The 60,948-nt window shown below is 32.1% G+C and overlaps 3 protein-coding genes and 3 long non-coding RNA genes across 16 annotated transcripts; 3 read left to right on the top strand and 3 right to left on the bottom strand.

The window, feature by feature from the left end:
* Positions 1 to 310: 310 nt before the first annotated feature.
* Positions 311 to 3,768, bottom strand: LOC146913661 (C2 calcium/lipid-binding plant phosphoribosyltransferase family protein). Its single transcript, XM_085716891.1, has one exon. The coding sequence runs from the start codon at positions 3,620 to 3,622 to the stop codon at positions 533 to 535; it is 3,090 nt and encodes a 1,029-aa protein (XP_085573017.1). The 5' UTR covers positions 3,623 to 3,768; the 3' UTR covers positions 311 to 532.
* Positions 3,769 to 10,749: 6,981 nt separating this feature from the next.
* LOC146913660 (uncharacterized) lies at positions 10,750 to 12,590 on the top strand. Its single transcript, XM_085716890.1, has 4 exons — positions 10,750 to 11,278; positions 11,478 to 11,696; positions 11,820 to 11,909; positions 12,188 to 12,590. Exons 1-4 carry the CDS (start codon positions 10,835 to 10,837, stop codon positions 12,416 to 12,418), a joined length of 984 nt encoding a protein of 327 aa, XP_085573016.1. The 5' UTR covers positions 10,750 to 10,834; the 3' UTR covers positions 12,419 to 12,590.
* A 1,880-nt stretch (positions 12,591 to 14,470) lies between these two features.
* LOC146913659 (uncharacterized) lies at positions 14,471 to 26,079 on the bottom strand. Of its 2 annotated transcripts, none has more exons than XM_085716887.1 (6): positions 25,706 to 26,079; positions 19,431 to 19,577; positions 18,038 to 18,273; positions 17,704 to 17,932; positions 15,281 to 15,688; positions 14,471 to 14,976 (listed from the first exon to the last, which is right to left on the bottom strand). In XM_085716887.1, the coding sequence occupies exons 1-6, from the start codon at positions 26,016 to 26,018 to the stop codon at positions 14,720 to 14,722; spliced, it is 1,590 nt and encodes a 529-aa protein (XP_085573013.1). In that variant the 5' UTR covers positions 26,019 to 26,079; the 3' UTR covers positions 14,471 to 14,719. The 2 variants fall into 2 exon arrangements, with proteins under 2 accessions (XP_085573013.1, XP_085573014.1); XM_085716888.1 differs by lacking the exon at positions 25,706 to 26,079 and adding an exon at positions 20,424 to 22,099.
* A 13,719-nt stretch (positions 26,080 to 39,798) lies between these two features.
* LOC146913658 (uncharacterized) lies at positions 39,799 to 45,145 on the top strand. 8 transcript variants are annotated; one of them, XR_015013755.1, is made up of 8 exons: positions 39,799 to 40,566; positions 41,614 to 41,661; positions 41,766 to 41,918; positions 42,037 to 42,209; positions 42,945 to 43,209; positions 43,759 to 43,916; positions 44,150 to 44,362; positions 44,592 to 45,145. It is a non-coding gene; the product is annotated as an uncharacterized LOC146913658 (long non-coding RNA). The 8 variants fall into 8 exon arrangements; XR_015013754.1 differs by having other exon boundaries at positions 43,759 to 43,920; XR_015013750.1 differs by lacking the exon at positions 43,759 to 43,916 and having other exon boundaries at positions 39,804 to 40,045; positions 40,434 to 40,566; positions 43,179 to 43,209.
* Positions 45,146 to 52,029: 6,884 nt separating this feature from the next.
* LOC146913657 (uncharacterized) lies at positions 52,030 to 54,606 on the top strand. 3 transcript variants are annotated; one of them, XR_015013745.1, is made up of 6 exons: positions 52,030 to 52,245; positions 52,594 to 52,649; positions 52,759 to 52,789; positions 53,514 to 53,646; positions 53,783 to 53,833; positions 54,313 to 54,606. It is a non-coding gene; the product is annotated as an uncharacterized LOC146913657 (long non-coding RNA). The 3 variants fall into 3 exon arrangements; XR_015013746.1 differs by having other exon boundaries at positions 52,144 to 52,282; XR_015013744.1 differs by lacking the exon at positions 52,030 to 52,245 and having other exon boundaries at positions 52,511 to 52,649.
* Positions 52,411 to 56,320, bottom strand: LOC146913656 (uncharacterized). The gene is made up of 3 exons (XR_015013747.1): positions 55,210 to 56,320; positions 54,225 to 54,354; positions 52,411 to 52,619 (listed from the first exon to the last, which is right to left on the bottom strand). It is a non-coding gene; the product is annotated as an uncharacterized LOC146913656 (long non-coding RNA).
* Between the last annotated feature and the right edge of the window lie 4,628 nt (positions 56,321 to 60,948).

Here is a 60,948-nt window from a genome sequence, read left to right as displayed (position 1 = left end):
AGGTACTTCTGCAAGTGTATAAACATATCATATTATAGACCACCAATCAATATCAAGTGCCACTGAAAAGTTGTATCAACCATCAAAACTTGAAAAAAGGCAAAACATTTCCATACAAATCAATGCTTTGTCTCAGTTTTCTCTCTGCACTTTCTACTTAGTTTATAATTAATATCAAGTGCCACAGAAAAGTTGTATCAACCATCAAAACTTAGTACACGAGTAGCATCAGCAACAAAATAATATGCAATATGCTTCACTGACATAATCACCTGATATCTCACAAGCACCAAGTAGGCAAATATACCCATTTAAACAAAAACTTCTCTTATAAATTTTCAAAATCATGAAAACATATATTAAAAACATTATCATTACATATTCCATTTTAGAATATTTATAAAAGTGGCTGACACATATTCAACCAAATTCATTTCATCTATATACTACAATATGACACATCTATTTTACATGACTCTCAAATTATCTCACAGTAAATTAGTTTCTTACTATGCCAAAATGAAAACCAAATCTACATAATTCGATCTGACAATGAAGGGAGTCTTCTAAAGAAATTCAACCCTGGTGACGGCAACCGGTCACGGAAGATAGGATGGCGGAGATAATAGAATCCACAAGCCATGGCCACCATCTTCGAAGGCACCAAATATAATATCATCGCCACAACCAAACACAAGAAAACAAAAATTCCGGTTGCACAAGGATCACGCCATGTAACCAACGCCTGCACGCGCTCCCCTTGCGTCGCCAAATCCCCTAATACTGTCTGCACACGTGCTCCCAGTGTGCGCAACTTATCATACCTTGCACGTACTGCTTCATAGGATCGTGTACTCGGCACTGCATCAAACTCCTCATCCAACTCCTCCCTATCCACCACATCAGCAAGTGAAATCTTCGGATCAAAATGTGGAAGAGGATCACGTGCACGAAATCTATAGTTCCACGCGCCAACAGCAAACACATAAAAAGCCAAAGTGGGAATAATCAAATCAGGGAACCAAACCAACATAACAAGTAAAGCGTGAACAAGAATCGTAGCTGTTGGATTCTTCCATCCGCGTGTATCCTCTATCCACCTCACGATCTCAATCAGACCTGCTACCACATTAATGATCCTATACCAATTTGCACGAACCTTCCTTATACTAAAATTGTGCGAATCAGCATCGAGCATATAGAACACAACCTCTTTCCTCAATGGCGGTTCAGACCTCGAAAGATGCCCCGCCACCATCTTCACCGCTGTATTTCTTAACACCTCCTGATGAATTACACCCAAAGGTTTTATATGATGCATCAACGGTAACATCGGTTGAGAGTACACGTGGAGGAAATCTAACCGTTGAACCGTTCGAACAAATCTAATTGCTATCTCAAGCTCACCCATCTTTTTCAAACCACCATGTGTTAGGACCAAAAGTGGATAAGTATTTTTATACACACGGCCTGTTTGAAGCGTAGAAACCCGTATTCGTACTTTACCAATACGGAAATCAGGCCTTGTTGATTCGTTAGTCATTTCAGTTTTTGAATTATCCAATTCGAAAAGTGAAAAACTGTCGAATACTCCAATAGTTAAAACAGTTGAAGGATCAAAAACTTTCCATGTGTATTGTTCATTCCACTTTGGTTCCAAACTATCTGAAATTGTTCTTGTTCGCACCCATTTGTTACCGTACTTCGCAACACAATAACCATCGGTGGAACTTTTACCGTTTACTGTTTTCATCGGTATTAAATTCTTGCAACCAATGATACCAAGTTCGATCGTTCCAACAGGTGGTTTCCAAAGTTGTCTTGCCGTTGGTCGATAATCACTAGTCACGTGAGCGGCTTCATCCATCACGTGATACCCTCCGTCAAAGCATAATCGTAAATGTAATCTTCCTTTGTAACCACTTCTTTTTTCGTCGTTTGGATCATCAAATGTGAACCAACGTGACCCCACATTCCGGTCATCAACTCTTCTCTCAACTGCCGCTAAAGGTATTTTCACAACACCCATTGTCACCGGCGCTTTAGGTTGTCGGCTTTCCAAACTAAAGACGATAAAATCACTTACCGTCAATGGCTCGGCTGCAACAAAGAGAAGATCCTCGTTCCACGAAACAATGCCGTTTTTAGTAACGGTTGTTTTAGTTTTTAACACTTGAAATCCAACTTGAGCTCGAATTTGATACTGAAACCACGTTTCTTTTAACGTCGGTGTCAACGGCGTTATATCTTGAGCTTCAAGAATAGTTACTCGAAGATACCAAAGCTTAGGTGATTGATACACTTTAGCTTTTGAATTCACATTATTAGTAGTATCACTTTTCCACGCGTCAGCAAATGATTCGTCGGCTTGCGTACCAATCCACGTGGCGATCATTAAGTCACCATGTTGGGCCCCACCACCTTCCATTCTATACCATTGTGGTGCAAGTGAGCTATCTGGTGGGTCCCTCACCGGAATCTCATTGACATCAAAACAAACACCACCAAGCAAACTACGATTTTCTTCTATTGTTTGTGGGTCCCACACAGTGATTTCAAGAATAGGAGAAGAATCATGTGCGTCACGTGCAAAAGCGAATGTTTGGTTCCATTCAAACGTCGTCGTTTTTCGTGCGGGTTTTGAATTAACATCATGACCCGAAACCGAAATCTTCACTATTGGGTTACCGTTTGTTGGTAAGTAACGCGCTTTCACGACGCGTATGAAAAGATAATGCATCTTTTCAACAAGATCAAACGTGGACCGTTCGATCAACATGCTGTCCATAGAAGCTTCCGATGTAAAACTAGCCGTTGATGCCGATCTTCTTATTGGCTGTGGATGTGGAGCGTTGATTCCGCTGAATCTAACTTCTGAATTTGACCTTGAAATTGATGCTGCTGCCATTTCAAATGCTTCCGGTGGATTTGCATCCACAGGATCTACAACTTCTTCTTGAACCGGAATCTGTTCAGGAACAGGTTCCGGTTCAACCTTAGGTTCTTGTTCACCTTCAGCCTTAGGTTGGGGCCCAGCTTCGGATGGCGGAGGTGGTGCTTCGGACGGTGGATCAGACGGTGGTGCCGGTGGTGGTTCAACTTTTTCCGGCTCAGATGGCGGTGGTGGTGGTTCTTCTACTTTTCCGGATGGCGGCTCAGATGATGGTGCCGGTGGATTTTCCGGCACAGGTACCGGAGGTGGAGGAGGAGGAATTTCTTCATCAACATAGTAAATTTTCAAGCCAACTTTTCCTTGAACCATATTGAACAAACTTTTCTTCTTCAACTCATAATAAATCAAAGCTTCTTCGCCTTTTTTCACAAACTGAGTCGAGCTGAGTCGAACTCGACCCAGAGAGTTCTCTCTCCGGGTTGGACCATGTTTCATATCATGGTAAACATCTAGTTCTAAAACATCTCCGAAAATTTCGTTACGTTCACCAACATTAAACGACAATGTTTCGTTCCAAACCGGGTTCAAGTCGCGAACCACGGTTCGAGTTTTTCTTCTTTGACCGTAGAAATCAATTACTATGTATGGACTTGAAGTTCCATGACCGTCCTTAGGAGCTAAGTTTTGTGCGTCTATTACTTCTACTATAAGTTTTCTAACAGTGGCCATTTTGGTTATTTTGTGGAAATGGTGTGTTTAAGGTTTGTGTTTATGTGTGTGTTATTTCATGCATGGTATAAGAAAGGTTGATGGTGGAGTTTGGTATTTTGTTGGTATGGTTGTGATGGGTATGAGGGATTTGAAAATGGTGGAGAAAGAAGGATGCATTATGTTAAGGGGAGTTATATAGAATTTTAGAATATGAAAAGAAATGTGGTTATTGGCTATTGATTTGGAAAGTGTCCATGCACTGATGTTATTTTTGGATTTTATAGGTGTTGTCATATATACCAAATAATATTTATTTTTTTTAAAAATTACCTTTTCTTAAATTAGAATTACGAACCTTTGAAACCTACAATGTCAAAAGAAAAAACACTAGACAAAAATTAATTGTCTCCAAACTTGTGTTGCATTGAGAAAATTATGATAAGCAAATCCTTAGTTGATTCAATTTATGAAAAAAAAATTGCTCAAAAAAGTTACACATTCATTATAATTCTAGAAACATTAATAGTTTGGCTCTGAGAATATTTTATAGGAAATTCCGAATTCGTATCCGAGTCACCATGTTTTTCCGCCAGTAACATTTCTGACGCCAATATTACTGAGGGACCATTTTTGTCACGAAATCCCCCAGTAATGTGTATTATTGAGGGATTTTAATCATTACTGTGGGATTTATTTGGCCAATAATCATCAAAATTCTTGTAGTGTCAATTAAATCCCCTCAAATTAGCTAAATTTATCTCAGCTAAATTTATCTTTTTTTTTTTTTGAAAGAAAAGATAAATTTATCTCTTGTGTTGATCATTATGTCATTATGTCAATAGCAAAATAAAAAGTATTTATTCATAATATCAATTATATAATTTTAGAATAAAAATAAAATTAGATAGTGGATATCTTAGCTGTACAATGCTAATATTGCTAAGAATATTTTCACCAAATTTTTTAAGCTAAGAATATAAAATTGTGAAGGGGAAGACATGACATGAGTAAGAAAAAGACATTAAAGGGTGTTTTTCTTATCTTGAGCTGCAAGCAGCACCTTTAGACAGTCCAATACCATAATTATTTTCTTTAACTTTATCATGTTAGGAAATACTAAACTATAGTCTTATTTTCCTTTTTTTGCTTTTGACATGTATTTTTCTTAGTAGGGAAGATTCTTTGTCAAACATAGCCTCTGCTTTATGGCCGTCCCTTGAAATAAAGGATTCCAAATTCTAAAGAAAATTACATTGGAATGCTAACTAAGAATGGAGATGGGGCAGGAAAAGGAAGCACTTTTATGTTAGGGGAATGACTTTTGTGTCACCGTCCTTGTGGCTTCTTATTTTGGATACAGCTTTTGAATAGTTATATGGTTTATTTTGACGAAGATATGACACAAGCAAGACCTTTTCACACGTTTTTAGGGACCATGGATGCTTAATTTGTGTGATCTTATCGACCAGGATATGTTGTCGTAATAAGTATATGAGTAGTTTTATTTATCTCGATCAATGATTTGAGATCAAATAATTTAAAATTATCTTGAATCTTGATTAGAGATTTGAGGATCAATTGCAATATTCTTCTTTTGTAACAGTAGGAAATCTAATTTTATGATCTCACATGTTGCAGTTAGGGTGGAAATAGGGTATGTCGGGTCGGGTTTTATAAGACACAAGCTTTTCCTAGCATAAAAAGTTTAAGCTCGAACCTGACCTTTAGAATGTAATAGGTCATGAGTTTGACCTTTTTGAAGGTCTCTCAAGCTTGGAAGTCTATTTAAAGACCTACTTTATATTAAGGCCTAAACTCACATCTTCTAAGTAGGCCATTTTTATAAAGTTCTAAAGACAATCTTTGTAAAAAAAAAAAACGACAAGTATGTTGTAAACGTGAAATTTTTGCAGAAAATAATGGTTCAAATGAATATGGTCACAGTTAAAAGGGTAGATAGAGTAAAAGGAACCAAGAGGATAAAATGGATTGTATTCTACTCAATGCAATTATCTTCTAAATTTTACTAATATTAAAAAAATTGCTAATATAAAGTATTTTCTTTAAATTTAATAAATATTAAGGTTTTATTATGGCAACGTAAAATTTCATCTTTATTGAAAATATTAATATTAATTTCAAATTTTATATAAGTGTGATATGTGATATATATATATATATATATATATATATATATATAGAGAGAGAGAGAGAGGTGCATGTTAGGCTGTTAGGCTTTTTTATATGCCGAAGTTTGGCCTATTAAAGTAAATAGGTTTTTTAAAAAGCCTAAGTCTGGTCTTTTACTAAAAAGGCTAGGCCGGGTAGGATAAGATTTGCCTTCAAAGCTTTGATATTCACTAAGCTTTTTTCACACATAATAATTGTATCATCGGCAAATTGTAAATAGGTAATGCTTATTGATACACCGTGACCAATATCATATCTGAAAAACAACTCGGCCTCAACAATAGCATTCATCATGACATTCAATCACTTAACTGCCAATAGAAAAAGAAAGGGAGAAAGAGGAACACATTGTCGAAGATATCTTTCTAATTGAAATTCATCAGTCAGTCTGTCATTTATCAAAACATATGCTGAAGCCGAACCACACATTCCATAATCTTCTTCCTCCACGAAGTTGGAAAATTCATTTCTTCATAACTAATTTCAAATAATTACAATCAACCGAATCATAGGCTTTCTCAAAATCAAATTTAAACAACATTAATTACTTCTTTAACTTGCGAGCGTCATCAACTGCTTCATTTGCAATAAGAATGTCGTCCAAAATCTGTTGGCCTTTGACAAAAGCTGATTGCGACTCATAAATGGGAGTGCCAATCACATTGCCAACCTTTTGGCATACACTTTCATCAACACTTTATACATACCTCTGATTAGAAAAATTGGATGAAAAATAGATAGAACTTGAGGATTCTCGACCTTAGGGATTAATATAATGAAAGTGGAATTAATGCCCTTCACCAATTTCCCATTCCTATGAAACTCACAAATAAAAAGCATGAAATCATATTTTTACCTCCCCAAGAACTCCTTGATGAAGCCAAAATTGATTTTGTCAGGTCCGGAATTTTTAAAAACTATCACAGTCCCATAATGTCTGCTTAACCTCTTCTTCACATCTAATGATATCACCGCCATCAGCTACGGTTAAAGACTTGAACTAAAGCGCATCAATAAAAGATTTGGTAAACATATATGCTTTGAAATAGTTTGCAAAATGATCACAACACAAATATAACAATTTTTTAAATGAAAACTTATTAAATGAGTTTGAATATGTGATGGGTGTTGTTTTTGTTTCTGATATAGCCTCACAATGGAATAGGAATTAATAACCGTTCAACAGCGAGCGGCAATTAACTATTACTCAGCAACGAACAGTAATTAATTGTCGTTGGAGAATTTTAGTAACTTCAAGGTATTTGCAATCAAAGCATAGGTGTCTAAAGAGCAAATTTTCTATTACAAATGGATTTTATTTAGAAAGTGGGCCTTTTAATGTTTGATTGGGATAGCTAAAGGTCCATTAATAAGTGGGCTTAGTCCATACACTTAACATGAAATTAATTAGACCCCTTCTTTTCCCACCCTATTGATTTCTCGCTCTCTATGCAGTTCGAATTATAGAATCCGAACGTCATAATTACCTCATAAAAACCTCCAAAATACGTTGAAAGATTTTGGATTTTAGAATTTAAATAGCACGTGCGAGATACTCGTAGGATGAAAAAAGTAATAGTCAATTATTGATCTTATATCTGTACAAATAAAAACTTTTTATTTGGAGAAGCTGTAGCTAACGTCTTAAATAGAGTTTTTCCCTAAAAAAAATATTTTAAACAGATTATAGTTGCCTCTGAGATATTATTTTTTGCAATTGTAAGCAAATGATACTTTGCTTAAACAAAAAAAAAAAAAAGAGTTGTATTATTACTATATAGACAACTATCTTAGTGAATAAAATATCATGGTCAATTATCCTCTCCAAGTTTAAATTAGTGAGAAAACTATAACAATCAATGTATTTCTAGAGATAATTCTCAATGACCACATTAGAAGAAAGCAACTTGCCTTTTTGTAGAAGAGAAATTGCAAGATGAATCCCTCTTCATCCACAAGAGGATGCAAGTGTAATCCTGCACCATGTGATTATCATAGATCAGTTAACTTGAATCACCCACATATGTTAAGTGAAGCCTTTTCACCAATACTTGTTCATGTTTGACACTCAATTCGTGGTCAAATTATAAAGTACATGAAAAAATAATTAATATTATATTTTACGATACTATATTGTAGTCTAAAGTATACTGCTTAATTGTATTTTTTTATTTATTTAGATACTTTAAATTTAACTATTATGCTAATTATTTTCCTTTTTTTGTACCTTTTTATTGCATATTGGTCCACTAGAAATTTCAAATGAAAATATTACAGAGCAGTGATTGATCAAGTTACATTAGTGTGTCATATTTGAGTCCTATTACACCGATTGATAATTTCTTTTGGGGATAAATATTTTTACAGAACACATTGTTAAATCATCTCCATGGACTTTTAAATTACCTGAAATCATTTGATATGGATCGAGATAACATCATTTAATAAAAGTGTTGAACCAAAGTATGTTTTTTTTTTAAGAAGAACCAAAGTATGTTTTAGAATTATATCTCTAAAATTTTGATGATAACAATGTATGGAAGAACAACTGAATACTCTAATGTATGTTTAAGTGTGTAGGACCATATAATTAAATTTTGACTTCAAAGTCGTTATGATATATCAAGCTCTGAGCACAAGAAAAAGCATTTTGGTACTCAAGAAAAAGCATTAGAAACTTCTGAAGACTTTAAAAATGATTTGAAGAAAGATCAACAAAAAGTCAAAGCTCTGATCAGAAGATGTTTTGAAGACTATGATGAGAACAAGATTTGATAGACTAAGCCTCAGAAGGAAACAAGTTATGACGACGTCAGCAGTCTACGTGACTCTGATTCGTTTGTTTTCTTCTGAAGAAAGGTCGCTTTCAAGCTCTAATAGTACAATTTCTCTTCTTCTGACCACGTGCAGAAACAAACAAAGAAATTCAAAGATAAAGAGAATGTAACATATCAAACATCTCAAGGACGAATTTGATGAGTTGGCAATCTTTAAATAATGACTCTATTAATTCTCTTATTTAAGGACCTGAGCACTTTGAAAAAAATACAACACTTCGAATTTAAGAGTTCTTAAACTAGTTTTGTAGACTTAGCTTGAATACTTTGACCAAGATTTTGTTCTTCTCATTTCTCTTTGGCTTGGCCTGACAATTCCTTATATTTTTTTTTTTAAAATCGAGTATCCTCCGCGCACGCAACTGTGGAGACTAATCCTTCAAGTCTTGAGTTTGACAAGACCTTGATTAAGTTAGAATAGACTCGTATCATCTCATGTAAGCGCTCGTGGGTAGTTCTTTATAACTCTTATTATTCTTATACCATTTTTTAAGCATAGAGCTTGATATTTGATGATGAACTTCTTTTTTTCATTTTGTTACTTGTTGGATTACCTTTAATTTAGTTTCAATTGAACATTCATGTTATGTGAATTTGTTGCATCCCTTACTTACATAATCATATTTATTGAGGGAGTGACCGAGATGTGAACCTTTGAAAAAACATGGACTGACGGTAGTGAACATAATGAATTGAATGGACTTCATAGTGTGTTTAATTAGCATACAAGTGCTTAGTTCTATGATAATATATTAATATTTATTTATTTACGAAGAATTTACTATTTTTTTCTAAACTCGGTATCCAATCTAAGAACCGATTAATTCGAGGGAACGAATACCACCGCCTACTTGCGGGATCCCATTTAAAGTCAGTCAAAACAAAGCTAATTATGGACTTGCACACCGAATAATGAATTGAATGGACTTTATAATGTGTGTTAATTAGCATACAAGTACCAAGTTCTATGATAATATTTATGTATTTATAAAGAATTTACTTTTTTTTTTAAACTTGATATCTGATTCAAGAACCGACTAATTCGAGGGGACTGTTTTCACCGTCCACTTACGGTGGCTCAAACCTGAGTTCTTGAGAGGAGTAAACTCTAAAATCTCAAATTAACCGCTAGACTACATCAAATGGGTACGAAAAATTTACTCTTACTTACAATAAATAAATGACAAGTTCTATGATGTATTGTTTTGATAAGTGGTCTATGTTGTAAATCGGTATTTAAAAATCGTCTAAAACATTAAGTATGATTGATGTCACCTTTTGAAAATAAAATATACCCTTCTTCATTATGACAACTGAGACATTAACATAATCGACAAAAATAATAAAAAAAAAACTTAGTATATAATTCAAAACTCATTAAATATGAACTCAAAAAGTGGTTGATGTTAGGACACGAGTGGTGAAAAAGTTGCTGTAAAGGTATGATGGTGGACTCATAGTCTACTTGGACACCATTGACAATTTCAGCTAAGAAACAAACTTCACATGGCAAGCATATTATAAGTACAACCTGCGTTACACATCACCATCAACTCATTGCACAGAAACTTCACTTACCCCTTTAACTCAATACCTAGAAATTTCACTTACCGCTCATCTTTTTCAACTTTTAATCCCCCACTTTACTAAATTTAGATTAAATTTTAGGAGAGGCATAACGTTATAAAATACTTAGAATTGATTATTCGATGTAAATCTGACATGATTTTAAGAAGTTGAGAATTAGAGCTTCTACGTTAAAGTGGTTCTTTGTCGTGATTTCAAGGAAAACGTGATTTGCAGCTGTCCATCCAAACAGATACTAAATATTTCTAATAGAATTGATTTTGATTCCGGATCGACGATTTAGAAATTTACTTCTATGATTAACTTTTAAGTTTAAATTTTTTATTCAAGTCATTTTTATGTAAATATATTCAAATATTAACCACTTTGCTTTCAACCCTTTTGGCCAAAATTAATTTTACAAAATTCAATTAATTTAAAACCATCTTTTTAATCAATGAAATATACAAAAAAGTTACTTATTGGCCATTGAGTCCACCATAGCCCAATTTCCTTTCCAAAAAGTAGTATTCTTGCCTTGCCCATCAAGTAATAGCTACTTAAATACATGTAAAATAGTCATCTCAACTATCTACTTTCAACAAATAAGACCATTCCATAGTTTTCTTTTCCACATATGGCTACTAACATTCTAACCATGACAAACCATAATTTTGAGCTTGATTGCAAGAAAATTCATGATTCTTTAGGTGGTTTGAGTCAACTTGTTCCATCTCTTGCTTGCTTAACCCTCCATGAAAGACAACAACTAAGGGAGACTTATAAGACAGTGTATGGTGAAGACTTGATAAGTCAACTTCAAAGATATGATGAAGATGGTTTTTCTTCTATGAAATTTTCTACTTTGTCTTTATGGATGCTTTGTCCACATGATAGAGATGCTTTTGTGGCTAGGGAAGCTCTTCAACAAGATGAGACTAATTTCAAGGCTCTTGTGGAGATTTTTGTAGGTAGGAAATCAAGTCATGTCGTTCTCATAACTCAAGCATATCACAAAATGTTTAGAAGACAATTGGACCAAGATATTATGAATTTGGACCCTCCACATCCATTTCAAAAGGTAAGGATATGTGTATAGACAAATATTAGTAAATTAGATTTTATGTTCATATTTTTCTCTTTTACCAGAGTTTGAGACCCGACTTTTTAACTCTTAACTTAAACCAGTTGAACTTATTGGCAAACACTCTTTATCGGAAAAAGTTTTCATTTTTTTTGCAAATTTAAAGAAAAAAGGTTTGATCTATTTGATTATGCAGATTCTTATGGCATTGTCAGCATCACATAAAGCTCACCAAGCAGATATTAGCCATCATATATCTAAGTGTGATGCAAGGAGGCTATATGAAACTGGAGAGGGAAGTTTAGGAGCTATAGATGAAGCTGTTGTGCTAGAAATTTTAAGCAAGAGAAGTATTCCACAATTGAAACTAACATTTTTGAGTTATAAACACATTTATGGGCATGACTACACAAAGGTACTAAATAATAAGATTATGCTAGTAATTATCCTCTTTTTTCTTGCCTCATTTAATCTATTTTCATTATTTAATATAGATTTTAAATTTGCTTATGTGTCTTCAATGCATTTTTTGTTTTAGTCTATCAAGAGGGGAAATTATGGACAATTTGGTAAAGCTCTAATGGTGGTTGTGAACTGCATTTGCAATCAAGCATATTATTATGCAAAGGTAACCCTTTTTCTAATCTTTGTTTCTTCTACAAATTCTAATTTTGGTCATAAAAAATTTATTCATAAATTAATTAGAAAAAATTGCCAAAAATTGTGTTTTTACTTTTTAGTTCTCAAGAGACTGATGAGTGACTAAAAACACATTGGTTAGATAGTCGATATAATACAAAATTTACATGACCGAAATCAAATTTTGCTAACTTTAATCGGATCAGAAACATATTTAACCTAATCGAATATTAGAATTGTATTAACAATTTGAGTTAATAATGGCAGGAACTATATGCAAGCATCAAGAGGGAAAAAAGAGACATAGGAGGTTTGGCAAGAACATTGGTGAGCAGGGCAGATATAGACATGGATGAGATTAGAAGGATTTTCCAGGAAAAGTATGAGAAGGAACTTGGTGATGCTATATGTGAAAGCATTCCATGTGGGGATTATAGAGACTTTCTAGTTGCCTTGGCTACAAAATCTTGTACCCCTTCTAACATCTATAGCAATTAGCAACAAAACTTGTTGAGAACAATGTAATTCATATTAGCTTTTTTGAGTTTCTTTATGAGTTGAATAACTTATGTGGCTTAATTAATTGTATCCTATAGTTTTATATTTGACAATGTTAAAAAAATTATGTCCCTTTTTAAGAAGCAAAGCAAATTTTGCTATCTTTTAAGTACTTTATGTGCAAACCATATTTTTTGGCTATTTCTTTTAGTTCTTTTATGCAACTATTATATATAGAGTTGAGTCAGAAACATGAGATTTGTTTGGTAATTTGGAGTCTACTTGTCAATGTCTTAGCAAAAGATGAATGATAAGTAAATGAATAAAATGTCTACTTGTCAATGTTGTTTTGAGTTTAACTATTAAACTAAGAAGATATAGTGGAATCTCATATTCCATTTTCCATGCTTTTTTCTTCTCTCATATGACATGTTTCTCTCCACTTGTTATGATATTTCCATGCTGGTCATCTCATTTTTTAAACGGCCATATTCACACAATACCACCAAACCACTTATGACTCCTATAATGCTAGTCACCTCTTAAATTAGAGTGTACTAACTAATACACATTAAGGACTTATTAGATGTTAAGGGACACAATAAGATAAAGTATTAATCTAGTTTTTGTTGAACCAAGCACAACTCAATTTTGTCTCGTATCATAAAAAACCTAGGTCAGAAACCAACTCGTCACTATCATAAGAAATTTATTTCTATGGTAAAATAAAAATAAAAATTATCTCCATTTTCATACTTATAAAAATTAAAGTTTAGTTGATTGTGAAGAAAGCTTATAAATCAAATTATTTAAATTTAATCAAATTTAATATTAATCGAATATGTTCTGCAAATAAATTATATGATTGTGAAGAAAGGTTTGTTTGGTAAGACAAAATTGATATATTAGAGCGTATAAATTTGTATGACTAAAGAAAACTTGTTTGATAGTGACAAAAAAGACTATTTTTAAAATTATTATCAAATTTAAAAATTAAAGTTGTATAACATAGGGTAGAGGGGAAATATAAGCATATTTGATTAATATCAAATTTAATAAATAATTTTAAGAAAACCTTTTTTTAGTCATACAAATTCTTATCTCCATTTTAATTTTGCTAAAAAAATACTATTTTTAAAATTATTTATTAAATTTGATTATATTTCCCCTCTATCCTATGTTATACAAGCTTATAAATATGTTCCATAAAAAAAAGCTTATAAATATGTGTAACTTTTGTATCTAAGATATAAAAAAGAAACCATATGTTCAACCAAAAAGACATAAGAATTTGTATATAGTGCATGGTACTATTCCTTAGTCGCCTCCACAATTCCTTCTCAACTCTCTTGTAGCCTTCTTATAGGCTCTTGATAGCCTATGTTTGGTTTTGCAGTGGAAAAATTACATTTTGAATGAATTAGTTTTGCAAAATTGATTTTGACTAAAATTGAATTGAAGGTAAAGTGGTTTATATTTGAATAAATTCATGTAAAAGTGAGTTTGTTTTTCTTTTTTTTTGAAAAAAAAGTGAGTTGAACAATTTATAAAATCAGAAGCTAGAATTTCTAACATTTCTAACTTCAAATAAGAATAAATTTTACAAACAATTTATATTACAAAGAAATCAAACATGTCAAAATCAATTATACACATCTAGAATCAATTTCGCCTCACCCAAATATGGAACCAAACATATACTTCATATGCTTAGATTTACCTTTCTTGAGCTACTCTATTGACTCTAGGTAGAGATCCTCTCCTCCAACCATACAATTTTTCTCGAGCAATAGATAAAGTGACAAGCACCACTGAAAGTCACACACATAACTATGAGATTCAGGGGTTCGGACCCGGAACAAAGTGACAAGCTTAACAATATCTGCATTGCCTATTGAGCTAGGCCTTATGGACTTCTCTAATTGGTGAGAAAAATATTCATCAGAGAGGATCTCATCCCCTTGATTCTCCAGCATTTGAGAGGAAGCAAATTACTCTTCTCTCTTAAAGGATAAACTTAGAAAAACAATAAATTATTAAAAAAAAAAATGATAGTACCATAAACTTTGAAGTATATATAACTCTGAGATTGTACCAAAAATAGCTAGCATGTAATTCGCCATGCAAACAAGAAGTATAAAAAGTAAAGGAATAGTTATCAGAGTGCTTATAAGCATAAAACCCGGGTTGTTTATCATAGCTTATTGACTAAGCTGCTCCAATTCTTCTTTTTCTACATGAATGTACTCCAGAGACAAAGTTTGATACAACAAGGACATGATCTGCAGCTTTCCAATAATCTTATTCAGAATAGGAGTAAGCAACATACTTGTCGTCGCTACACGGCATCAAAGTACCACCAGGTGCAATTTCAACATTTGTCTTTCTTGAGTAAACACGGACCCTCGGTCGGCCTGGTGGGGTGCCTACTGAAGTTGAAGACACATTATTTCTCTCAACATCAACATTGTTGCTGTCAGAGACTGAAGTAGGAATAGGCTTGGATGGGAAAGAAACTTTCGAGCAGTCATTTCCAGATGATGACGATTTTTCCTCCACTGTAACAAAAAACAAAACGTATATGAAATCACAGTATCATGTGTTCTAAGATCTAACTTTATCTCCTTCAAACTGACTATTTCAGAAGAGACATAGATTTTTTATTAATGTATTGCAAACTAAATCTTGAAAATTGAAATTACACCTCATTCTCATCTAAGACTAATGCCATTCAAAGTTGACAATTTAACAGTAGTATATATTTTTCCTAATATATATAGAAGGTACGGCACAAGATACAAAAATATATATTATTCGTCAGTTTATATAACAGTAGAAATGATAAAGGCTTTAGTGACTCACCTTTGTTATGTAGATTCTGGATGACTGGTGCAGGGTTTGCCGGCAATCCTCCAGCAGAATGATGCTGCAGACCGGTGTTATGTGGATTCTGGATGACTGGTCCAGGATTTGCCGGAAATCCTCCAGCAGAGTGATGTTGCAGACCGGTGTTATGTGGATTCTGGATGAATGGTCCAGGGTTTGCCGGGAATCCTCCAGTAGAATGTTGTTGCAGACCAGTGTTATGTGGATTCTGGATGACTGGTCCAGGGCTTGCCGGGAATCCTCCAGCAGAATGCTGTTGCAGACCAGTTATGACATTTGCCTTTGAGCGGTCAGACGACTCTCCAGTAGAATGCTGTTGCAGATCAGTTACAACATTTGCCTTTGAGCCGTTACGAAACAATTCAAGAGCTTGTCCACCACGAGCTGAAAAACAGAAGTTCAATGAATATTATGTCTAGTGCATAAAAAGATAACAGTCTCTTACATACTAATACGATGATGATGGTAATGATGAGAACAAAAAATTAATGTACATGTCACTATAATCCAATAACTAGATAAACAAAACAAAAATGCAATTGAAAGGTTCTTATAGTCAATATTTCGCTTTAGTAGCTTAAAATCATTTCAATATTCATGAAACGCCACAGGCAAGAGGAGACTTGGAAAGACACAGTCAAGTGCAAAGAAGAAAGATGTATAGTATAACAGTGTTATCAATGGCGGACCATTGTGGAAAGCAAAAAATCTGCCATACCCACCATGAAATGCCACGGCACCGCCATCCTTCACAAATTGGCCATGGCGTAAAAAAAAAAAAAAAAGGTTAATACGTTTTTACCCCCTGTAATTTGGGCGAGTTCCGGTTTACCCCCTGTAAAAAAAAAAAGTTTAGATTCCAACCATGTAAAATAAGATTCTTTGATTTTAGCCCCAGACTCATGTGAATGTGCAGAATTGCTGACGTGGCGAGCTGAGTGGCACGCTGACTTTGCATATCTGATTATGTGGCGTGCTAACGGCATAATTAATTTTGTTTTTCATTTTTTTTAAAGGTACACATGGCATTTGTACCTATTTTTTTTTAAAAAAATTGTAAAAATTAGAAAAAATTCAGGATTTTTTTTATTACGAAAAATATTTTCCAAAATTTTTTAAAATTATTATCGAAAATTTTGAAATATATATATTTCAAAATTTTTATTTCGAATAAAAAAAAATTCAAATTATTTTCGAAAATTTTGAAATATATATTTTTCGAAAATCTGAAAATTAATTTTCTCAATAAAACAGATTTTTTTTTTGAAAAAGAAGTTTTTTAAATTTTCTCAATAAAAAAAATCTGGAAAATATTTTTATTTTTAAAAATCTGGATACAAATTTATTTAAAAATTTAGGAAAAGTCAGATTTTTTTTCGAAAATTTTATTCCAATTTTTTTTTTACGATGTATTACAAATTTGAGAATATTTTTTAATATTTAAAAATTGAGGATACAAAAAAATCTGGAAATTTTTTTAATATTTAAATTTATTCTTATCTATTTGTTACATGTGTTATTTGTATTGAAAACTGAGGGCTGAAAAAGGTTGTTTTCTTTATATATATAGTATAGATTATATAAACAATATTTCCCAAAAAATTATATAAAAAATAAAAAATTTCCTAAACTTACTATATTTTGAAACTTTTGAAAAAAATTTAAAAAAATCCAAATTAAATTAAAATTTTAAAAATATTCTAAAAAAATAATATAAGCTAATTTTTAAATGTTTTGGTAAAAAAAAATACTTGAAAAAAATTAATATTTTTTTCTGAATTTTTTTATTTTTTGAAAAAAATCCAATTTTTCTTCGTTTTTTTAAAAAAATGATTTTTTTTCTTATTTTATAATTTTTGAAAATTAATTTTCATATTTTTTCTATCTTTTTAAAAATAATTTTTTGAACCATTACACACATGTCAGATTTTAAAAAAATAAAAATTAAAACAATTACACAGTGGCATGCCACATCAGTGTCCATTACACACATGTCAAGTTTTAAAAAAAAATAAAAATTAAAATAATTACACAGTGGCGTGCCACGTCAGCGTCTGGATGGGATCAGGGGTGTTTTGTGGAGAATCTTCTAATTGGTCAATACGAAAGACTACACGATCATGTTTAGTTCTTTTCAGTTAACTTTATAGTACTAAAGCATAAAGATATCAAGCCAGCATAAGTTATGACTTATGAGCACTCAATCACAAAATAAACAAATATGCATGTCCAAAAATAAAACTCTATAAAGATACAAGCTACGCCATACTTGCTTTTACAATGTTTTGTAGTTGAGAATAGTCAAATGCATGCTGAGATACAAATAAAGTCGTTTAAATTATCCATATCTATAGGCATGTGTTAGAATGAAACATTGAGACACTAATATTATAAAATACCTTTGAGTTCTTTCAAAGTTGTATAAGCAACCTTGGCTGCACTCATCTCTGCCTGCTTCTTGGTATTAGATTCTTGTCCAGTGTATACCTTCCCTTCAATCTCCACTTGCGAAGTAAATGTAGGCCTGTGAGCCTCACCAGATTTTGTAGTACTATAAACAGGCAACTGAAGTCCTCCTTCCTTCTGAATCAGTTCTTGCAAAAGGTTCTTGTACATCAGAATGCCCTCCTGAAATTAAGACAATCATATGGATATGTAAAGAGAACCAAACAAAAGAATTTAAGTTATAGAGTAAGAAAATTATTTAATCGGCTACAAGAGATTAAGACTAGCCTCTTGAACTCCAGCTGGTTGTAATGACTTAAAAGCAACTTCGGCAGCAGCATGTTCAGCATCCTTCAATGTAGAAAAGAACCTAGGACTCTCAAAGGTCTGTCCATCAATTGTAACTTTGCACCGGAAACGCATGTTATGAGGTGGACCTTCCCACTCAGGAGCATACTCTGGAAGCTTTAAGTTCCTCTTTTGAGCATAGTTTTGCAGTTGGCTCTTGTACAGATGCATCATACCTATGACAAAGTTGAATGTCGAAAAGTCAAAATTAATACGTAATACTATTGTCAATATGATTAATCATGAACAAGAGTATAAAACCAAAATAGTGAAAGGATAAGTAACAAAAGGAGCAAATATGTTATGTTCATATTATCACCTTCCTCTTTCTCAATTTCTCTTATTATGGCTTGACTGATCTATGTATCCAACCCACCCTAAAGCATTAAGGATCATTGTTTTTTATTGCTTTATAAATTCCACAGATCAAAGTTTACCATTCAACAAATCATTGAAAATTTAGAAGAAATTTACAGTTCATTTACATCCAAGTGTTACTATATCGGCATTATAGCTGACCGTACAGAACAAAACTCCAAACAATCCCTTAAAGCATGAAAGTTGAATCAAACCAACCGGGAAAATAGAAGTGATGCCTCCATAGTAAACAAAAGTAGTTGATAGATATCAGCCATTGTTTTATGGCGCATAACACATGCTATATTATAGAAAGCAAGGACACACTGACATGAAAATTGTTCCAATGCAATAAGGAAACATGTTAGTCATGTATCTGTTTCATATTTTAACTCGACATGGCCATTTAACATCGAAAAATAAAGCAAGGACACAGAACATGTTTCATTTTGTAAATCTTGAAGCTATGTGTGTGTTAAGGAGGGTGTCTACATATGCATCATCGGTTCTTTTCCTAAATTTTCAATCATGTGTGTGTGCATGTCCTACAGTTTGTTAAATTTGATGTTTCTCCGTGTCTATTTTGTCAAATGTCCAAGCCAACAACATTGCTTCAAAAGTTATAGTAAATATATATTCAAACAAGAATCAAATAGCATAATCATAACGATAAAACACAAGATGGAGCACAAAGACAGCGAAAAATGCATTTACAGAGTTGTGGAAAGAAACATCAAGTAACTACATATTCTAAAGATAAATTAATTGAGAAAAAAATATAAATGAAAATGTCTCTGATAAAAAATGTCTCTGATTTTAGATTTTGCATAAATCATGTTAATAGTAAACTCAAATTCCGTCGCTTAAATCTGCCACTACAAAAACCTCGCTCCCTCTTATGAAATAAAAATCTTAGTACCCCTCAACCGAGTGTCAAATTAACCAAATAAACAAAAGACCGAGAAAATAAAATTACTTTTCAGTTCTTGTTCTTTCACGACATTTGCAACAGCAGCAACAGGGCTACTGATCTGAATAGTTTGGCATACTGGTTCTGAATTTGGTTGGAACGCTTGGTTTGTAGGAAGTGTGCTTCCAACTTCAGGGTTGGGAACAGGCGAACCTACAGGTCCAATTAACTTATGTAAAGATTAAGATATATGGAATATAATTTACAAAAGCAAAACCAGAAAACGAGGAAAAAAATCAGAAACAAAACAAATCCTTATAATTCTAAGCACTATTTTCCTTCGTAAAAGTTAAAGAAAACCTCAACAGATGCAGCAATAGATAACATGAACGGTCAAATTCAATAATCACAATTTATCATCCAAAACCATTTAACTAAAACAGTAAAAGAAGGGAAAATGCTGAAACATCAACAACATGTGCTAAAACAACAAGGTTTTCAAAGTTTTCCCCGACTGCAATTGAGACCACGTCAGTCAATTTGCCGAAATATCAAGGATTGCAAGATTTAACCGTTGTTTTCATTTTTAATTACAAAAGTGTACCAAATTATTTTGAACATTGAAACAAAACAGCAACATATTCACTTAATAGAGAAAGCATACCAAACATAACAATACGGATATGTAGAATTCCTCTTAAAATCGAATATAAAAACCTCAGAACAACAAATAATTTTGGGAATCATGAAAAACCACACTTCAATATTATCAGGACCAATTTGAGTATTTACACGATGAATTAAAACAATTGTTATCTCTTACAAGTGTAAAACAAAAACGTATGCGTGCATCTAATCAAATCATACTATGATGTCAATTTATTACAGCACATCTTCAAATATCTCTACACAGATCTACTAATAAAAGATATAATCGGATGCATATGTAGAAAAATCATTGAATATAAATTAAATCCTCAAAAGAATGAAGAAAGTGAAAACGCAGAAACAACAACGGCATGTGATGTAATGACAACAATGACATGTGCAGAGACATACCTCGAGAAAATGACAAAATCGAAGAAGCGGGAGGAGGAGGTTGAGGAAAAGAAGAGAGATTAGGATGTAAAGGAGGTGAAATAGGGTTTTGATGAGAGAAGCCATTAGATGCGGAAATAGGAGCGTTGTCTTGGGATAATTGAACGAATTTTGAAGCAGGAAGACAAGGTTGAGGATAAGAATCGAAATTAGGAAGAAAAGGAATTTCTTCAGGGTTGTTTTGGGATGATTTCATGGTTTGTGAAGCGGAAAGACAAGGTTGAGGAAAGGGAGAAGCAATAGGGTTTTGTTCAGAGAAGTGGTTAGAGGCAGACTTCGCGGCGTTGGTTTGGGATGATTTGATGGCTTGTGAAGGATTGTGTGAGGTGGCTTATTTATATATTAAACCCTAATAACATTTCAGGTTACAAGAGAATGATCACTCACAACCCTCGTTTTTCATCTACCGTCGGCGGCGGTGTTTGAAAGGTTTGTGTGAGGTGGCTAATTTTCTTAATGTATATACTATATAAGTATATATTCTTCTCCATAAATTTGAGTAGGTGATACTCGTGGTTTATTGGCTATGGTTATTAACTTTTGCTCCCTGAACATAGTTCGAATCCACCTTTTGCATTGCAGAACTTTCTTGTTTAAAAAAACACAAAAGAAATGCAAAAGGATCCATATCCTAGTTTCGAACTCATAACATGCTGCTCGCCAGTTGAACACTACCGCTGGACCGCTGTGTAACTTGGTCATATATGTGCAAAACATAATATGTATAATATGAAATATACTATAATATGTGTATATAACCATTAAGACACCTTCAGATTAAGAAAATTATGTGTTCCATATCCTTTTGCAACTAGGATATGGATCCTTTTGCAATGCAAAAGGTGGATTCGAACCATGTTCACGGAGCAAAAGTTAAATAGCAATAGCCACTAAACAACGAGTATCACCTACTCAAATTTATGGAAAAGTATATATACTTCTATAGTATATACAATTAAGAAAATTAGCCACACCTCACACAAACCTTTCAAGCTCCGCCGCCGACGGTAGATGAGAAACGAGGTTGTGAGTGATCATTCTCTTGTAACATGAAATGTTATCAGGGTTTAATATATAAATTAGCCACCTCACACAAACCTTCACAAACCATCAAATCATCCCAAAACAACGTTGCGACGTCTGCGTCTAATCACTTCTCTGAACAAAACCCTATTACTTCTCCTTTTCCTTAACCTTGTCTTTCCGCTTCACAAACCGTCAAATCATCCCAAAACAATGCTGAAAAAATTCATTTTCTTCCTAATTTCGATTCTTATCCTCAACCTTATCTTCCTACTTCAGAATTCGTCCAATTATCCCAAAATAACGCGGCTATGTCTGCATCTAATCACTTCTCTCAACAAAACCATATTTCAGCTCCTTTTCTTCCTAACCTCAATTTTTATCCTCAACCTTGTCTTTCCGCTTCACAAATCGTCAAATCATCCCAAAACAACGCTGATATGTCTGCATCTGATCACTTCTCAACAAAACCCTGTTTCAGCTCAATTGCTTCTTCATCTCGATTCTTTTCCTCAACTTTGTCCTTGTGCTTCAAAATCCGTCAAATGATCTAAAAACAACGCTGCTATGTCAGCATTTAATCATTGCTCTCAACTAAACCCTATTTCAGCTCCTTTACATCCTAATCTCTCTTCTCTTCCTCAGCCTTCTCTTTCCGTTTCGATTTTATCATTTTCTCCAGGTATGTCTCTGCACATGTCATTGCTGTCATTTCAGCACACATCGTTGTTGTTTCTGCGTTTTCACTTTCTTCACTCTTTTGAGGATTTATTTTATATTCAATAATTTTTCTACATATGCATATTTTTTTTTTTTTTTGATGAATCAAAAGTGAAGGAAGGCATCAGGAGATTACTTATCATCCCAACCAGGTTGGCACCCCACAGCTACCCCCATCCTCTACCACCTTGCTCGAAAATTTTATTAAATTCATAGTACCATGTGCCCATGCCTTTCTCATGTCCTCCAGTGAAGAGAATTCAAACTCAAAGAAACCTCTCCCAAAAGAGACCAGTTTCCAATTCCCTGATAATTTCCATAATTTAGAAAGCTTCAGAAATAAATCCTTAGCCGTGTAAGGTTTATCTCCCTTACTCATAACCATACGACCATGGAGTAAGCGCTTGCAGTCATCAATTCCCTTCTCATAATCTTCCTGGGAAATCTTGATACTAAGTGAGTCTCCTTTGATTACAGGAAGCGGTAATTGTTCATCAATTGTTGTTAAAGAACCACAGAGAGCCAGAACAAAAGAAACCGTCGCAGGTTGGACTTGCTTTTTCGGAATGGGTTGAAGGCCATCCGCAACATACGGCCAAGAGCACACAAAGGCCATTGACGAAGGTGCACATGGGCCCTTCCCTGTATTCTCAGTCATAAACATGCCCGTAGCCACGCCTAGATCGAAGTAATGGAAGATCGTGGTTCAATCTTTGCAATACCTAAGGCATTGACACGATTGCGATCACCCCAAAATTATCAATCCAAACATATCACAGACAGTTGATGTCCACAAGAGAGAAACTGGGAGGAGATGGGTGCAGGTCAGCCGCAAAAACGAAAGGAAGCTGCCGGAAAATAAGAGGACGGCCGCGAAAAACAAGGAGAAGGCCGCCGGGAAACCCTAGCAGCCAAACCTAGCAGAGCAGTTCGTATGAGATGTGTGTACAAGCTTTTTTTTACTTTTTTCTTCTGCAGTCCGCACCTTATCAGAAATTCTGAAGTTCAATTGAGTACTTAAGAGAACACATCAACATCTCTACATATGCATCTGATTATATCTTTTATTAGTAGATTAGTTAGTTGATCTATGTAGAGATATTTTAAGATGTACTATAGTAATTGACATCATAGTATGATTTGATTAGATGCCCGCATAAATATTTTTTAACACTTGTAAGGTATAACAATTGTTTTAATTAATTGTGGAAATACTCAAATTGGTCCTGATAATGTTATCAGGGTTTAATATATAAATTAGTATTTCCCTTTAATTAAAATCCCTCCAGTCCCCCTCAATCAAACATATAGACTCATTAATTTGCCGACAGCGATTGAGACCAACTCGGTCAATTTTCCGTGTCAAGGATGCCAATATTTAAAACTTTGACTGTTATTTTCACTTTGAACTACAAAGTGTCCCAAACAATTTTTAAAAATATTGAAACAAAACAGTAACAGATTTACTTAAAATGAGAAAGCAGATCAAACAACATGAATCAACAGTAACAGATTCCCTTAATAAAATCGAAATAAAACCCTCAGAACAGACAAAGCAAATAATTTTGTGAATAACATGAACAAGTACAATTCGATAATCACAATTTATGTTCTAAAACGAAATGCATTAATTAGAGTAAATATCCACGTAGATCCCGACAAAAAACACAAAAAACCTGTTTGATCATGAGAAATCAATGTCATCCTTAAAGTTGTCAAATTAGTCTCTAATAGAACTAAAATGCCACTAAAAATTATACGAAAAAGGACACATTTGACATTCTTCAAAACCAAATTGGTACTTTTCATTTTTCAGACACCAAATACATGTCGACACATTGTATCCCAGCCAATTTAAGTATTTTCGCCATATACGGTAAGACCTATTTAATCATGAGAAATAAAAAGTACCAATTTCATCCTTAAAAATGACAAATGTGTGTCAAATTAATCTCTAAGAGAACTTAAATGACACATTTGACATTCTTAAGAACTAAATTGGTGCTTCTCAATTTTTAATAGACCAAATATGTCTCATATGTCTCCGCGTACATTTAGTCGATGGATAAAAAAAAATCTTTATGAATAAAACATTCTTTATGCAGTGATGGTATGAAACTTTTTGTATAGGGATTGTCTACCTTTAATTATATACATTTAGCGACTTTCTGTCCAAACTCAGCGTTATCAACAGCGAATTGCGGAAAACAATGAGATGCCAAAAAGCCGCTATTTGAAACGCCAAAAATCGACTATGTGAAATAGCAAATAGCTGTGCCACAAAAAAGCGGATGCCACATAGTGGTTGAAATAAGTCATTTATATAGAAAAGAAAAAAAAGGTATGCTGCATGTAGATAAAGAAGGGAATGATGGAAAAATGTAGCTTCCATATTGAAAGGTTTACATATTACAACGAATATAGAAGTAATACTCATTAACTCTTTTTTTTTCTACTTTTATAACAGGTCATGTTTGGTACACATGCAGATTCTTCAGTTTTATTGAAAAAAATCCTAAAATTTTCCTTTTTCCTCTTTTGGCGCCATATCAGCTAGTAGAAACTGAATAACGGTCATTGTTTCGCTAATACTGAAACTAGGATCGTATTGCGGTTTCCGTAGTCGATTCATCAAAATCTGCTATACTATAACACTATCGTTCTACTATCGCCGCTATTTGACAATACTATCTAAACTATCTTGGAGAACTTATGAAATTAAGCTCAAAACAGCTTATGAACAATGTCATAAGCTGGTTTCATAAGTTCTCCAAAACAGCCAATCCAAACAGGCCTTACTTCTATAACACAGTCAAATTGTTTTCGTATAAGCTACAAGTTATTTTCATAAGTTATCCTGATTAACTTATTAAAATAACCTGAAAAAAAAATTTATAATCAAGTTCTTATGCCAACAAATCAAATCCATAAAAAAAAAAAAAATAAACATAATCAACATCAGATCAGAAAAGGGCACAAACCCATAATGTTGACATGTCATAAGCTGTATTCATAAGTTCAATCACCCAAACAACATTATCACCTATGAAGCACGGATACGGACACGGACACTGACATGCCGACACAACTATTTTTTTTTTAAAAAACACATAATTCAATGTAATTATATATGTCGGTGTCGTGTCGGACACGACATGTGTCTGACACTGGGACATGCCTTATCCGAGGACTGTCCGTGCTTCATAGATTATCACAAAACTTACGCCAGCAGATAAACTCAAATAAATCAATTCAAACAAAACCTAAATCTTAAAATACCTAAACAAATATTCAATGCATGTGTAAACAAATTAAATCAACAAAATCAAAACCACAAAAACATTAACAACAATCATAAATTTCGTTATGTCAGCAGATAAACTCAAATAAGTCAATTCGATCACAAAAATTTCCTTATAACATATAATATTTTAATGCATGTGAACAAAAACAAAATCAAAATCAAAATCACAAAATTAACAACAAAACCAAAACCATACCTTGAGACATGGATGAAACTGAACCAGCAGACAAACAAGGTTGTGGTTGAGGAAAAGAACCAAAATCTTGAAGAAAAGGAGAACCAGGAGTAGGGTTTTTCATCAATTCCAAATGATGAAAAGCAACCATAGCAGCAGAATCTTGAGACCCCTTAACATTGCGTGATGGTTCAGGCGAAGAGAAGGAAACGGAGTTAACAGTAACAGTTGTTGAGAAACGAGTATTGTGTGGTGGTCCTTCACGGGTTGTTAGGTATTCCGGAAGAGGGTATGAATTTTTCTGACATAGTTCTTGAAGTTTGGTCTTGTACATTGTTGAACGATGATGATGTTTTTTTGTTTAAGGTTTTGGTTTTTTTTTCTCGTGTTGGAGTGGTTTTAATGTTTTGGTTTTTGGTTTGGTTTATATATGTTGGATGAATACACTGACAGTGTAATGGAAAAGAATGATGGTGAGGTGGTACTATGGTATTACTAGCTATATGTTACACGTGTAACATTTATATTGGAAAACTTATTTTAATGTTGTTTTGTATTGAAACTTGTGTATTGGAAAAGTTTTGAAAAGTCCGGTGAGACATACTTCCATTAGTCACATTTATAAACTTTAATGTGTTTTCTATTGGAACATGTGTGTTGGTAGAGTTTCGAAAAGTCCGTTGAGACGTACTCTCTCTGGTCATATTTATAAGCAAAAAAATTACTACCTCCGTCCCAATTTAATTGACACAATTTTGTTTTTCACACATATTAAGAAAAATGTATAAATAAAGGGGAAAGTGGAATATATTGTATTGAGAATGATAAAAGTAGTATTATTTAGTGTTATATTGTATTGGGAATGATAAAAGTTGTATTGAAAATTGAAATGGGTCAGTTATTTTGGGACACTTTTTTTTAGAAAATGGGTCAGTTATTCTGGGACGGAGGGAGTACTTTTTAGGTATATTGAATAATTTATGTATCCGGTCACATTTATAGATTAGATACATTAATTATTCAATTTATCTAAAAAATTGTTTTTTGCTTGTAAATGTAGCCGGAGGGAGTATGAGTTTAGATAAGGATTACCAATACTAGCGACGAGATGGAGAAAAGTCGATAAGGTATTAGAATCGATATGAATCCTCTAAGTAAGATCAAATGGTTGATTGGTTTGTGTATCATAAATGGCGTAAAGCGTGTAACTATTTGATCAATGTATTTATGTGGCGTTGTCAACTACCTATGAAAGAGAAATTCATTGTAAAAAAAAAAAGAACACTATCTTATTATGAGAAAAACGTCTAAGCTTCTTAACATCTAATTAAGTTGAGTGTTAGAGTGTCGTTATAAGTCCATCAACGGGCCACTGATACCAGTGACAAGTTGGGGAACATCAAATAAGGTTTAGGAATCGATCAAAGTCCTCCAAGTTAGATTAAATGTTAAGTTTTAAGTTAAATATTTTAGTTTTTTGGTAGGAATGGTGTAGGCTTGAAACTTTAGAGTGTATTTCTTTTAAGGTCTTAAGTTTGAATCCTCTCGATGTCAATTACCGTGAGCTAATCCTTACAAAATTTTGTTTTGTTTTTGAATGGGGACCCGTTATTTGACAGCGGAATTGATCTCCTGAATTAGTCAGTTTTTAGACTAGATACATAGTTTTTTTTTTAAAAAAAAGTTTTAAAAAAATTAAAAGTTGTATCAAAGTTTGGTCCATCTAATTCTAATTCAACGACTTTGAATGTGTCAGTCGCGTCACTGTAGGTTTTCTGACGGCAAGAAATCTGATTTCCAAATATTTATCCTAAAATAAATATCATTTTTCAAGTATTAATTTTAGGGTCTTGCTAACTAAGCCCTGAGGGCAATGATTAAGGATTCCAATAATAGGAACTTTGTCTTGGAAATACAAGTTTTACTCTTTTTCATAGCAATAATTACACTACTTTTCAATGCAAATTTACTTATTTTAGCATTTTAACCAATGCCTCAAGGGCAATGGTTAGCATTCCCCGAGTCTTGACTAAAAGAAGAAAAAGTAGGGAAAAAAAAAAAACCAAAGGCAATGAATTAATAAAATACTTACCTTTTTTCTTATAAATAACATGAAAAAAAAAAAAAAAAAGTTCTCTTGGATTAGACCACTCTTGATTGATATGGTGACAGATAAGATTAACTTTAACGGAATCATATTTGCTTTGGTGTGTCTTGTACGAGTGTTCAAAATCGAAACAACTCAATAGAAAAATGGCAAATCGAAACAACCTAAATAGAAAACTGCAAAAATCGCATTCGATTCCGATGTATTCGGATTATTTTTTGACTCAACCGCATGGTTTGGTTCAGTTTACGATTTTTATTTTAGCAACCAAACCAAACTGCAACATAAGGGAAACACTAATTAAACTTATGTCATCCAACCTAGTACTCATAGAAATTCAACGAGAAATTTGATAGTTAGACATGTTTTTTGTCTTTATTTTTTTTTAACTAAGAAATGTTTTTTCTTTTGTTAAAAATTATTCTATGCATTTGATTTTAAGAATGTATTTACGTGCTTTGAATTGATTTTACTTTCGCTTTTGCATAGATGTTTATGTTAGATATATCTTGAATCATTGAAACTCAATGAAAATTTTTAGACAATGATAAGATCTTAGTCTTTTGCATTTCTTACCGAAGAGAATTGTTTTTTGGTCATGTTTTTAATTTGGTCTATGTTGATGGGAACATTGTTGAATGAAAATGAAATTGTAATGTTAGATCAAATTTGAAACATTGTTGAAAATATGTTGTTTTTAACTTTTACCTTGATTTTAACTTTGTGGTGGCGAGAGGTAGCGAAGATTCGTGATGGAGTAGGTGTTGATGGAGGAGGGTAGTTTGAGGAATGTATCGAGAAAAGGGTTAGGAATGGGGTTGAGACTTTTTTTTGGACAGACTCCTGGTTAGGAGGAGTTCCTTTGTGTTTGCGGTTTCGGTGACTATTTGACTTGGCTAATAATAAGTTGAGTACGGTTGCGAAAATGCGTGGTTTAGGGTGGGATGAGGGAGGGGTGGCGTGGCAGTGGCGTCGCCGTTTGTGGGCAAGGGAGGAGGATCTGTCAGGGGAGTGCAGAACCCTATTACATGATATTTCTTTGCAGTCTAATGTTATAGATAGGTGGCAGTGTAGTCTTGATCCTAATGGTGGTTATTCAGTAAAAGGTGTGTGTACCTAGTTCACTAGTCGGGAGGCTCAGCGTTTGGATGCTACTTCAGATTTAATTTGGTACAAACAGGTTCCACTTAAGGTTTCTATTTTGGTGAAAGAAAATTATTATTATTTTTCCGTCATTTAAAAAAAAAATCTTCAATTTAAGTGTAATAAGTAAGTGTGACATTTATCGCGAGGAAAAAAAAAGTAAGCGTGAAATGAAGAGAGTGTTATAGATTATCCAATTATACTTTTACTAAGAGGTAGTTTAATCAGACCTCACACGTACATATCACTTATTTACTCTGTTTTAATGTTAATGCATAACAAACACTCATTCATTCCAACCTAGCAACTCTTAAAAAATTATTAAATGGGTCTCACTAATAATTTTACATTAATACATTTCAATAAAAAAATAATTTGCTTGAGCATTTTTTTAAAACTTTTTTAATGAAGTATGCAATAAAACACTCATTTATGTAAGAGAGAGACAATTTTTATAGAAGCAATGCATCCCAAAGCAATCCCTTTTATTTCTTCTTCAATTTGAATAGCTAATAAGCTTTAAATGATATTAGGAAAAACATCATCCATTGAAGATGCTCTTAGTTATCGATTTTCACACATATCGACTATCATATCCTTTTAGTCTAACCTCTCTCTAGATCATCTTCTCCGCAATGTAGATTCGGAAAAGGGTAGTGCTCGTGCAAACCCACAATGTCTCCACTCCTTTACCGTGAAGGTTAGTCACCCAAAGGGATGCCTGCAACCTGCGTTGCAGACGTTAGGGTCTCTCGTCGCTGTTTTGTTATGTTCGTTATGGGGTTCGATGTTGGTTTGTGACTGAGGTTCGGGGTTCACATTTTGAAACATGGTTTTTGATTCAAGCTGATATTGGTTTTCTTCTTCATGGATTTTCTGTTTGTTCTCAACGATGGTGGCTTAGCTGCCCTATGTAGGGAAGTCCAATGTTTTGTCATTCAGTTTGTGCTTCTTCATCCAGATCCAACGTTGGTTGCATTTGTCGCCGCCACGACTAGTTCTTGCACTTCTCGGGTCTGGCTCGTTCTTGATGGGGAAGTTGTTCTCATCATGTCAGATCTTGAGTGTGTTCATATTTGTTAACCCAAAAGAATTTGTTAGTGATTATCGTGTTGGACTCATCCCTCGATATGAGCTTATACTTGTTTCTCATGTTCTTAATATCCACTTCAGTTCTTCACGATTGAATTCAGACTATTCGGTTAAAAATGGCCATGATTTTGCATGTGTTTATCATGCTAAATGGTGGTGTTTGGATTCACTACTGTGTTGGCAGTCAGGTTGAGTCGTTGAAAGGCTCAAAAAGGCCTTTTGCTTGCTGCTATTTTTGGTAGGGGGTTGTGGTATGTGATTCTATTTCTATGTTTGTAACACCCACGACGTGGCTTTCGATATTTCGCCAGCTGGATACGAAAGGTTCCCGCCAGTTGGAACGGGCACTATCCGTAAGGATGACCCCACGTTAATAAGAGGAACCGAACCACATCGGAATGAGAGGGATCCGGAGGCCGTGTAGGTATGGGACTACATGGTTGAAGGAAGGCTTATAAGAATTGTTAGGTACTACCCATATCAACAAGATGCATCTTCTTTTCGGTAGCCCATTCCATAAGAACCCCACAGTTAAGCGTGCTTGGCTTGGAGTAGTACTAGGATGGGTGACTGATGAAGTATTTTTTCATCAAAAACAAGATAAGTATTTGTATCGTCTCCACAGGGATTAGTGCGACATCACGGATATTTCAACATCAAATATCATTCTAAGTAAAAAGGGTGATTGTTTGTTTGAATTTACAACTATGTTAACTAAATGCAAAAAGTAAAAGATGAGATTAATAAGGATTGAAACTTGTTAGGAGTAGCGTTCCTTAACCAAGCGTCACACGTAAACTAATGATCCATACGAATTCTAGCTTTATAAACAACATTATCACAATCAATTCTAAACTATCCTTCGTGTCCAAAGCGATATAATTAATTCTAAGGTATCGTTTAAACATTCGTGTCCAAATCCCTTAAACGATAACAAAGTCGATCGAATAACCTAATCGACCGTGTCCAGCCTGATTAAGTATCCGAAAGCATTTAACTCTTGATTATGGTGATTATCACAAGATTAACAAACTTGTCAAGAATGATATAACCTAAGATATATTGCTACTCTAGCTCTAGATTCAAGAGTTTGTGTCCAAATCATCTTGAATCTCATTGAAAGCATTAACACAAGAATAACAACAATATTGAATATAAATTGCTAGAATCATATTTTGCAAGATCAAAAGATTACATGTTAGCAAGAATCAAGTACCTCTCATCCCAACAAAGAGTGTTTAGCTACACATCATCATGGAAGCCTTGCAAGGATGGATTGAAAAGGAAGGAACCATTACACTTGTGATGTCTCAACAAAGGAATAAGGATCCAACTTCCAAAATCACTCTCACTTCATATGATCTACCCTATTTTCTCTCTAAGATATTACAATGAAAACTAAGAGAAAAGCTATGAAAAACTCACTAAGTTACTAAGACTAATATGAACTATATATCTCTCTAATGAAATTCTAATAATATATAATATATCAAGCCCAAAATATCTAAATAATATCTAACATAATATCTAATGGAATAGTAAATATCTAAAATAATATCTAACATAATATCTAAATAATATCTAACATAATATCTAATGGAATAGTAAATATCTAAAAGAGAGGTAAACTTTTATTTTAAAGGGCTGAGTTTTTACACCTACGCTAATAGCGACATATACGCTATTAGCGAAGTAGGTCGGCCTAAATGGTGGCCAATGAGATTCTGCCACGTTGCTCCTTTTGCCCTGCTTCGCCCAAATCACGCTAATAGCGTGATTTTCTGGAGCTTTTACGCTAATAGCGTAATATACGCGAATAGCGTATTTCTTCAAACCCAGCTTCTGCTTCGCTCCAGGTACGCTAATGGCGTACCTCTCTGGACCAATTTCGCTAATAGCGTGGAACACGCTAATAGCGAATTCTTCAAAACCAGCTTTTGCTAATTTGCACTTTTTCATGATTTTTGGTCTTTGCTCAGTGTCTTGGGGTAAATTTCTGCATAAAAGGATAGAGTAAGATATATAAAGCGTAATAAGGCATTTAACGCTAATTTCTCGGCTTTTCCTTCAATAACTTGCAAAACAAGTAACAAAAAGTGCTTAAAATATAACACGAAATTAACACTTTTTAGCACTTATCAGTGACCTACCGGGAAGTTTCCCGGTAAGCATGTGAGTGAGGACAAAGCATGCTGAAAAGACTCGTGTTGGTTTGTGGGGTTAGTTGGCAATCCTGAAAGCAGTCTGGGATGTTACAAATGGTATCAGAGCAGACCTCTCCTAGTACGGTGTGGTTTGGGGACGAACCAGGCGGAAGCTGGTGGGCATGTAACACCCACGACGTGGCTTTCGATATCCCGCCAGTTGGATACGAAAGGTTCCCGCCAGTTGGAACGGGCACTATCCGTAAGGATGACCGCACGTTAATAAGAGGAACCGAATCACATCAGAATGAGAGGGATCCGGAGGCCGTGTAGGTATGGGACTACATGGTTGAAGGAAGGCTTAGAAGAATTGTTAGGTACTACCCATATCAACAAGATGCATCTTCTTTTCGGTAGCCCATTCCATAAGAACTCCACAGTTAAGCGTGCTTGGCTTGGAGTAGTACTAGGATGGGTGACCTACTGGGAAGTTTCCCGGTAAGCATGTGAGTGAGGACAAAGGATGCTGAAAAGACTCGTGTTGGTTTGTGGGGTTAGTCGGCAATCCTGAAAGCAGTCTGGGATGTTACAATGTTGACCCCAAATCATTCTCCAATTATGAACTTAGGTCGGTGCAATCAAATGTTCAAACATTATCCTTTTTTGCAATTTGGTTTCGAGTCTATATGCGAGTTCAATGAATTGTGCAAGTGATGGATGTTCATATATTAGAGCAGACTAGATTTATATCCATTTTTATGTATTTGTATGTCTTTATTACCCATTAGGGTTGTGTACACTTTTGTGTGTTTTGAGTAAGATTTCATGTTCCCCACTGTTTATATTTTCTTGTTTTATGTTATTCTACTTTCCTATCGCCTATAAAAGAATATTATAAATATGATACTATTAATAATATTAATATTATTAATATAAATACAAATCAAAGTATAATCCAAGTTATTTTTGTGCATCCTTATACCAAATTCCAGACGTAGCATCATTTCAAGCCCCTACAATAAAAAGGTAAAACTCTGACAAAAAAAATCAAAATTCATTAAATTAAAGGAATTAAATCCGTAAATAAAAGACGCTAAACTAAAGAATATAAAATTACTTTGATTAAGTCCTATATACGAGACAAGGTTTACCAATCAAGTAATTGTATAAAAAGTTTTATGATGATGGAGCTTGCATAGAGAAATTCTAATATAAAAATGAACTTATGTTCATCTGGTAGTGTGTGTATATATTACTCATTGGGGTAAATTGCATTAATTTTATAAAATATTAGTAACAGACACACACATTCAAAGAGATCATGTAACATTGTGGAAATTATATAAAATACATTTTCATTGGTAATATTGTGAAAAATTTAAAGATATTAAATGAAAATTATCAGCATTCATTTTAAATAAATATAATACAAAAAGAATGATCCAACCTCCCAGATCATCTCTTGAGAAAACAACCCTTCTTAAGTGGCCTAGGCGCGTCCTATGTATGCACCATAGAGACGCATGGGGGTATAAGGAAGTGGCGTTTAATGCTAATTGTCCCCCCACTCAAATGGACTTGCTTTAAGGAAATCACAAATAGACGACATACACCAACATTTTAACCTCAGACCGACTTTATCTGCATCCACTTTCTAAAGCTCCTTATGTCTTAAAGTATCCACAATGGAGACACTCATTTTTAGGTACTTAAACGGGTCTTACAAGTAAACATCACTCATTTATAATTTTTTAACAGTAATACCTAATAAGCACTCAATCTCTCCAACGCAGATCTCACACAAATTTCTTAAACGAGACCCACTAATCAACTACCAATAACTTTATATCATTATATTTCAATTTTTAAATATTAAAAGAGTGTGGGTCCCCCTTAAGATTGAGGGTCTTAAGTAAGGCCCCGTGTCTTATAAGACCCTGAAAAAGGTTCTCTCCAATGAGGGTACCTAATAAGTACCGGGTCTTAAATGTTTAAGACCCTCCCATTGGAGATGGTCTTATGGGCCGTAAGGGCTTGAGGGAAAATTGTTTGAGTATTACTTTTCCTACCCTGTTGTCTTCTTGCGCGCCCTGTAAAATTTCCAAAAATACCCCTGATGCTGTCCGTATTACGAAATCCGGACTGCATTAGCACCATGAAAAAAAGGGTTTAAATGACGAAATTTTAGATTTTGAGGGCGGAGTCTCGTAAGAAGTCCTATATAAGGGAGTCTTGATCATAAAAACACAAGGATGAAAGCTAGGAAGATTAATATTGTCCTTAAAATGACTATCCATGTTACAAACATGTTCAGAATTGATGCTGATGCTGTCCGGATTATGTAATCCGGACTGCATTAGCACCATGAAAAAAAGGGTCTAAACGATGAAATTTTGGATTTTGAGGGCGGAGTCCCGTAAGAAGTCCCTTCTAAGGGAGTCTTGATCATAAAAACACAAGGATGAAAGCTAGGAAGATTAATATTGTTCTTAAAATGACTATCCATGTTACAAACATGTTCATAATTGGTGTTGGTGCTGTCCGAATTACGTAATCCGGATTGCACCAGCACCATAAAAAAAATGGTGTTTAGGGGGTGTTCGGATTCTATAATCCGAAAAAATCAAATAGCGCGCTCTATTTTTTGAGATTTTCGGATTACAAAATCCGGAAAAATCCGTAACTCGTTTTTTACCCTTTAACAAAGGAAAACACCATTCCGGATTATGAAATCCGGAAACGTCAAGGGCATTTTTGGAAAAAATAGGGCGCGCGAGGATAGGCATAGGGTGGGAAAAGTAAATCTCAAATTGTTTTAGACTGGGCTTCAACCTACATAACAGGCCCAATACACAACGGTACAATAACCCATGATCAGGGGCATAGCCCTTCATTGACAAGGGGTAGCCTTGGCTACCCCAAAAAATATATTAATCATCAATTGGTTGGTATAAATTTATATTCCGCTACCCCAAATAATAAACATTGAGCTACACCCCAAACAAATTCAGTTGTCAAATATTAGCTTAAACAAATTAAATGGACAATGAGTTTCTTGCAAATAACCTATTTGTTTACATTGGAAATGACATTATTAATCTATTTAGTAAATGGTCAATTATGGATAAAATTGGCTTCTTGAAATGCATTTTACCCAACTTTTTAAATAACTATTGTCAATTTTTATCATTTGTTGTTGTTTTAATTTACATTTCATATACGTAAAAATTATTGTCATTTTTTTCACGGTCAATTTTGTTTGATTTTAGTCCTTAATTTTTTGTTAGAGATTAAATACAAGACTAAAAACTTTTTTTTAATTTTAAAAAATTGAGACAAAAAATTGAATAAATTTTTTGTAAGGACTAAACCTAAAAAATTATAATCTATGGGACTAAAACCATTTTTATCCTTAAATTTAATATATATTCATTTTAAAAAAAATTATTGTTCCTTTATATCTGGCCCGTGCGTAAATTTTTTTTGCTAGTTTCGCCGCTGCCCATGATCCATGTTGGATTAGGATCTACAAGGAATCTTCCGTGCACGCTGCCGCACATGAGCATATCTCCATCAATCAAGACAGTTGATAAGATCTTTAAGAAGATTGATTGAAGATTGACATGCATGCATCATTATGTGTTTTGATGGAAATTGATTGAAGATTGAATGCTAATATCTAATTTCATGCAATAAGATTGCATTTGTGGGTTGTTCATCCGTTTCTAGTCATTGCACCCAACGCCCTATTGAAGCTCCATTAGAAGCGCAATTTTTACTCCAAATTCCTATTAAACTTTTTTTAAAGAAAACACAAAAAACTATACTCCAAATTCATATATTTTAGTTTTTTTAATAAGTGTGATTTGAATTTATTTGCTTACAATTTAAGACGGAATGAGTATATTATAAAACCTAGCAATAAAGTTTAGATTGCATTGAAGAATATATATTAAATCTTCAATAGTGACACCAAAGTCAAAAACATCTAACTTCGAATTTTCGATACTATTCACCAGTACTTTTTGAGACAAAATATTGCAAGTAAAAAGGCATTATTATGGAATTACTGATGTCAAAAAAAAAGCCTCATTAACAAATTGAGAAATAATTTCTACGAAATAAATCCAACTGTACTAAGAAGATTGGACGTGGTGAAGAACACAAGAAAAAAAAGGGTTTTAGTTGTATTCTTTGAAACTAAAATATAGATAAGATAAATAATATGGATATGTTTGTAAATTCAGAAAATTATCACTTCACAATAACAATAAAATAATAATGCTTAGGGTTATTAAGCTTATTCGGGTACCTATCCATATGTTTATCGCAAGGTGATCCATGTATCCTAAATTTCTCCTTTTGTTACAACAACTATAGTACATCTATTGCGCATGAGCTTAGACTAATTTTTTTTAACAACAAACTTTATTAGATAAGGAGAGAAGTTCAAAGAATACTTGACAGGGGCGAATGCTTGTACAATCAAGGGGTAGCTATGGCTACCCCAAAAAAAATCAAATTATTGAGATTGTAGGTATATTTTTATATTTAGCTGCCTCTAATAATATATATTTGGTTACCCCAAGTTCGATTTTAGGTGCAATATATATATGGCCACCTCGTAAAAATATTGCTAGCTTCGCCGCTAGTACTTAACATAAAACTTGGAAAAAGTACAACGGGTATTCAAAAAAAAAAAAAAAAAACACACCTCAAGATCAGGTGGAAGTGGAAAACCAGGTCCTGCTATAGAGTTTGGTAATGGTATCTTGTTGCAATTTTGTGCCAGCTCTAGAAGCACCTCACGACAGGGTGGTTGCGAGAAGTTGAAGTTAGCCTGGGATTGAAAGGCAAGGTTAACATCTGAATAAACTTGAACGTCTGTTAACACATAGCATATCGATACCAAAACTCAAGAAACTTGTTTATAACTAGCACACCCTCTCTCATCGTTGAGCTCAACTATTATTATTATTATTATTATTTGACTAATTGTTTACATGATTACGAAATAATAATAAAAATTATATTTTATAATCAAAAGGTCAAATATGATTTTCACGAAACGGATGCATGAGATTTACCAAAAAAAAAAAAGCAAAAAAGAAACTAATACCCGAGTTTTCCAAAAAAAAAAAAAAAGAATTTTTTTATACGCGAGCTTTAAAAGCTTAAATTTTAGTAGATTCTTCATTTAGTCTAGTTTCAAAAAGAGAGGAAATACAAGATAACTAATAGAGGGTGACAACTTGTGAAGCAAAAAACATGCCAGAGAATCAAAATGACAAAAGTCATCGTCATCGTTGTGGATCTGAATCACCATCAAGTAAACTCCTAAACTAGTCCATTTCATTTCATTTGAGCAAAACCTATGGTGATTGAGATTCTAAGAAATCTTCTTTAGTTTTAACAGTAATTTCATTCAATGTTTTGCAAACAAAACCAAATGCACAGAAACCTACCACATCTAGTCCCTTAGAAATCTCCTCCCATAACTCATTTCCAATTTCTGGTGACATTTTAGTGCCTGCTTAAATATAAGAGCTAATGATTTCATGCATCAAGATATTCTGTTAAGGTGGTATAAAGGGAAGATGGAAGTGCAAAGAAATGAGGTATGAACTCCTAAGGAGTAGGCAAGTAGGTGAATTAGACATTCAAAAGTGTCGTGGTAATTCAGGCCTCGACCGTAAGATAAGTAAAATTTGACTAAAAATAATTCTAGAAAAAATTTGAACCGAAATCTCTCAAACGATTTGTCATTAACTAAAACTCATTAAATTTAGGTGGAACAATTTTTTGTCAAATTTTATTATCTTTCAGCTAAACTATGGAGTCCCTCAAAAAAAAAAAAAGCTAAACTGTGGATTACAATGACATATTTCCCCTTAAGCTAGAAGGGTTGACACCAAAAAGACAAACATAAGTTCAACAAAAAAAAGATACATTTACGAACAAACACAAAACATAAGTTAATAACATAAAGCGGAAAAAATGCGTAAAAATAATGGGACAAAATCAAAGTGATCAGAATACTCATGTCTTTGGATCTGAAACGTTGACAACCTAGCCATTGATCAAATCTACAAATGATTAAAGTTCAGATCTTTCAATACGAACCAAACAGACACCGCACCAAGATAGGAAATAAAAAAAAAACATTATTGCACCAAGACGGTGAACAAAACATCGTTGCACTGAGATGACACAATCACAAAAAAAGACAAAAGAAAATCACAATCACACGCACGTGCGCGCGCACACTCACAGATATATATATATATATATATATATATATATATATATATATATATATATATATGAAAACAATTTATTTAGATTAAATGAGGGAAACAGATACACATGAGTGATTTTTGGCTAAAAAATAACGAAAAAACAACCCCAATTTTGATAAATGAAGAAGAACAAATAGAAAATTTAGAGAGAAACTGGACTTTATCTATAAATTTAGGGCCAATTGGTTTTATAACTTGGTTTTAGAGTTTTCACCCTTTGACCTAAGTTTATCAAGTCTAGTCGCATGGTTGCAACTCTTTTCTTCTCCTTGCTACCATGGCTCGGATCTAACAACACATGATCTAAAGTTGATGATAAGGTTAAATTCATACCTGATTTTATGAATAATTTAATTTTTTGGTCAAAAAAATTCTAATAAATTGGGAAAAATATATTACGAGTTAATAAATCGATCTCTCTTTAAGATGCGCTGATAAAAAATAGTGGGTAAGTTTTGAAGAGAAATCACTGATTTGATAAAACTTGATGTGCATAACCATAAAAACTATTGAGATAAACTGATTATTAAAAAATTGAAAAGAGGAATATATATCGCAAAAAATGACTACATAAATGTTGAACTTGAACGAAATTGAATTATCTAGATAAATAAGATGAAATAGGGAAGTTTATGAGTTTACTTGATGGTGATTCAGATCCACAGCGATGACGACAACTTTTGTCATTTTGACTCTCTGACATGTTTTTTGCTTCACAAGTTGTCACCCTCTACTAGTTATCTTGTATTTTCTCTCTTTTTGAGGCTAGACTAAATGAAGGATCTACTAAAGTTTAAGCTTGTAAAGCTCGCGTATAAAAAAATTCATTTATTTTCAGGAAAACTTGGGTATCAGTTTATTTTTTGCTTTTTTTTGGTAAATCTCATGCATCCGTTTCGTGAAAATCATATTTGACCTTTTGATTATAAAATATAATTTTTATTATTATTTCGTAATCATATAAACAATTAGTCAAATAATAATAATAATAATAATAATAGTTGAGCTCACCGATTAGAGAGGTGTGCTAGTTTCAGATAAACTTGTTCCACACCCATTGACTTCAACAAAGATTGCACAATCTCTGCATCTCTTGACATATTCAAGTCTTCCTCATTACTTGCTATAGATCAGGATGCCTCACTGCACCCACTAGTTGAGCCTGTTTCCGACATGATGATCAAGCTGAATGGAGTAGCCCAAATGTTTCAAGACTTCTACTAAACTAGATAGGAAAATGAATGTCCGTACGTTTTACTATTTTGCCCCTCTGGGGGTATTTTCGTAAATTGGTAAATATCCATCTCCCCCCATATATATATGTGAAAAGGAAAAAAAAAAAAAAAGAAAAGGGAGAGAGAAACGGGAACGGGAGAAGAAAGGGGGAACGGGAATGGGAGGAGAACCATTCTCCTCCGTCGCGAAAAACGGCGGCGCCTTCTCACTACTGCTTCATTTCCATTTCCTTCTTCAGCATGCTCAAAAAAAAACGTCTTCTCTCTAAAATAAAACACACCACCGCCGTCAACCTCGCCGTTGATCTTGCCGTCGCCGCCGTCGAACACACTGATCCACGGTTCTCCATCTTTCATCAGCATGCATGTCACAGATCAAGCCTCAATCCTCTTCTCCTCTACCCCTCTCCCTCAATTTTCACATTGGGTTTTCATTTTTATTCAAATTCAAACAATAATTTTAGAGAATTGAATTTTTCAACTTTCTAATTTTTATTCAATCAATCTAATTGCATGCAAGTCTCCAGAAAGTTGTTTTTGTGATTTTAAGGGTTTGATTTTGTGGTTTTGGTTTGTTTTAGGTTCAGAAAAAGGTTTTTCAGAATTTTATTGTTCTTGGATGATTTTCGTTTTCTGGGTTTCTGTTTGTGGCTTTTTTTTCATGCTTTCATGTGTATTTTGGTGAGTTGGTATCTTAATGAGGGTTTTGTATTTGTTTGGTGAACGCAGAAAAGGGAGGAAGCAGGACAATTTGTGACTGTAGCTGAAGACCCTTTTCAATCTTGCGTAACAGTTTTCATTCTTCTTTAGAAAGCGGGATGTGTCTGATATTGTGATCTTCAAAGCACCATCTTGGTTGAAGGTATATTTTACTCGCATAACAGTTCAATTATTGCAAGTTTTTGGTCATATTTTATGTTTATGAATTATGATGTTTATTGTTTGATCTGGCTTATGGTGTTTCATTTTGAATTGTTGAATTTGAATTCATATACTTATATATATTTCACTTGTGGTGTGAAATTGTTGTTGAATTTCATCAGGGTTATGTTTGATTTGAATTTAATTTGATTTGGAATTAGTTTTGTGCCCTAATTTTGTGTTTGCAATTTCAGTTTTGGCTTCAATTTGTTGTGTTAGTGTGTTTTTCTGCTTCCAATTTTCGATCTTTATTGTTTAATTAACATGGGTTTTGTTCATTCTTTTAAAATAATTGAGCTTTTTTCTCATCTTGATAGTTGAAGCCCCAAAATTACTTTGATTTTAATTGGTTAATCCCAAATTGGTGTTGTGTGGTTCATTGATTGTGCATTGTGAGAAATTTAGAAGCATTGTATAAGTTGATACAATTCAAATCAATGATTTGTGTCCTGTTGAGAATTGTATGAGTTTATCTTATCACATTATTTTAATGATTTTAAGCTGCAATAGACATTTTCATATTATTTAAATAGTGATGATTCTATCAGATTTTAACTTGAGAAGTTCCATTAGACTTGATTCCTGGAAAGTTAGGTATTATTGGTTTCATAATGTGTGGAACAAATTTTCAAGCCGTGGATTTTGGAGATGTCAAAGGTCACTGCTTGAAGAGTTGAAGTAAATTAGTTTTATTCTTTCTTTTTTTGATCATTTTGGTTTTGTTATTATATCATAGCAATTTTATTGTGTATTCCACTGTATGCATATTGTCTAAATACTGCTTTAATTAATCATTCTTAACCAAAATGAATTTAACTATGTGTTCCATACAATTTTTTTTGAAGCATCATTGACTAAAAAAGGATCTGCATCAACAATGGGCATTATTAAGATCTTAACAATTTGAAGTATTATGACTATTCCATAATTTTCTGTTTTTGTTTTATAACAATAATGATCATAATTTTGGTTTACCTTACTTCTGCAGTCATTGCTTGGTCATTTTGATTTGGATCCGAACCGGGTTTTTGATATTGTAAGTTGGATCTCTTCAGGTGTCTATTTTCCCAATAAACTCAGGTGCCTATCTGCATTATCATTTATTGTTGTATTTGGCTACTGACGGATGTTTCTTATCAGATACTTGAGTGTTTTGAACTTCAGCCAGATAAAGGTAGACATAAATCATATAGCTCATGCGGTACAGAAGCAACGAAGTGCATCCATCGGTGATTTTGAGATTTTTCATGGTAGCGGTTCAAATGTTTGGAGCGTAGTTGGATCTGGATTGCTGTAATATTTTTTTAAAAAAGTTATGCGAATTTTTGTGTGAGCTTCTAAAAATAGAGCTGCTAATTTTTGTGAACTTGGCCAGTTAATTTGGAGTTTGAATTCTTTAATCCTTTTGCAGATGTTCCTTTATCAAATGCTCTGTGGAGTTGCTTATTGTCATTCACATAGAGTTCTTCATTGAGACTTGAAACCACAGAATTTGTTGATATTTGGCGCACTAATTCAGTAAGGCTTGCAGATTTTGGATTGGCTAGGGCATTTGGCATACCTGTCAGAACATTTACACATGAGGTTTACTATTATTTACACATTTACACATTTGACATTTGTTTTTTCTTAAAGGGTTTGATTATTGAGCATGCTTAATTATGATTGTGATAAAATTGATGATGTTTTGTTTGTATGCAAAACAGTTGAGCATGCTTAATTATGATTAGTACTAGATAATATAAAAGTGCAAATTATGATTGTAACATACATGTGATATAATTCATGCTTTCATTTTTCAAAGAGTATAAGTTCAAATGTATCTCTATTCTCTAAAATTTGTTATGTCCTATAATTGTACACACATTTGATATATGCCTGCATAAATATGAATTTGTTGGTTGCGAAACCAATTAGATTGGAAAGCTTACTTTTACTACTTTAATACTGTCAAGTCTTATATTTTTATATTGGTTATGTGATTTATAGTGATTTTATGAATTGAGCTGTTCGATTTTACAAGTTATGTTGCATCAGTCAGCTTAGAAAGTTAATATCTTAAGCTTGGAAACTCCTTTTCGAGTGGGACCAGTTGCGTTTGAAAGAGGACATACAGTAGTTTATTCATGTTTAATTTCATAATTTTATAATTTGCCTATATGTCCCAGTTGCTATTTAAACACAGCTGTTCTGTCACAGAATTTTAAGGTACATGGTTGACTTTAGGTAATCCAAAACTTGAGTTATATGAATCGGCTTGAGAAGCTGTTTTTCCAAGTTTATGTCTATCTTCTCATCAATGTGTATGTTATGTTGCAGAGACAAAGAAACATCATGAAGAGTCTTAATGGTTATAAGGTCATTGAATAAACAAAAACTTAGGAACACTCTATTAGAACTTCTTTGATTTGAGTTGTGTTTTTTCTCTTCCATTTTAAGTCTTAACTTTTCTTTATTTTCATGATGCATGTTTTTATTTCCATTGCATTAATCCTTGGTGATGGACTATACAACTTTATCAAAATTATATATTTTAGTGCCTTAAATTTTCAGGCCGGCATGAAAAAGAGGGATCACAATGCAGGTAAATAAATGACCTTTTATCACTTTTTGCAGTAAAAAAGCGTATTAACAAAGCTATTTATGCTCTGATAATAAGTCTAAAAAATGAGTCACTTCAAAAGTGACAAGTGGTTTAGGTCATTATACAAGTATATGGATAATTAGTTAACAAAACCGTAGGCCATGATGCTAGATAACTTATAATTTTAAGATCCTAAACTCTCACATTTTGTCTCCTCTAGCATGGAAAAATTTTCTGCACTATTTTGCACAAATCATACTTAAATATGAGTGTTTTCAACCTTGGTGGATCAATTGAAGATGAAATAAGGTGGAAGTGCTAGGCAGCCGCCTTGAAACTAACCTTTGTTTGGAGGGAATATGAAATGTTGTTTTGAATGTGATTGTTCTCTCTTGGACATCCTTTGTCACCAATAGTGGTGATCAATTTCAGTGTTGCTAAGCTAGCTTCTATTATCCTTTTAACTCAACATGTTCTTACATATTTTAAGATAATTTCAAGCCTGCAATGCTCATGGACTTTGTTGTGTTCCTTTATATGATACCTTAGGTATGATCCCACCTTCTTTGGTATCTATCTACCTACTGAACAATATGAGAAGTGATTTTGCCTTTGATTTGTGATGACACAATTAGAATGAATAATGTTTAGTTGAATGTAACTTCTACGTACACAAGGAATTTGTGACGGGTTCAAGAATAACCAAGGCAGGTATTAACATAAATAATTAGTTATCAATTATTGCAACAGGGACTTGCTTTTTCGTTTGATTTTTGTGCATCATATCTGATTTCTTGCTTTCCTTGGAGTTCTATTTTTTCAACTATAAGTAGTTTTAATCAAAATTTAGGTGTCACTATATTGTTGTTGCTTGCTTTTTCATTAATTATAGTCAATTGTTGCTCAACAATGAGTGGTTGTGGTTATGGTATCTTTGCAGATATTAAAATGGTTTGGGAAAGATTTTGGAATCAAAATTCTTGACAAAGTTCGTTTAAGATGGATCATCAGAAGTCAAAGGAACACTTGATTTTTAAAGATGGGGTGAGAAAAAATAAAGCAGCAAAGGCTAGACTTCTTAGAAAAAATGTTCTCCAAGTTAAGAAAACAAGAAGGCTGAAAACAATGTCAAAAGAAAATGCTTCAATCTCATGTAAATGTTCTATTTTTTTATTCTTTTTTATGAATATGAAGTTTGCATTTTCACTCATATTCTAATCTTTTGGAAATTGTATTCTGACATGTATATTTTGTATAATATTTCAATGACAACTTCACTTCGTGGTGATAATAACCAACTTCGAAATAATACTAACATGATCACAACTTCTACCGCTGCATTACCTAACAAACCATTAATATTTACTGCTGTGAATTCTAAGGTGAATCAGAAAATAGAAGAAAGTAATGTTACCTCATCTAAAGTCTCAGAGATTCAAATCTCTACTCCTCCGCCGAGTAACGAAGCAATGCAAGAATCAATCCACAACAGGAAGAAATGGATAAATGATGAGGAGAACTCTTCAAAAGTGGTGAGAGGATTTCGTAAGCTTATATTCTTTGGAAGAAGGAGTTGAAGAACCTTTGTGGATTGATACTTTTTCACAGAGGGGTTCACATGAACTTATGAATTGTTCATGGAAGTTATGAGTTCTCTTTATCCATGCTTTTGGTTATTCAATATTTCAAAAGAGAGTTTACTTTGTCCATTATTAGCTCAGTAGAAAGTGTTTGGCAAATTTAATTATTTGTTGTTATTGAACATACTCATTCATGTGACATGGTAGTCATGTGGAAGATTGTAGATAGTTTCTAGCTTCCCACACCTTATAAGAATAATACCATGTGGATTGGAATTGCTATCATACTAAGGAAGGATACCAAGTATAATACATTTTCCATGTTTTGGAATAATAATATTTTCCATTAGAACAAATTTCCTTCATTACTTTAAAAAGTTTATAGCAAAAAAGTTTTTCGGTTGGATCGAGGTCCACTTATGAGGTCCACTTCTGGAACCGCACCCGCATTAGTAGATGTAATGATCCTTTTTAGTTTGTAAATGTGCAACTTTGACTATTTATCATTTTAGAGTTATTAATCTGCAACATTTACATATATGTTCTTAGATAAATTTATCAACATTATTAAAAAGAGTAGAAACCTGAGCGCAAATACGAATCGGTTTTAGTAATAAACAGATTTTCCAAATTATAACTTATTCAAACATATAATAAAGAATTTCAAAACCATAGTATTCTAATTGCCCACGGGTACCCGTGGGTAAAATCCGTCACGGGCATGGAGCGGGTAGCTAAACGAGCATCCACGGGTATAATAAACGGGTATTTGACTACCCATTTTAATATGAACACAGACACGGATTTGATTGTATCTATAACCACGGGTACCCATACCCGATAATAAATTAAGTAAATTATTAAAATATCTTTATATATCATATCTTATTACTTAAAGTTGTAACATTATTGAAGAAAATTTTACCGCCCACCTAAAAATCCTCAATAATAACCTATTTTTATTTTAAATTTTTTTAATTCAATCTTATTAGGTTTACCGTTTCCACTTCATTCACATCATAAAATATGTAGATTATCTAAGAATCATGAATTTCATATGGATTATGTATGATTTATGAAATTTTGAACGGATTATGTATGGATGTTTAAAAGTTGAGGTTTTTTGGTAATTAAAAAAAGTTTTTATTTGTACCAAAAAATAAATAAATTCAAAACTCCATGGGTACCCATAGATACCTGAATACCCACGAGTACCCGTATAGTGGGTACCCACGAGGTTAGATTGACTCTGCATAATGCAGGGGTGGTGGATCGGATCAAGTACACAGTTCACAATTATTCTACTATATTAACTTTACAGTTATTGAGTTGTGGAAAGCCACTACTTTTCCAATGCACGTTTAGCCTTCTCAATTGTTGTCTTCGCTGCAACTTGCTTTGCATCTCTCTCTACAAAAAGGTCCTTAACGTTTTCATTTGTTAACCGTGATAAGCCGTTTTGAACATTTCATTTTCTAACCCGTGATGCAGGAGTACTCTAAATATTGTGTTATGGTTTATAATTATCTGTTATTTCGCAATCTATCCGTCCGATATAATATTTTGTCAAAAAAGTAGCTAACCCCCGTGCGAAGCACGGGTTTGTAACTAGTTCTAGGAAGGAAAATCAGAAACCCCCTTCACTTGAACACTCTATTTTCTCTCTTGCTAAATGATTCTATGAAATACACTCTTCACAACTTTATAAATTAATTCATTCAAAAATTAATTTTATAAAGTAATTTTTACAAAATATTTAAGGCAAATAAACGATTTTTAAAATGATAAAGAGATTCATAGAATCATACACAAAAAATGGGAAATCAATTTGAAATAATTACGTATAATTTTGTGTATTTTTAAACAAATATCCTATATTAAGATAAATACGTTGACCATTCCATATAAAAAATGTTGACCTAATTAATTTTCTTAAAAAATAAATATTTAAATAATCCATGAAACTAATTTAGAAATTATAACTATGTCTATATATAAGAGAAAAAGGGATATGCATCATGGATATGAACTAATTTTATTCTCACATCACTTAAAAATATAATATTTTCAGGTTATTTTTAAATTGTTGTTACAAAATTTGAATAAGAGGCAATTACATCAATATCATCATTTTGTTGTAATTTTTTTAGGGGCTGCATATGATTGTTGGTTTGATCAGGTACCAACTTAGTTGATAAGTTATCAAACCATAATGATGCCTCTTCACTTACATTTTTGTTTAAAAAATAAATCATAAATTTTTATAGCAAGTCGATGTAAAACTATTTTGCATCGAAAATGCTTGGCTTGGATTTAGGCCTTGAATTTGAAAGAAAAAAAATCAAAGAATAATGTTTTCACCATATATTTTTTTACCACGCTAAATTTATTTTGAATATTATTTTGATAAAAATCTACGTAGCAAGTGCCATTTTATTTTATTTTATTTCTAACTAGTGTTTGCTCAGATGGACCAATAGCTCTACTCTCCGGTCTGAATCTACTGTTTCCTTCTCCAAAACGAATGTTGATCGGAGCTAGGTTGATTTCTGTGAGTACTTTTCATGATTTCCCTCTCTGCTTAAACATATATTTGTTTGTTTGGATAAACATATTAATTAATTAAGCGCGTATCGAGTAAGTGCTCAAGTATAAGCTATATGTATATAACTGAAAAACGTATATAACATAAATTTTTGAATTTCCTTTTAGATTATTGATCTATGCAACGTTAGAGAAGATGTGAGAAGGAAAGCTATTTCCATTATTGATAAATTTGCTGAACGCGGTCTCTGTTCTCTTGCTGTTGGCAAACAAGTAAGGTTGCCAATGTATGGAGAATTGAAGCTTGCCCTGTTCATACATATATACCCTTTAACAAAATCTAACTGGAGTTTCTTATGAACTTTGATATATTTCAAGACATGGAATGTATAACAGAAACTGGGAGCGAATCCTTATAATGGATGCATAAATCTAATTGCAAAGTAATACAGTTCTTTGCCTAAGGCCTTATAAGTAGAATTATACAGCAGCACTGCATACAACAGACAAAATATTTCACACACATGATACTCTTATAATCGGAATTGAAAATCCTTATATAGCATGAGCATATAGACTAGTGGTGGTGGTATGTAGCATCTGAAATGTATATTATTATTTTGGTCCATAGTTCGATCGTGTATCATTTTATCCGGGTTAATTTTTTCATCTTTATTTTGCAGATAATGGTAAGCCTAATATCTGCAACAATTGGTTGTGTTTGAAAAAATCACGCATGTGTATTGATGGATGATCTTTGAACAATGTCAAAACAATCAGAATATATACCTGTGTTTTTTAATGTTGGTATCAGAGTTTCTGATATAGTTTCAGCAATAATGCCAACAAGATTGGCACAATCACTATATTGTAAGTTGTAACTGAAATATATTGAACTAATGTTATGTTCAAAGGTATTTACAAAAGGCTTTTTCCATTGATGTCCTCTGCTGTTTTACTAACCTTATTTCACAACTCACCAATGACTCCTTTGTTTTAAATGGCATGTCACTATAGGTTCAATGTGAGTGCACATTATAGCAATTCTGTTTTTGTTATTAGCATTGATTTGAATTTCCATCCTTTATATCATTTTTGAAAAAAAATCAAATAACCATGCGTTTAAGGACCCTTTTTTGTATTGTTATACTCCCTCCGTTTCAAAATGAGTGTTGCTTTAGCAAAAAAAATTTATTTCAAAATGAATGTCACTTTCGATTTTCAATGCAATAATAACTTTTTCTTTTCAATTGTACCCTTCAATTAATACTATGTTATACTACTTCCAAAGTATTATTTTTTCTTTAATGAAAAACAAACCAATAGTTGATTAGGATAATTTGGTAAAATTGCTATGACATTTGACTACTTTATTCCATTACTTAATCTGTGTGCAATTGGTTAAAGCAACACTCATTTTGAAACGGAGAGAGTATTAGATTAAATTTTTTTGGTCCTTAGATTTTTTTATTTTTTGACCTTTTTTTTTATGATTATGATTTGCATTTTCACTAATATTATGCTCTTTTCCTTAATTTGCTAGAATGTGAAAAATGCAGCTATTTCTTTGAAAAATACAACTACAAGAAAGACAATGTGGTTGCTTGATGTGCTTACTGATCAGGAATACGATTGCCGCCTCATCATTACTGCTAAGCGTAATAAGGCTGAAAAATCCTTGGGAGGAGTTTGGTTCTAGTTTGTTAGGGACAATCACCTACAAGAGGGCGACAAGCTGCTATTCGATTTGGGTGTTTCTCCTATAGCGTTGTTTGTTGAGGTGGTTCGTAGAAATAATCTTGGTTGAAGAAAAGTTCTAATCGTTTGGAAGTTGTATGTTGGCATGTATATTTTGTATAATATTTCAATGACAATATGTTTTAAATGTGGTTTGAATTTAGTAATCCAACCCTTTTTTGGTAATCAACCTTAAATTGGTTGTACACTACATGGCAACATCTATATTTCTGTTGTAGTACATTATGTATGTAATGACAACGGTTGTTATATGCTATCTTTTATGTCATGCCTTAGATCATGCATCACAAATATTCAGATTATGCGACCTTTGTTCTCAAATTTACGAAGAATGACAATGTTCTGTAATTTGAACATCTCTCCTTTAGAACATTTTTTTTAAAAATACGTAATTCAACAAGCACGGGTTTGTAACTAGTTTATATTGAAAAGGGGAATATTGATGCAAATTGGTGATTCTTACTTTTATTGGGGAGTGACAAGATAATGAATGTATGAGCATTTATGAGACTTATCAAGATTGTTATTATACCTAAGTTAGTTAAGAACAAGTGGAAAAGATATAGATAGTAATGGGATAAGTTAGTACTAGATATTTGATAATCTAGGTAGAATGCGATTAATGGATATTGATGAATACAATTGTGCATGTTACAATAGTCCGTATTAAAAGTCATTGATGATGTTACTAGGTTGTGGAATTTAGACATTAGGCAGAAAAAGTATTTGTTTAAAAGTTACTAGTTATGCTTTGTACTAATAGGCACTGTCACATTAAAGTGGCGCATAATTAAAGTGGAATTTACCAGTTACAATGGGGTGTCACTTGAAATTCTTAACTTCTCAAGAGTCACTGAAACTTTTGTACTAGACCTTTTGTGAGCAAGGGTTAGTAATGGAAAAAATACTAGGCTGGAAACAAGGAGTTGAAGGCACTTAACAAGGAGTTGAAGGCACTTATTATATAGGAATCAATTGTCTTTGATTAACAATGCCTGCCAGATTTTGGTAGTTTTGTATCCCTGAGTATTGGTGACGAAATTGTCACCAAAATTAGCTCATACAACCATTTACTCCTTCACTTGTTGAACCTCATTGTGAACCATGAGTCAAAAAAGTCAGCAAGTTGTTCGAAAATATGATACATGATGTTGTGTATCCCAATATAAATCTGTTACTTAATTAAAGATGTTGTCATTAGTACTTTAGTTTTAGGTGTTTCAACCAGTTATGCCTTTAAAAATGCTAGGAAGAACTATAATTGTCAACATTCCTAATGTTTGTGGCTCGTTTGGTCAACGTTAACATGAACTTCTACTTGTTGATGATGATGGTGATCCATACAACTGAGACTCTTTCTATACTTCAAGTGCATATGACAAATGTATTCTTGACCTAGGAAATTGATTTTTTTAGTAGTAAAGGTTTTAATTTCTCACTGGGTGTGCCAAATTTGTTGATGGAGCAAAAATTTAGTCGAGGTTTGATGGAATGTCCTCGACTATGATTCCATCCGCTTCAAGCGATCGACATTGAGGAAGGACCTTTACCCCTCAGTTGTGGGTTTTCTAACTTCTCTAACAGAGTGTTAGGTACAATATTTTGGGGTTTTTTAAGTTACACAAAGAAATGCATAAATGAAAGATAAAAGGAAAATGGTAAAAAAATGTGAAATAAGCTTGTCTGATTGATTTATTGATGTTCTAACCATAACGTATGAACTATGTATTTATAGAAAGAAAAAAAAGCTATGCAAATTATCGAAACAATGTGGCATGCAGCTTTGAGCCTTGTCTTAATTAATTTTTTGGATAATGTGTGAGTCTATTTTTGCTTCTGCGATTGTGGCGCCTCACATTCGGCACGAAGTTTCCTTCTTCACGACATGATTTATGGACAACATCCTTGGTGTGCAACTTCATGATGATTATGCATCTTCTATCATTTTTATTTGTTGTTAGTGGCACTAGAAACAAGGAATGTGAGTTTTTTTGCATCATTATCCATTTTCACTCTGTTATAACTTCGTCTGAGGCCTTTATGACCCACATATTGTGTTAGTGGTCTGGAGAAAAAAATCAACCCCCCTTGCTCGGATACTATAGGAATCATGTAACATTTCTCTCGGTTGGGAGTAGGGGTTGGCAAAACAGGCTCAACCCGTCAAGCCGGTCCGTTTATCCCAGTATTTTTGGCAGGCTGAGTCAAAGTTTTAAACTCATTTCCTAAATTGGGACTACTTAACTCGTTGAAAAATCAGGGCGGGCACGGGCAGGTCGGATCTCTTAACTCGTTTTTTTAAACTTATTTTATCCTTTTGGATATATTTTGGTTGTTGGATTTATTTTAGGATTTGTTTTATGTTATAGATTTGTTTTATGCTGGCAGATTTTTCTTTTTTTGCTATAAGTATGATGATGAGTTTGTAACAATTCAGTTGTAAAAAAATGCATTAAACAAGTTGTTTTTTCTCTAAAAAAAAGTTTTTTATTTGGCAGGGTTAGCTCGCCAACTGGTTTGTCCACCATCAAACGAGACAGGGTGAGATTTTGAACTCAGTCACCTAATTTTACTCGGTTCATCTCGTCCGGTTTTAAGCGAGTTTAGACGGAGCGAACCAAAACGGAGTGTGTCAGCATAATTTTCTATGTTATCCCTAACTGGGAGGTTTCTTTTTCTAAAGCTCAATAACCTATATTCCAATATTTGCTAATTAACATGATAGATATTTATAATTGTAATTTAGAAATACAAAGTAAAAATATCCTTTCCCTCTAAAAAAAAGTAGAACATATTTTTTAAATCAAAAACAAACTCGCCTACGGTTAGGTCAGATTATCAATTTCCAGTCTTATATTTATACTATATATAAGATAGCTATCAATGAGTGTGGTCAGAGATTACGCGCTTTCTGAATGGCAGTTTATCAGAGTTTAAAAAATCTCTTATAATATAAGAAAGGAGTGCACGCTCAACCACAGCTTGACCTCTGGCAGCGTGTGTGACTGCCATTTGGCAGCAGCTTTGCTTGACAAGTGGGCAGTTCCATTATATGACATGTGTTCAGCTAAGTTTTTCAAATTTGCTTCCAAAGGCTTCAAAGTTCTATTCTGTCGTGGGGAGAGAGAAAGCAGGAAATAAACATTTAAAAAAGGTTTTAAGAAAAGCATATGTCACTTCAATTGGAAAATGTTTGTACTTGGTGCAGAGAAACTCTTTTTTAATGCATTCTCAATATTGCAAATTTAATTCAAATTTCAAATTCAAATTTCAAAACTCCCCCCTAAATTTTAAAACACCAACCTTTTGAAACCATATATTCAAACTCACTTTCCTCATCTTTTTCATTATCCCTTTTCTGTTTCCACACAAATACAAACAGCATAATAAACAAGATTCAATGTCCATTTCACACATTGATCATCTTTCTCTCTAACATTTCTTATCTTTATTTCAATCTTTTCCCAGTTTCTAATCTTCATTTCCTTCTCTTATTATGCAGGTAGTTTCCTCTTTTGATTGACGAAGCTGTAAAAAGAAAAGGAGAACAAGGAAAGGGTAAAAATAACTCTTCTTTTTCTTTGCTAAATAGTATTTTTCATAATTTTTTCTTCATATCAACATGTAAAACTGACTACAACTTTTCTTTTTCTTTTTTTTTTTCCAGCTAAAATCAATATCACATGATCTACATCAAGGTATACAAATAGGTATACAGATACCATTCATAATGTGTATTTCTTTTCTGTTACTTTTTCCTTATTTTTATTGGAAGAAAAAAAGAAAATGTAAGGTAACAAGAACAGTTCACCTTTTTCTCTGTGTCCTTCACTATGCAAACTTATCTTCTTTCTTTATGTCCATCATATCATCATCTTAAACTTAATAAAGATAACTCTTTTTTTTTCAATTGGATAAACAAAACAAACTTTTTTTTTTTGAATCGATAAACAAAACAAACTCTACTTCCAAGTACAACAACAAACAACATTCATATCCAAACTATGAGTATAACTATGAAAGAGTAAGAACAACAATTCAACAGGCGAAGGAAGATGAGTACAACTACCAAAAGAAGTAGCAATCCTATATGTTGTGATTATATGAAAGAATCATTGAAGTAGCAAGAAAAAAGGGAAAAAAATATAGATGTGTAAAAGTATCAAGTTGAGTCTAGATGGGAAAAGTAACAATTAAGATTTTTCTAAATTGAATATGAGCCTGAAAGAAGTTTTTATTAAAGCAATGGGCAACAAATTTATAGATTTACGTAATTTATATGTATATCATGTATATCACTTCTCAATATGTATATCATGTTCTCAATTCATAAAAAAGTATCAACACCTCTAACTTTTATATGTATATCATGTTCTATTCAGCAACTAATCGATTAATTTCATTGTTTAATGAAAATTTCAGGGAACAAAGATGTTGGAGAAAAAAGATAAACTTTTATATGTATATCATGTTCTATTCTTCAAAGATATGTTAATGTTGCTATATTTCTTTCATCACAGGCCCAACACAATTTTGCAATAATATCAACAAAGAAGTACATATTCAAACACAGTCATAGCACAATTTTACAATTATATCAACAACAATAAAATACAAAATATCTTCATAAGAAAATGTCTAAATTGAGACTTCTTTGTTTGTTGATCTAATGTTTATCCTTTGATTGGCAGGAAGATTTCAGATCACATTAATCAAAAACAAAACAAGTGCATAAAGAAGAGGTATGACCTGTTGGTTATGAGAGTGTAGTGAAACTATGGTTTAATATCAGTTTGGGTTGTTTTTTATGCCTAACAATTTGAATTTGGAAAAAAGAACTTAAGTTTTTAGTTATACTGAATATTATTTATATTTTGTAAGTTTTAAAAATTTCTAATAATAATAAGTGAGGTGATAGTTTGCAGCAAAGTCATTGTTATGAAGAAATAAACTGAATACCTTTATTTTACTTTGCAGAGTTCTTATTTTATATCTGAAAAATCTTACAAACCTGCTTTTTTTATCTATAGATTAATATATTTAACAAAGATAAAAAAACATAGTATTGTTCTTTAATTAAGAATATGATGTAGAAACATAGATCCAAAAACATTTTCAAGAATAAAATCTTACACTTCTCTCAATAAGAGCTTTTGTTCACTTTTATCCTCTTATACGTTTTAATAAGCTTCATATTTTGTTCTTCCACTTTATTTTGCAGGAGACCCACAAGTTGTTCATTCTTACAGTAGAAGCCAATGTTCTGCAAAATAAAAATCAATTTTTTATAATTATTTTGTTTATTAGGCAACAAAATAAATATCACTTGAATTATGGGTAAGTATATGCTGTGTAAAACTATGGATGACGAGAAGGTGAACAGAAATAGACTCTGTTGCAAAAAAAAAAGAAATTATATACTCATTTTTTCTACAAATCTTTCCTGAAAAAAAAAAAAGAGTGAATATAGATTTGTTCACATTTTCTACCGTTATTATTCTCATTTGTTCTACAATCTTGCACAATTTTACCTTCACATTCTTTATTTTTTTTTATTTGTTCACATTTTGAAAAAGAAAACAAAAAGTTGAATCAAACAAAACAAAAATCATACTAACATTTATTCTTAAAAAAATATTTCTGGCAGTATAGAGATTGACTATATTTCGATTTAGTTTTTTTTTTCTTTTCAATTCCTCTAATTTTTCTTTTAAAAGTTCTTCTCTCTTCAAACAATGTTTGCATAAAAAAAAAGTCCATAAAAGTAAAAAATAAAATATCACACCAGTGACCAAAAGTAACAACCAAAGTTTTTGTTCAAGTGCGATACTATGAAAATAAATATTGGGTGTGAATGAGAACAAACATAAAAAAGTTGATTTGAAAAAATAACTCCATCAATTTTCCAAGATCAAACTTGGCAGAATGTTCCTATTATTTGCAATACCAATGCTGCAACATATGTTACTATTATTTGCCTTCTCTAAATAAAATTAAAACACCAACCAGAAATAAAATAAAATGCAGAATGATGAAAGAAAAAAAAGGAAGTAAACAAAATATTGATGAAGGGAAAGAAAAAGAGGTGAATAGAGACATAATATGTGAAGAACTTGACCTTTATTTATTGATACACCAAGAAATTTTAGACCATAACAGTGGAGGCTCCAATTTCCGGCACGGTGGGCGCCGGCGAAGGTTTTTAGATGCATGATTTTCTTTATGGGTTTTGTAGAGGAGATAGAGGAGAGTCTTTTTATGGTGATGGTTTTTCAAAATAGTGTCTATGTTGGTCGAGATCTATCATAGAAGATGGTAGTTGGGATGTATAAAAGTTTATCAGATCTGAAAATAAACTTAGTAGGATAATGGAAGAGAAGCAATCAATGAAGATTGTGAGGATAACTCGCGGCAAAATGCGCTCAAAATGGACGAAAAATCCCGTGAACAGTGGTGTTGCTGCGGCGGCTAGGGTTTGTTGGGGGAGGAGAGCTTCTCAAATTTCATTTTGTTGAAGAGATAAATGAGTGTCCGTGTAAAATATGAGAGAGTGAGATAAATAAAATTGAAAACTTAAAAATGAATCTTATAAAAAAAAAATGAAAATGACAGACGTAATATTACATTTAGAATTAATGCTAAAAATTTAAATGGCATATCCTTAAACAAAACAAAAAATTAATATGTAGTGAAAAAGTTTATTTAAATAAATAAATCATATTTAGAAGTATATTAACATTACTTCCTCCGTTGCGAGTCATTTGTAAAATCTTAGAAAGAACTCAAATTGACAGGATAAGCTGTCACAGATGAAATTAAATTTGATAAAAAAGACAAGATGACATTTATAAAATAAATTTTGTTATCATTAATTTTCATCGATACATTATATAATATTTAATGTAGAGTATCTTATTTTATATATATGTAAAAAAAACATGATATTACTATAACGAAGTTACTACTATTTATACCATAACTTTAATTATACGATATAGAGAGTTTTTATCAAGAATTTATCAAGAAAATGTCTCAACCAATTAAATTTGTTATTTGGCGGAAAGCAAGAGAAGTAATGGTGTGTAATCACGGGATAAGTTGTCACTATACCATAACTTTTTTTAGGAGCAAACACGCAAAACAAGTTGTCATTTATAAAATCTTAGAAATAACTCAAATATATGCGATAAGTTGTTACAAATGGAATTAACTTTGATAAAAGAGACAAGCTGTCACTGATAAAATGTTAGAAATAACTCAAATGTACGGGATCAGTTGTCACAGATGGAGTTAACTCAGATAAAAAATATAAGTTGTCACTAATAAAGTTAAATTTTATAGATAAGAAAAGTTTTTTTTAAGAGCAAATAAACTGGGGAAGGTGTCACTTATAGAATATTTGAAATAACTCAAATGCACGGGATAAGTTCTTACAAATAAAATTAACTCGAATAAAAAAGACAAATTGTCATTGATAAAATAATTATTGTTAAGTGGTTATTCATAAAATAATATTTTTCATCGATATGTTATATAATATTTAATGAAGAGTATCTTATTTTTTATTCACCATAACTTTTATACCATAACTATTATTATATAATGATATTAAACTCTTTTAACATAGGGATGTTAGACTCTCTTTAAGTAAAATGCATTAAAAAAAGTTATAAGTTGTCATTAATAAATTTAAATGTCATAGATAAGACAAGTTTTTGAAGGAGCAAATATGCCGGAGAAGATGTCACTTATAGAATCTTTGAAGTAACTCAAATGCACGGGATAAGTTCTCACAAAGTAAATTAATTCAAATAAAAAAGACAAGTTGTCATTGATAAAATTATTTTTGTTAAGTAGTCATTCAGAAAATAATATTTTTCATCGATACTTTATATAATATTCAATGAAAAGTATCTTATTTTATATATATGTAAAAAACATGATATCACTGTAACGAAGTTCCTATTATTATACCATAACTTTTATTATATAATGATATTAAACTCTCTTTAACATAGGGATATTAAACTCCCTTTAAGTAAAATGCATTAAAAAAAGTGATAAGTTGTCATTAATAAAGTTAAATGTCATAGATAAGACAATTTTTTTAAGGAGCAAATATGCTAGACTAATTGTCACTTATAAAATCTTAGAAAATAACTCAAATGCACGGGATAAGTTGTCACAAATAAAACTAACTCCGACAAAAGTGACAAGTTGTCACGGAAAAAATAATTTTCGTTACGTGGTCTTTGATAAAATGATATTCTTCATCGATACATTATATAAAATTCAATGTATAGTATCTTAATTTTTATATATGTAAATAAACATGATATCACTATAATGAAGTTCCTATTATGTATACCATAACCTTTATTATATAACGATATTAAACTCCCTTTAACTAAAATGTATTATAAAAGTGATAAGTTGTGACTAATAAAGTTAAATTTCATAGATAAGACATGTTATTTAGGAACAAATAGGCTGGAGAAGGTGTCACTTATAGAATCTTTGAAATATCTCAATTGCGCGGGATAAGTTTTCACAAATTAAATAAATTTAATAAAAAAGACATGCTTTCATTGATAAAATCATTTTTGTTAAGTGGTCATTCAGAAAATAATATTTTTCATCAATACGTCATATAATATTCAATGAAGAGTATCTTATTTTTTATATATGTAAAATAAACATGATATCACTATAACGAAGTTCCTATTATTTATACCATAACTTTTATTATACAACGATATAAAACTCTCATTAACTAAAATGCATTATAAAAGTGATAAATTGTCAATAATAAAGTTAAATTTCATAGATAAGACAAGTTTTTTTTAGGAGCAAATACGCTAGAGAAGATGTCACTTATAAAATCTTTGAAATAACTCAATTGCACGGGATAAATTTTCACAAAATAAATTAACTTTAATAAAAAAGACACGATGTCATTGATAAAATCATTTTTGTTAAGTGGTCATTCAGAAAATAATATTTTTCATCAATACGTTATATAATATTCAATGAAGAGTATCTTATTTTATAGTTATGTAAAATAAACATGATATCACTATAACGAAGTTCCTATTATTTATACCATAACTTTTATTATACAACGATATTAAACTCTCATTAACTAAAATGCATTATAAAAGTGATAAGTTGTCAATAATAAAGTTAAATTTCATAGACAAGACAAGTTTTTTTTAGGAGCAAATACGCTAGAGAAGATGTCACTTATAAAATCTTTGAAATAACTCAATTGCACGGGATAAATTTTCACAAAATAAATTAACTTTAATAAAAAAGACACGATGTCATTGATAAAATCATTTTTGTTAAGGTCATTCAGAAAATAATATTTTTCATCAATACGTTATATAATATTCAATGAAGAGTATCTTATTTTATAGTTATGTAAAATAAACATGATATCACTATAACGAAGTTCCTATTATTTATACCATAACTTTTATTATACAACGATATTAAACTCTCATTAACTAAAATGCATTATAAAAGTGATAAGTTGTCACTAATAAAGTTAAATTTGATAGATAAGACAAGTTTTTTTAGGAGCAAATACGCTAGAGAAGATGTCACTTATAGAATATTTGAAGTAACTCAAATGCACGGGATAAGTTCTCACAAAGTAAATTAATTCAAATAAAAACATCCAAACATTCATTGATAAAATAATTTTTGTTAAGTGGTCATTCAGGAAATAATATTTTTCATCCATACGTTATATAATATTCAATGGAGAGTATATTATTATATATATATATATATATATATATATATATATATATATATATATATGTAAGAAACATGATATCACTATAACGCAGTTCCTATTATTATACCATAACTTTTATTATATAAGGATATCAAACTCATCTTTAACAAAAATGCATAAAAAAAGTGATAAGTTGCCATTAATAAAGTTAAATGTCATACAAAGACAAGTTTTTTAAGGAGCAAATATGCTAGACTAATTGTCACTTATAAAATCTTATAAATAACTCAAATGCACGGGATAAGATCTCACAAATAAAATTAACTCGAATAAAAAAGACAAATTGTCATTGATAAAATAATTATTGTTAAGTGGTCATTCAGAAAATAATTTTTTCATCCATACGTTATATAATATTCAATGAAGAGTATCTTATTTTATATATATATGTAAAAAACATGATATCACTATAACGAAGTTCCTATTATTATACCATAGCTTTTATTATATAAGGATATTAAACTCTCTTTAACTAAAATGCATTAAAAAAAGTGATTAGTTGTCATTAATAAAGTTAAATGTTATACATAAAACAAGTTTTTTAAGGAGCAAATATGCTCGACAAATTGTCACATATAAAATCTTAGAAATAACTCAAATGCACGGGATAAGTTCTCACAAATTAAATTAACTCGAATAAAAAAGACAAGTTGTCATTGATAAAAATAATTATTGTTAAGTGGTCATTCAAAAAATAATATTTTACATCGATACGTTATATAATATTCAATGAAAAGTATATTATTTTATATATATGTAAGAAACATAATATCACTATAACGTAGTTCCTAATATTATACCATAACTTTTATTATATAAGGATATCAAACACTCTTTAACTAAAATGCATAAAAAAAGTGACAAGTTGTCATTAATAAAGTTAAATGTCATACATAAGACAAGTTTTTTAAGGAGCAAATATGCTAGACTAATTGTCACTTATAAAATCTTAGAAATAACTCAAATGCATGGGATAAGTTATCACAAATAAAATTAACTCGAATCAAAAAGACAAATTGTCATTGATAAAATAATTATTGTTAAGTGGTCATTCAGAAAATAATTTTTTCATCGATACGTTATATAATATTCAATGAAGAGTATATTATTTTATATATATGTAAAAAACATGATATCACTATAACGAAGTTCCTATTATTATACCATAGCTTTTATTATATAAGGATATTAAACTCTCTTTAACTAAAATGCATTAAAAAAAATGATTAGTTGTTATTAATAAAGTTAAATGTTATATATAAGACAACTTTTTTAAGGAGCAAATATGCTAGACAAATTGTCACCTATAAAATCTTAGAAATAACTCAAATGCACGGGATAAGTTCTCACAAATTAAATTAACTCAAATAAAAAAGACAAGTCGTCATTGATAAAAATAATTATTGTTAAGTGGTCATTCAGAAAATAATATTTTTCATCGATACTTTATATAATATTCAATGAAGAGTATCTTATTTTATATATATATATGTAAAATACATAATATCACTATAACGCAGTTCCTATTATTATACCATAACTTTTATTATATAAGGATATCAAACTCATCTTTAACAAAAATGCATAAAAAAAGTGATAAGTTGTCATTAATAAAGTTAAATGTCATACAAAAGTCAAGTTTTTTAAGGAGCAAATATGATAGACTAATTGTCACTTATAAAATCTTAGAAATAACTCAAATGCATGGGATAAGTTATCACAAATAAAATTAACTCGAATAAAAAAGACAAATTGTCATTGATAAAATAATTATTGTTAAGTGGTCATTCAGAAAATAATTTTTTCATCGATACGTTATATAATATTCAATGAAGAGTATATTATTTTATATATATGTAAAAAACATGATATCACTATAACGAAGTTCCTATTATTATACCATAGCTTTTATTATATAAGGATATTAAACTCTCTTTAACTAAAATGCATTAAAAAAAGTGATTAGTTGTCATTAATAAAGTTAAATGTTTTACATAAGACAAGTTTTTTAAGGAGCAAATATGCTAGACAAATTGTCACCTATAAAATCTT

The sequence above is a fragment of the Medicago sativa genome, chromosome 6 (assembly GCF_051527215.1).
Source record: "Medicago sativa cultivar Bolivia chromosome 6, Bolivia_mono, whole genome shotgun sequence".
NCBI classification, from domain to species: Eukaryota; Viridiplantae; Streptophyta; class Magnoliopsida; order Fabales; family Fabaceae; genus Medicago; species Medicago sativa.
This window is presented reverse-complemented; position numbering and strand designations above follow the sequence as displayed.

Bases quoted from the DNA above. Each gene is read 5' to 3' on its own strand.
- LOC146913661 (XM_085716891.1), bottom strand. From the start codon at position 3,622: ATGGCCACTGTTAGAAAACTTATAGTAGAAGTAATAGACGCACAAAAC.
- LOC146913660 (XM_085716890.1), top strand. From the start codon at position 10,835: ATGGCTACTAACATTCTAACCATGACAAACCATAATTTTGAGCTTGAT. The intron at 11,279-11,477 runs GTAAGGATATGT...TTGATTATGCAG, and splicing joins CTCCACATCCATTTCAAAAG to ATTCTTATGGCATTGTCAGC. The intron at 11,910-12,187 runs GTAACCCTTTTT...TAATAATGGCAG, and splicing joins AAGCATATTATTATGCAAAG to GAACTATATGCAAGCATCAA.
- LOC146913659 (XM_085716887.1), bottom strand. From the start codon at position 26,018: ATGTACAAGACCAAACTTCAAGAACTATGTCAGAAAAATTCATACCCT. The intron at 19,578-25,705 runs GTATGGTTTTGG...TTGGACCTGTAG, and splicing joins AGTTTCATCCATGTCTCAAG to GTTCGCCTGTTCCCAACCCT. The intron at 15,689-17,703 runs GTATTTTATAAT...TCTGTTTTTCAG, and splicing joins AACTTTGAAAGAACTCAAAG to CTCGTGGTGGACAAGCTCTT.